At 38.7% G+C, this 72,089-nt stretch overlaps 1 protein-coding gene across 1 annotated transcript; it reads right to left on the bottom strand.

Moving 5' to 3' along the window:
• Window positions 1–43,324: 43,324 nt before the first annotated feature.
• Window positions 43,325–70,831, bottom strand: TMEM168 (transmembrane protein 168). The gene is made up of 5 exons (XM_080354387.1): window positions 70,673–70,831; window positions 65,218–66,484; window positions 54,549–54,691; window positions 52,099–52,373; window positions 43,325–48,238 (listed from the first exon to the last, which is right to left on the bottom strand). Exons 2-5 carry the CDS (start codon window positions 66,352–66,354, stop codon window positions 47,691–47,693), a joined length of 2,103 nt encoding a protein of 700 aa, XP_080210513.1. The 5' UTR covers window positions 66,355–66,484; window positions 70,673–70,831; the 3' UTR covers window positions 43,325–47,690.
• Window positions 70,832–72,089: the final 1,258 nt, after the last annotated feature.

Here is a 72,089-nt window from a genome sequence, read left to right as displayed (position 1 = left end):
TGCAAAGACAGAGATTAAACTGAGGTTTTCTGAGAAAAGCAGGAAAAAAAAAAAAAGAATAAAGGAATTAGCATAGAGAATTTGGGATCACTCCTGTTCAACACTTAAACATTTAGAAAATGGGTTTATGCACAGCAAAGGTCAATAATTATTTTTGTTAATGATGAAGATATGATGCCAGAAGTAATATAGTATTTGTTTTTCTGGTAGCTTATCTTAAATTGGAAGCCAGTGATAATAATTGGGACCATGCTAAAACAGACTGTTGATGAAAACAGTGTTTTCGATTATAAATGCTCAGGAATTATAAATTAGAATGCTGAGTAGTTATTCCTATTGCTGCTGATGACTGAATGCTTATTTTTCTTTCTGTGTGCCAGGACAAAAAAAGACAATTGTCTTCAAAGAATGTATCTTCTCCTGTGATTTATAACTCTACAGATTAAAACTTCATGGAGACCACAGTCCCCAGGTGGACAGACTGATCTTGTTGAGAAGCATATGATTGACTTTCTACCCTTTTCACAGCATTATCTCTGAAGATAAGACGTGAGCATTGATCTTTTTACTTACATAGGTCTTTTTCAAAATTTATGTATGCTATAAACAAGCGAAGGCATTCCATGCAGTATATTCAGATTGAAATGATTTTGCATCTTTATGCTTGTCAACACTGAATTGAGAAATATTACTTGGCTAACTTACATATTTGTTTTGTAGTATTTTATTTGTATTTGCTCACCTTCTGAAGGAGAGTGGAATGGAAGGAATGGAAGTCCCTCTACTTCAGAATTTCAATGGAACAGAAGGCAAGAGAGGAGAGGAGAGGAGAGGAGAGGAGAGGAGAGGAGAGGAGAGGAGAGGAGAGGAGAGGAGAGGAGAGGAGAGGAGAGGAGAGGAGAGGAGAGGAGAGGAGAGGAGAGGAGAGGAGAGGAGAGGAAAAGGGGCAATTAGAGTTCTATAAGAAAATGGCTGTGTGTCACTGCAGAATTTCCTCTCTGAGACTAAATGCTTTCTGAGAAAGTCTTTAAAATAATGACAGTCTTCCTTAGGTAGACATTAAATCTTCAAGAATGTTTCTGACTACTTAAATTTTTGAGAGGCAACTTTCAGTTTGAGCCTTGTTAATCTAGGTGGCAATACACAGATGACCAAAAGTGACCAAGTGGGGGTTCTTACAATTTCAAGGTGAAGATTGATTTGAAGATACACAATCTCATGATACAATGTCCTTGGGGAAATCACAGTAGAGAAGTGTCATGAAGGAAGAATGTCGTAAATGACTAAAGATTTGCCTACAGATGGAAACTGGAAGAAAGGAAGAATCAGCATTTGGATCTGCTGAATGAGCTCCATCTTCAAAAAAGTGCAGTCATCTGCAGGCTATTGTACGTGGCTCTCTTCTATCTGGTTCATTGAAACTCTGCTGTCAACTAGAGAAGAATTCAAAACTCCCTGAGTGATCAAGCAAGTGAAACTGTAGGAAAGGCTCTCAAGTCAAGGGACCTTCTCCAGACAGATGATATTCCAAATTCTTTGTCTCTGCACCTAGGGTTCTTGGCTTATGTCTGATTATTATGTGATGTAAAATACATAACAGTTTAGCTTCAGCAAGCACAGACATGAGCTCTGCTTCCAAAATTGTTTTCCTAATCGTCAGTTAGAGAGTTCCAGTTCTGGTTTCATGAATTTGCTGCACATTTACACTGGTTCAAGAAGAACCATGGGCAGTGAAAAGAGAGCCTCTGCCACTTCCCTTGTGGCTTGCTGAGTAAACAGACTTTAGTGCCCATATCCTCTTCCTGGATTTGCCTGAAATGTCACAAGAGAATTTTAATTAAAAATATAGATTCATCCACTGGCAGCAATTTTGAATTGGAATAATAAAATTTTTCTGCTCTTTCAAATAAGGTAACTGATTCTTTTCCCTAAACTTCTGTTATTGGGGAAAAAATATATATAAAAATATAAAAATATATTTCTATATTTCTATATAAACATAACTATATCTATATATCTATATATCTATATATCTATATATCTATATATCTATATATCTACATATCTATATATCTATATATCTATATATCTATAATGTTCCGTCCCCTAACTTGGAAATAAGAGTTTTGAATACTCATTCCATTTAAGACATGTCTTTTCTTAGGTACTGTGAGCACTGATCACAGAATATTGCAAAAAGCGTTAAAAACATTGGGACTTGCCTGCTTCCTCTTTGTTCTTTGTGGGAACAACATGAATGGAGGATAATTCAAAGAACCTAAAAATAGGGTTCTTTATAGTTCAGGTCTCAGATACTCTGTTAACCACACTATAACTTTTTTTTTTCTTTCTTTTTTTAAACTTAATCTCCTCTTCAGTCACAGGGGCCTAAACTGGACTGTCATTACTAGCTACCATTTTTGCTCCAAGGCAAATTGCACATCCATGTTTTACTAGGCAATCTGTTTATATGCTCTCAAGATCTGCATTACAATTTGAGGGAAGGTGACTCTCCTGCAAATTCTGTCTTTTGTACAGGCAAAAGATTTTAATCTTTAAAGGTAGCTGCGGTACAAAACTGCTCACTTTTTGTTAACTCTATTTGAACTACCTATTTTGTGGGTAATTCTAGCACCTATGAACAGGAAAATTACAACTAAGATGAAGGTTATTTTTCATACAATGGCATTTTTTCATGAGTTAGACTTTCATGTATTCTACAGCATGAGTTTGAAAGAATTCATATTTTTCCATTTCTGTGGTATTATTCTGAACCTAGATGGGATAATAGGTTTGAACCGGCTTGTTGTGTATTATAGTTTCTAGTCTGGCCAACCGAGGAAAATGTGATTTTTCTTGTGCTCATGATTAGGGCCTGCAAGGTTAGGCACTGTGAATCATAAGCTGTAGATGCTGGTCTGCTCTGAATAGGGCCTGATGGAGAGGGTACTATTTTAGAAAATGAAAGATGTGGTCTGAACCCCTTCATGCTCAAAAAGGATTTCCATATTGCTCTCCCACATTCTACAGGTCTGCTTTCACTAACAACTATCTCCCACTGTGATTTAAAATAAAATAGTAATACATCCTGCTCTGTTCTTGGTAATAGCATTTGTAAGTGCCAGCTCTCAGAATACTTTAGCCTCCGCTTTCTATACAGATGAAAACTAGTTCAGGAACATAAACTCTGCAGAGGTAATAGGATTCTGGATTTCCCAATCTGCATTTAGTCTTCGCTGTTAGTATTAGACAGACTATTGCTTGCAGGGTGGTATTACACTACAGCTAAACTGAACCAGATGCTGCAAAAACTGGACAGCTCTGTTTTCCCATCCCTGCGCCCTCCTTTAATCCACGTGCTCCAGTTGTCTCTCTGCTATTGGCATTGGTGCATATCTGGTCCTGCAGGGAAATGGTTCCAGTTTTCTGGCAAGCTGGCTCCATGAACTTTGTTTGTTTTGTTTGTTTTGTTTGTTTTGTTTGTTTGTTTTGTTTGTTTTGTTTGTTTTGTTTGTTTTGTTTGTTTTGTTTTTACAATATGGCAGCTCTTTGTCATAGGAGTGTGCAGCTGCACTCAGGAAACCCACTGCAGTCTGATACTCAAGCAAGCAACAGGAGGATAAAATAAGTTAGAAAGACAAAAGAAAAAATGGTATTGCTTCATATCCTTCTAACCTCTTGGCACCCTCACTGTAGAGAAATATTGAGCTTTTTGCTCCTTTCTAAAATAAAAAGAATAATCTTGAGGTATTTATGATTAAGCAAATGTAGTCCACTGTAACAATCTAAAATAAACTTTAAATATAGTCTATGTCTTTTAAATTATACAGATGTTTAAATTACCTGTTGTCTTCATGCTAAGATGTGCTCTTTATTTTTTTTTTTTAATTAAAGCCAGATGCCAGGAATCGCAAAACTGCATGGCTAATATCGAACAACTATATTTTCCAAGGAATGGGACCATGCTCCCAAATAGACCTAACTTTTAAAACTGATTTGGGAAGAAACTAAAATCCTGCTATGAAAAGACTGAGGTAAAGGTCATATCCATTTAATTCACAATATCTGCCTGGTTTTCCCTAAGGAAGGTAACAGTGACCGACTAATCAACGTGTGCATGACATTCTTTGTATGACAATTATTAGTCTTCTGGTGTTCTTTTATTTTTCTTAAGACAGGGCAGTCTGAAACAGGCACAGATCACAGCAATGCTTATGGCTGTTCAGAAGGGCAACCTTATTCAAGCCAGATTTCCAATCCAACAGGCAGCTGTGCAGGAGGAAAGAATTTCAATTTTCTCCAGTATCAGCTGATACCACCCAACACGCAGTGGATGGGCCACAGTGAAATTAACTTGCTTCCACTTTCTGCTCGATGCTTCTTCTTGTGCCACCCCCATTTATCTCTTACCTTAGGTCTGGAGGAGAACTTCAGTCTGACTGATGAGTGTCAATTCAGGGCCATAGGGCCAGCACCACTGGCAATGTTATTGTCCCCAAAGTTGATATAAATGGGGAGGACACCTTGCCTGTGTGTAAGAGAAAATTCTTACAAAAGGCCTGGCTATAAATTTTAAAAGCATGAAGACTAATTTTCAAGTTACTTCTCAGATTCTCCTCCAAGTCTTCACCTTTCTTCTTCCCACAACTTCTAAATGGTGTTTATGTCTGATTGCATTGCAATCAATAGCCAAGCTCCAGCTAATGGTCTTGCTGTTCATGAGGAATTATTTATTATTGATTATTATTTATTATTTTGTCTTTTGCTGTAAGTTTAAAGCATGGAGCATTTAGAGGTCCTGCCTCTGCTGCAGTTGCCACCAGCACATTTTGCAATTGCTATAGTGTCTGTGCTTGCAGGGATTTTTTTTGACTCCAGGATGAAATCTTCAGGTAACCTGTCCTGCAGTAAGCTACTTGGATTTTCCAGATTTCTTACTTCTGGAGTAGCTATTTGAATGAAATACTTGGTGCTGAACAACTTGATGTTTTCTAATTAAACTTTTTTTGGTAATACAATTTCCAACCAGCTGCATTCCTACTGGTTTCCCAGGTGCCAAAATTTAACCATGGCAATAGCTCTGTTTACCTAAGCAGTTCAATCTGAAGCATATGTGTGATCTGATGTTGGAATTCAAAATACTGATTTTTTTTTTTTTTCTTTTCTTTTTTTTAGAAGCCTGCAATAAATATTTTTTTGTGGCTTAGTGTCATGGTAACTTTGCAGCATTTAAAATCAATTTGCCAGATTTATGAAACATCTATTTTCTTATTAGAAGTACTGAAGATTTTTAATGTGGAACAATAATATAGTTCTTGCATCAGCAGCAAGTTTCATTATTCTAGTTAATGACTGAAGGGTTAGATCTTCAGCTGCTGTGAAGCAGCATATTTCCATTTCATCCTGTAGAGCAGACTCCTTTACAGAAGCTGAGTCTGTCCTGAGATGGATGCTACTTGAGGAGAGATGCTACCTCTGAGGAGACATCTGAAGTGGACAGGTGCTTGGATATAACGGCTGCACAGGAAAAAGTAAAAGTTATTTTCATTAGGGTGCAGCAAACTCAAGTGAGATTAAAAGTGCAAAAAATAGCTTGCGATTCTGATTGTTTAGCTGTAGCCTTGCCAAAAAAAAAAAAAAGAAAAAGAAAAAAAAAAGTGGAATCACCATAAGGAGGCTTTGGACAAACTCACTAAAGCAATAGAAGTTTAATCTTCCCATAAGATCCATCTGCAGTGGGATTGATGATATGTATGTCGCATTAACAGCCTGCTCCTCTGTATCCTGGGTTTAGTGAGCTGCTACATTTTCCTTTAGGGAATATATCAGAATAGTGGTTTTTAATATTTGTTGTCCTGTTTCAGTCTTGCAGTTTTTTATTACACTAAATTTATCTTAAAGTGATTGACAGCTGCATCTTAGAATATAGCTACAGTACAGCCAAATTAGATCAGTGAATATAATAAACAATACTGCATTTAGAGGCTCAGATCAGACTGAGCTAGAAGTAATCCATCTTCTGAACATATTAGGTTATCTTATGCTTCACATTACATTAAGCGTATTAAAAATTGACTTGTGAGATTTTTTAAAAATAAAATTAGGTATTTTAAAATAAAATGAGACAGTAGGTAATGGAAAAGAGAGGCTGAAGTTCCCTGTTTTTCTGCCCACATAACCCTTATCATTAGATTTTATCCTTAATAGTCAGTGTTTCTGAAATCACGGGTTAGTTCTTGATCCCTGCAATGTACTTGAAATCTTTAAAATTATACAATAATGAAATTATGTCTGCCACTAATGTTAGGTTGATCTTACAAGTCTGAGAGCTCTTAAAAATATTGTGTAGTTATAGCATTTGGAGTGCTCACCACTTTCTGGGATTGAATTTTTGCAGTGAAATGATGTTTTTCCTGCTTTTTTGTGATCACTCTACTAATGCCAGTTACATAATACTACACATGTGGAAATGGATTCCTGCTTATGTTTTCATTTCCAGAATTCATCTGTGATGCATTTACAGTTATTGATTAAACACACTTAAAATGTTAGGCTTGCATTGGCTTTGCAGTTCTTCTGTAATCTTATTAACTTCTTTTTTCATTTTTTTCCCCTCCAAGGGAGTAAATTGATTTATATGAGTATGCTGTTAATATTATAACTCCTTGTCTAGCCCCTTGGGTTCTAATGTTTTTTAAACACAGTACAATTATGGGAAACATTATATTGGAATGACAACATAAATCATCCCCATAGGAGTCTCAGCAGTCTGGGGAGTAATTGTACTGAGCCCTGCTGAGGTAAATAAGAACAGTAATTTGAAATAAATAAAAGACCAATGGTGCTAATGTGGATGTCTCAAGAATATCATTAAGTTTGTAATGACAGTGTTTACTTGGTGTAATGATATTGGATGCAGTGTAATGCTGCTGCTTAAATCATAACTTTATAGTTCATGATCCCGTCTCTTTTTCTTCAGAGGGTATGTCAGGTTGGCTGTGTTTCCAAGTCTATCCTCCAAACACCAGCATTTTGTCGAAGAGCATATGTACATGTGAAATGTGCTAAGATTCTCTAGAACTTTGATTAAATTTAGTCAACAAATATTGAAATTCCAGGTACAAAAATATGCTTATGGGGATGATTTTGTTCTTTGTTTTGTGTTTCTTACCATAGTCAGACTGTTAGAAAGAGCAGGAAAACTGGGTAAGAAAAATACTTTCATTTGACATTCATCCACATACAGCAGTGTTGTTTGAGTCTGAAAGGGGTCTTAGATCACTTTGTACTTGAGGATAGTGTGAATTTAGCAGCCGGGCAGCCTAGTGGGCTGCTTCTCTTTGCAGGAGGTTCTTCACCAGTACTTAATTCTCATTGATACTCCAAGCTACTGTTCCTCCCTTGACCTGCAGGGGAATTAAAGTGTCAGTTTAAGGCACAAAATGAAATTTGATGTTGCAGAGGCAAATGGTCTATCAGTATTCATGCATCTGTGTTTCCTGCAGATGGTGGTCCATTTCAGAAAGGCATTATGTAACTTTTTGACTAAATTGTAAAAATAATTACTTAAAAATGTTTGCATTTTAGGTATTTCTTCCCTATTGTTTCATAATCAAACATATATGTTATGGGTGTATTTGCTATGTATGATAGCATGTATTCATATACCAGCTCTTATATTTTATTCTCTTCTTTTTTTTTTTTCATTATTTGATGTTTGCTGACCATATTTGGCATGTCATTCTGATGTTTTTAATTAAATTAAAATTCCATATAAATCTACCTGTCTTTACAAAATGTATTTTTAAAATCTAAAACCAGTAATAACAACAATAATATCTTGTAAAACCGGGCAAAGGAGAAGATGAAAGATAAGATTTGTTGTTTAGTTTGGCTTTATAAGTCATTGCAGATGTGCAGAGAGTGCAAAGGGAAGAGAGAAAGGCATACTCACCTTTTCAGAAAGATATCAGTAGCTATATAGGTGGTCAGGGACAACCACACAGCAGTAAAAAAACTCCATTGCAACACCAGCTGTTCTTCACAAAGACTTGGAACTTGGGGCTTGTGAGTTCTGCAGTCAGCTCTGCTTCAGTTTATTTTGTGACTGTGGAGGCGTATCTGCGTCGTTCTGGGTCTCTTATTTCCAGCTCTCTGCTTTTTGTATTTGAAGTCTAAGCTTTAGTGGTAAGGATGATGCACATTTACACTGTGTATTTTCCTATATCTCTGCTGCAATAGATGAAGTATTTATTTAGCCACATTGGTGGTCAGAGGTCACAAGTCTCTCAAAAAGTGGAGGTTATAAATTTGGCTCAAACATGTCTGTTTTTTTTATTTCTGGATTTTACTTTCAGTGAGCAAAACCACCATGGGCATTGTCTAGGAATTATTTTTTGATGTGTGAATTCAGTAAAAATTTGCTGCAAGTGCATATAATGTCATCTTGTTGAAGCCACAGTATGTCTGGTATGGGCAGCAGTGAAACTTTGGCATTTTCTGTTCTAGCATGCCCAAGTTCTGCTGTGAGTTGTCCTGTCAGTGTTGTACATAAGCTGGTACCAGTATTGCAGAAGGCAGCATGACTAATTGTCACTTGTGGTTCCTTCGTTTTCTGTCTTCTTCCAACAGTACCTGTAGCTTGTTTCCAAAAGGAAAAGTGGCTCATGTAATTACACTACAAATCCTGAATCTAGAAATTTGATCTTGTTGGCCTATTTCGGCCAAGAGTCCAAGTGTCAGAAACTCAGAGATATTCTGTTCCCACAAATGTTTTGAAAATAGGCTGGTGGAATTAAAGGGACCCTGAGGTGGCAATGGAAGTGGAACCTTTGTTAGGCATGAAAGAATTGGCATAGGTGATGCTAACAAGGCTGTCCAGCTGGACCCTACAAACTCTGTAAGTAATCATGGTATGAAATGTATGTCCTAGCATTTAATTTCTACAAGTGCTTTAGTTTATTCATTTAGCTATTACTGATTTCCTAGAAATTATTAATCTTGTCTGCTGTATTTGTTATAAAATAGTACTACTTTGACAAGCTTTAAAATAGTGTCACTGTAATCAAAACAAGCCTAGTTATATTCATGTAAAAAATGTTATTATGTAAGACAATTTAAAGTGGGGAAAATTATATTTTGGTAGAGAATATTTCCAGCTTTAAATTATTTTATCTCAAATTTTCCATAGAAGAATTTCCTCTTACATATAACAACATGGATCTGTTAAAGCCACCTTCAAACTACTGAGTTTGGGTACTGGGAAAAAACCCATAAAAATCCAGGGTTTAACATAGGCTTAGAAGTTTAGTATGTTTTTGCATGACCTGCTAGATGGTGCTCTTTGAGGCTTCTGTCTGCTTCAGAAGCATCTTCGGTTTGCACACAAGAAAAGTGTTGCAAAATAATCCTTACCTTCAGGATGGAGCAAACTGAGCCTGCTGTTAGGCTTTGTTTCACAGGATACATACTGTACCAGAGCTCTTGTGCAGAGTACTTTAAAGCAGAAAAAGAGAGACATTGATTTAGACTAAAGCCTCAGGCTCAATCCTTCTCATGTCTATGCTTTAATCGTAAGGGAGGCTATCATAAATAATCTTGTGGCGAAAGGGAGCCTGCAGCCTTCAGAAACAAATGAAGAGCATGAAAATGTATAGAAAGGATAGTTTGTTCTGCTTCTTATGCTGTGCTGAAAGAAAAAAAAAAGACAATATGAGGTCAAACTGGGCTTTAGTTTAAGCACTTGCATATATTATCTATGCCATTGTTTATGCTGAAACAGACCTCAAATGCTTTTGGTTCTTGAGTTTTGGTATAATCTAATCTCACATTGTGGAGTGTCTAAGTAAAAGCTTTGTTTCCGGGTCACCTTTCAGTTACAATTCCACATCCTTCCTGCAGTAACCAGTAGTGCTTGGGTAAAAAACCACAAGCTTTACCAAAGTAGAATGCTCCTCAGCACATACAGTTCTCCCTGGGGAGAAGATGAGGGAACAAACAACTTGTGGCAGTCCAAAGAGAACTGTAAGTCTGATACTACCCTTCATGGTAACAACTAAAGCTGCAATTGTTTAGAGTTGACTGAAAGAATGCTTGCAAACGTAGAATGGAAAGAAATTGAGACTGTCAAAGAACTGGGAATCTGTTTCGTTTCTGGCAGCATGACTAAACACAATATTTTGTTTTAAGGAGAAAAAGGAATTACGGGTAGCTGGAACATTATCATTAAGGTTAAAGTTAAAATCAAAACCATTAAGAAATATGAAGAGTTACGGTTACTGAGCAATGTGCTCGCACACATAGTATTTATATAGCATCAGTGGAACAGTTCTGTACAATATTTCAGTACACATAGTAGAATGCTTGATCAGTAAAGTAAACCTGGGTTAGTTTGATTATCTGCTGACACATCTGGGAATCAGTAAAGAAAGCACATTTTGAAATAAATGAGAATCAATCGTTATTACATTTTTTCCCCCTTGTGTTTTTAGACCATAAGTCTTTGGACCCATAAGTCTTTTAAACTCAGTTTGTACTAGATGCAAATTACTTGGCATAGTACAATATTATAACATCACAAAGATTTGTGCAGGTGAGAAATTCAAGTTGCATGAATATGAAGCACACAATTAAAATTTGTAAAGTCCCTCAGGAAAACTTCAAGCTAGTTTACTGAAGATTACATTTATTTTACTACATGAATAATTGATTTTTGAAATAGTTCTTACAAGCAGGCCTTAGAAGACAAATCATGGCATTCCAAAAGCAAGATAAAACCTTTCTATCTGAATTTATTTTTTATTTTGTTATAATAATTTCTATACTAGGCAGAAAAAACATCAGATCTGTGTTACCAGCCTGGCCAGTGATGATGAAGTATCTGAAATGTAATTAATTACTCTTTAAAGCTAAAGGAATTAAGTCATCTTGCTGGCTGGGAACTGAAGATATGATTTCAAAGCAAACTGGATGGTTAGACTTAAAGCTGTGAAGGAGCAACACTAAAGAATATGTTTCATTTTAAACACAAAAGGAATTTTATAGAATTCACTGTGACTTAAAATTAGTCATATGTTCCCTGGAACCAATGTTTCAACTCTAACCTTTGGCAATTTGACTTTAACACATACATCTGGAGTTCAAGTTGATTTGCTAGATAGCTTGCAATTTTCATGTGCTGCTAATTACAGTATAGGTTTGTGTTGCAAGTACTCTGGTAATTAATGTGCAATTAGTAAGTAAACACTTTACTTCTAATGCTCTATGAAAGCACAGAAAATTTGTACACACTCCTCTCTTATTTCACAGAACAGATGTAGCATAGTGAGTGTTCTGCCTTCCCAAAAATACCTTTCCAATATGCTTTGTGCTTGGTCTGGAGGCAAGAGATGTGGAAAAATAAGGTCCACTTAGCAGTTATTTGGTGGGACTGCTGAGACTCAAAGTTCCAGTGCAGTATCAGAACCCCTTGATTAAGGCTGTAAGAGATGCTCGGAGAACTAGCTTGTTTTCATAGGTCAAGTGATTCTTCTGTTCCACTGACATGTGTATTCGAACTGGCCAGGTGGACACCTGTTTCTTGTTATTAATCACTCAAGGAATCAGGAATGATAGTTTTTGTAATCTGGTATCTGTAGCTTCTCCACATACTCAAGCTTACTCAAGAAATCATCTCTATTATTATGCATTTAATTCCACACAGCTGATAATCCAGTAAAAATGTCAGTTCTGTACCCATTAATAGGCCTTTCAACTGTCTAAGAAAAGGCAACAGTTTTTTGATGTGGAGGACTTGTCTAGTCTTAAAATGGCATATTTCGATGATAAATAAGAACTCACTTGATTGTACAGAATAGTAAAGGGCTCATCTGAAATGACTGGTCAGAACAAGATTTGATTTATTATGGTTTTGCTTTTTGGGAAAAAGAGCCCCTGATTACTCTATTTTTTTTTTTCAGGGGCCATGGGGTTGTCACAGTAGAATCATCTACAGGATTTTTTTTCCCCAAGGTATATAGATAACGCTTTCACAGACAGAACTATATCACGTTACTTCTGTCCAATGCAGACCATGCAGTGAATAATCAAGGACTAAGAATATACCCTTGAGGAGACAAAGAGATGTGACTTAAGTGCTATACACTATTCTCAAATGTTTTTGAAGAATATAATTCACCCTTTGCTTATACAGATCTTCTTTTATGATGGGAATTTCCCCTATAAAAAGTGCTAAAAGAGGTAAAATGAAAAATGCTGGTGTGTTACTGGATTCAGGAGAAGGGATCATGCTAACTGAGCAGACCTCTAACAAAGCCCAAAGAATATGCAGACTCATGTGCCATATTGCCTTTTTGATTAAACATTACCTCTTAAAAACGAATAATCTGCATGACAGCTCCCTTGTCATAGTGTCTTTTGAATTAGATAAGAGGAAGAAACTAATAAAATTCCACTGATAGAGCAATAATATTGGGCAAGTTGACACAGAGGAAGAATAACCTGAAATTTTAGTGGAACTAGTTATCTGAAATTTCTTCTTAGAGCAGGTAGATATCAATGATGAAGCAGTGAACTCAAGGATTAGAAGTGTAGCTCTATATGACTACCATCAACTCAAGTGGAAATGGACATTCTACCAATTGCTGCTGAGCCGACATGTAGTAACTTCTTAGAATTGCTTCTCTCCTTGAAAAAGAGTAATGTCACCTCTGAAATTAGTAGTATCCTTTAACTAAATTTAGATTTGTGTCAGTACATTTTTTTCCAAAGCTTTTTGAAAACTATCAGTCCCATAAAACCTGATTTGAATCCAAAGATGTGAAAATACATGCTGTAATCAGGAACTAAATTTAAAAAAACCTGTCTGATGTAATTGTGAAAACTATTGGGTTTAATTATAAAAGTCTTCATTTGAACTTACCACCTGTGAGCTGTTGTGATGAACTTTTTAAACATAAATGTGGTTAGACTGAAATGTGCATTGGCTTGATCTTTGAGTTTGTTTCTTAAGGAATTTGACCCATCACATATGTGCATTATGAATAGACATGCACACGAAAAGGTTGCTGGTCTGCTCACAGCCTGCTGCTTTTTCAATGTGGCTACACACTGCATTTCAGTAATCCCAGCCAGGCCATTAGATAAGCAAATGTAGTGAATGGTGAAATAAGGCTGTGACCATCTTCAGTTCTTGTAGCAGGTCAGAACCTGGTCTTTCAGTTTTTGAAATACTGAGCTTGATTCAGAGAGAAGCTTTTGCATAGCTGGTTAGCTGTGTAAAATGCATTATTTCTTTAGAACAAGCACACTCTTCGACTAAAAGCTGCTTAATTGGTACCTTTAAATGCAAGTTCATTAAGAGAAAGATTATTAATACTCCTTTAACTTCTTTGTCATGTTAAAACACCATAAATGAGGCTGCAAAATGGAACAATGAATAATTCTGATCTCCCATAGGAACAGTGTTATGAAAAAAAGCCAGGCCAGGCTGTTACACCAGCAAGGGTTTAAGAATCAGTCTTTTGCTTATGCTGTAGTGTGGTAAAAAGTCATTTTGTAAAGGTAGGTAAAAATAGTTTCCTTTTGTGCCTTGAGATCAGGCTTGGAAACTGTTCTGTTTAAGCTGACTGTTCTTTTCATGCTTCCCACAACTGAGAAATTCTATTTAGAAAACTGAATGTTTACAATAAAACTGCATCTACCACTATGCTGGCTTTAAATGCAGTCATGTCTCACTGAAATTGAAATTGTAGCATGTGTTTATTGAGAACAGAATTAGGTAAACCAGTTTTGTTCTATGTGTTTTTTAATATTTTTTTTAAATATGTAGCCACACTGAGGTTGAAGTAGTATGCTTTATTTTATGTATATTTGATAGTGCTTTTACCTAAGTAAAATTACTTCTTAGTAAAATGGTCACTTGGTGGAGACAGAAGCTGTTTTGTCCTGAAGGGAAGCTCTGTACCTCAGCAGTTACCTTCTATTGTTTAGAGTTGCTCTCGGGTCTGAATTTTGATCATCAGAGTAACATTTTGCACAGTTCCTTATACATAAAACATAATCTGCTGAGGTAATGTATATGAATTTAGCTTCTCAATATGACAAATTTGATGTATGAATATTCACTAGTTGTTTTCTCTTAGCTCTGTCCTAAATTTTTTGTATAGAGTGGATGGATTTGATACTGATTTCTATCTGGTACCTGATATGTAGTTGCTATGGCTACCATTTTATCTAGACACCATGGCAAGATTGTGAACAATTAAAATAAAGCTAAATTAGAAATAAGTATTCTGTGGTTTTAATGTTGATCCAAATAACTTCATTTGTTTTTCTCTTGGTATTTGAGAAGAGCTTATAAGTAATGCTCTTCTGAAAAAAACAGAAACACAAGTATCACCTTTGGGGGAAATAAAACCATCATTAAAATACAGTTCACACAGTATTTTGCAAAACATCTTACAGTAAATATCAAAAGCTGAAATACTCCTCTTTCACAATTTAGCTATACCAACATGTGAACCATGTCTACGACTTAAGTATTGATCTTGTGGTTTACCATTAGATCCTTTCAATAGTTATGGCACAAGTATGTTTTGTTCCATTAATAAGATATATTCTGGAACCAGGAAATAAAAGCTCTAGACTACAGGTCGTTGTTCTTGGCTGGTGTGGTCATTATTTCTTGTCATTGTACCTCAGACAGCTCTGTCCTCATTCTGGAATTTGAACTCACAGGTAACATGTCTTTACTTGGTGACGTCTCCAGTGAAGGCTGCGTCTTTACACACTTACAGAAGAATCTCCTAGTTCCTTTGGAGGCACATTCAGACTGCCCAAATACCTTTTCATTTGTACTTGTATCTTACTGTTGGAAGGTCAAGTCTCAGACACGTTGATTGACTGTTCTCTGGCATTGCCTAGCTGTGGAGGCAAATGAAATCAAGTATTTTCATTCATCTGCCTGGGTTTACAAAGTTTCAGTGCCTCGAGATGGCAATGGGAAGCATTTACATAGGTCCTCTGCAAGATCTATTATAATTTAATAATGAGCAGCAAAGCAACTGAATTCCATCTGAATAGCTAATTCGGTCTAAATCCCTCAGTCTATTCAGACCACTTCTTGCTTAGCGTGCATTGACATCAGTGCAAACTTCATCAGTCTCAATGGCTTTCAAAAGGAAACTTAATTCTGTGACCTTGAGCTAAGGTTACTCATACTGAGAGTGAGTACCTTTAAGGTGTTTTCCCCATGTTTTCCAAAGAGGACACTCATGAACTTTTCCGTTTAATAGCCATGGGAATTGAAGACCCAGCCCTGAGATTTTAACTTCTTTTTCAGCTATAACAAAAATTAATTTACTCATTGGCCTCAATTGCTTGATTTCTCCAAGTACTGGATTAAGATAGACACAACAGGCAGAAATATGCAGTGCCACATTTAACAAATGGCACATCAAAGGCATTTTCATTAACGTTCAACTTCAGCACCAATGCACATTGTTAGACAAGACGTATTCTTCATGATCTTTCTGGTATCACTTTGGTGGTTACGCTATAGCTACTTCAGATGCATTTTTAGTTGCAGCTGGAGAAATACACAGCAATAGGCCATTCAGAATGATTTAGCTATTGAATCAATTGTGGAAACATGTCTATAGGGTTCTTGTGGTCTGTTTTCACACTGAATTTGAACCAGTTTATGATGGTTTATGTTTATGTTTTTGACATACTGTAGATTTTATATTGAAAAGGTCTAATTGTTACCAGCCATAGGTGAAGATTTGGCAGGTTGGCTGGGAACAGTTTTTTCCTCCTGGGTAGGTGGGAGTAAGCAATTGTGGTTGTGTTGCTAAACTTTGGCACTAATCAGATAGTTGTTAAAAGTTATCAGCAGTGAAACAGTTAAATATTGGTATCGAAATTATAATCTCTGGATCACAATGCTGTCATTTGAGGCATTTTAAAATTTACAGTGATACTGTTTTGTGGATCCACAGCATGTTCTCATACATGGCTCATGAATGCTACAGATATTCCGTGATTTCTAATGAAGGAAATAAAAATCACGTGTCAACTACATGGCATATTCTGTGCCCATGGAACCGGGCTCTGTCTATACAGCAAACAGTTTTCATACAATTCAGATTAAATACTTGATATTGCCAACTAGGATGTTATGGTACTTGCAGGAAAGCCTACCTTGGTGGTACTTTCAGAGTTGGTATAAGAAAGATATGTCGTGAAGTCAGCTACAAAAGCAGTGCTAACACATTTTTAATATCCCTCTCAGGCTGTAAAAGCATTGTGTCTTCCAATTTACATTTCTACAGTCATTATCTTCTTTAGGAAAAGCTGTTAAACAAGATTGTGTTGCTGTAAAATTTGCTGTTCTGTTGCAGTACCTTTTCAATGAAGAGCCCTTAAAGAAATAATTCCTGATCCAAAATTTACAATCACTTTAAAGAAATTTAAAGAAAGTGAGATAGGCAAGCAGTGCCTGAAAGCAATGTAAAAATGTATGGTTTACTGCTATTTGCGCATGTCCATACTTTCAACTTGTTGGACGTCTAATTGGGACCTTCATTTTGAATTACTTGATTTTGTATTTTTTCATTTATTAACTTAATTAATTAAATCTAGGAATTAAGAATAATTAATGACATCTTCTGTTTATTCAACTTAACCTTTGTAGAAAAAGCACATGTAAACATTTTGTTTTTGAAGGTCTTGTAAGCAGAGAGATTAATTAAGTGAATGTTCAGGACAAAGAATTATAATATTTGACATAAACATGGAATTCATTGAAACACAGACACTTCTAAGGTCCACATTTTGTATCTTTATTGTGTTTTACATTGAATGAGTTAATTTATCCATTAAGTTTTAGGCAAATACTGTTTCATTTTAAAAGACTTGTGAACATCTGTGATGTGCGAGAACTCCTTCTAAAAAAGTCACTAAAATATTGTAACACTGACATACTCTGCAGCACTAGCTCAAAGATTGCCTACAGGGAAGTTAATCTGATATACAGTACATGCAGGTGTATTTTAGAAACTTATATCATAGAGCTATGGCTTATCAGGCAGAGAGCTCCTGAGAAAACATAAGTGTATTATCCTAGCAACCTAATAAAGAAGGCAAGAGAGGCAGAATACCGGTGTCTTTTTTTCATTTGGTACTTATTAATACCTTTTTAAAAGTAAAAAGGAAGTTCAAAGAGAATAAACCTATGCTCTCAAAGAATTATCCATGAATGAATATAAAGTTAAAATACTTGTTAATACCAAATAAGATTAAACTTCATTTTCTCGCAGCAGCACTTTTTCAAAGAAGAACAACTAAATTATTTTTAAATAATGGATTGGGCTGTAGTGAAAAGGCTCATTCTGTTTAGGAAAACTTGTATGAAGAATGGAAAGGATCTGAATCTTCATAATATCATGAAATGTTTCCTATGGCTTTTCCTTTTCTCAGGCACCCAAGGTTGCCAACTGTAGCTCACACAATTATGGAAATCAGATTGTTGGCTGGACACCCAACAGCTTTTTGACTGGACAGTCATTTATTGTTGTTTATTGTTGCATGGACAGTCAGTCCACAGTCATCACTCTTTTGGATGAATTATTAAAGTGTTTATTTTAGTGCACTATCTTCAGTATTTTGCCTTTGTCTGCCTCAAATCAATGAATTGTTTAGAATACTATGACGCCTTTTATATTTTTTGACAACTCGTATCTACTAATTTCCTCAACCCAAAGTATTTCCAGAAATATTGAGTGCAGTTTCATTCCACGTTTACAGAAGATTATAATCCTGGATTATATGTTCCACTGACATTAGAAAACGTATAGTGACAAAAAGAAAGAAAAATAAGGTGAAAACATTTGTCTTGTCCCCTGCCTTCCCAAAATAAGTATCTAAAGAGCGTCCCAAAAATGGTGAAAATATTTGGTCACTGAAAGCTGACCTGCATTCCAGTTCAGTCAGAATCTAGGTGATCTGAATATATGTCTAAGTACCTCAAATGTTATATCACTGCTTAAGATACATAATTCACTTGGTATTTAGCAGATGCTTCAACCCTACAAGGAAACCTTTATTTATTACTGCAAGTGTTTATTTTGGAAAATAAGACAATTTTGTTGAATAGGGTACTTGCTTGCTATGATAATGTCCACTAAACTTGTGATTTTATTTTTAGTTAATGTAGTTGGTAAGTGTTACAAATTGTAGTGTGAATGTAGTTATGTTACAAAAGTGTACTACCAGTATGGTTTATAGTCATTCCTTCTGGAGGAAAAAGTCCATATCAAGATAAGCATGTTATGTGAATTTTCTTTACTTATGCTGTACTGGGGATTTAGTAATTTAACAATTTAGTTATAGTGATACTTTTTTTGTTGTTGTTTAGACAAGTCCTTCAACAGGAACTATATTTTTAGTGGCAATATTTCTTACAATATAGATCATTATGATCAATAGTGCAATAAAATTATTTTGTCCTAGATAAACTATGTATTTAGGGAAAGTTTTAGCTTCTTATCACTATGAAAATCTTACCTTTCTATTGCCTTCATTGAAATTTAGGAATACTGAAGGTTATTAATTTTCGAAGCTCTACAACCTGCTCTGGCAAAGCGTGATACATTGCTTACGCAGTACCCAGCACGTTGTCTCTGTGTAACTCCTGTCCTGTGTTAGTCCACGCCATAGGGCTATGTCTGTATTACTAAATAAAATACACCTGAACCTGTTCTCTAACTCTTAAAACAAGTGTCACATTATGACTTACACTCATATGACCAACGTTTCTTTTCTTTATCTACTTTAAACATTGTGGCCACATAGTGCTGTCTATTGGGAGTAAGAGCTAAGAGCCTGGCCTGTGCTGTCCTAGCAATGTGGCATAACTTGGGCAAGCAGCAGCTGATCCAGCAAAGCCACAGTAAAGGAACATGCTAAGAGTTAAATATATTGAACAGTATGAAGAACTGCAAGACAGTGCTTGAGACTGTCCTGGGCCTGTTTAATTAGCTAATATAGACTCAGTTTTTGAGACTTCCTATTTGTCCGAAGATGCTGCCTGGGAATTAAGCTTACACCTGTGCTCAGACTTCGCCATAAGACAGTGATTCAGAACAGCACAAATATGGACTTGATTAGAGCCCTTTTCCCTAATTCTTTGGATGTTATTATCACTTAAATAATGAAAGGTTCCTCCCTGATTAATAACTTTGACTTTAATAAGTCATTTAGTCATTTCCTTTTCTTCTATTGAGGCAGCAGAGCTAGTTCCTGCGTTCCCTATCCTAGGCATCAGAATGTGTGGCTTACAAATACAAATTCAGAACTTGTCTAAATATTCCTTTCAAAAAACCCCATGATTGATAGTCCTTTCCTGATTTGCCTGCTCCTTTTTAGCTCCTTCTTGTGTAGATAATCTTCAAGCCCAAAGCAGAAATTGATATGCATGCCTTATAATTCTTAACACCTGATAGCTTAAAATTTAGAGGAGCAAGTCTGACTGATTTTGCAAAGCTTAGGTTTTTTGTTTGTTAGACTATGAAACAGAACCAGATATTAATAAAAAAATGGACTTAAGACTGGAAGGTGACCTTTTGGGTCATTCAATCAGGATCCTTGCAACTGCAAGTATCCATGTTATATAAACTTTTGGTTTGTCTAACATATTTTGCACGCCTCAAAATATAGATTTGTTTATTATTATTTTAAAGAAGAATAGCTTCCTTTCTTTGAAGGTAAAGCTCCATTTTTCATCCAGAAAACACCCCCTCACTATTTGAAATCCTGATATTTCTACTGTGCATAGCCAGATCTCTTTATTTCTATTGCATCTTGGTTGTGCACTGTACATGTAGGGCCCTTATTGTGTAAATTACCTTCCCTCTGTGATTGCAGAGGAGTCACTTTGCTCTTAGTGAATGGTAAAAGGTGCCTGAACACTCTGCATACAGAACATATCCAAGTCAAATGCAGAAATAAGTTTCCTATTGGCTAAAACACACAAAAAAATCACTAGGATTAACGAGCTACTCAGCTAAGCATTAGTATGCTCCCCACCCCAGTAAGACACCTGGGGAACATTTACTGGCCAGACAACTATCAGTCAAGTGGGGAAAGGTTGACTTCTGTTCCTCCTTGGAGCAGATCCTTGATGGTACTGAAGTGTCCTCCTCTGATTCCCTGTTTTTTCCTGAAAGTTTTTATACCTTTATAGGTTGTATTTCTTTTCTCCTTAAACCACTAAGGATTCTTATCTCAGAAATCCTCTATTTGCAACGTTTCCTTTCTTATCCTGCCTGTCTTTATGGATTTTTCTGTTGCTCTTCCTCACCTTGCAATTTGTGTAGCAGCCAGAGCTGAGGTTACACAACAGCTGTATCAGAGCTGGGCCTTGGATCTTCAGTCACAGGCAGCTCTGGTGGGGGTTCAGCCTGTCAGGGTGGTCAGAGAAAGGCAGACTTACAACTACGCCAATATAAAATACCAGCCTATTTAGAGTCATTCACATTTCCCATACATATCAATGTTTTTATATTCTCAACTCTATCATTGAAGTTTTTTTATGTGTAAACCATTATAATGAATGCATTAAAGATTTTATTACATACTTTTTCGAGAAACGCATTTCTGAGCCATAAAATTTTCTCTACTAAAATGCTGAAATTGTTACATTTTTTGAGAAATTCTGTTTTATTTCAGGTCAGCATTAAGGAAAGAGAGTGCAAACGAATCATTTCCATGTTAAAAAGTGCAACCTTTTAGGTGTGGCACTCCAACTAGATATCCAGACAACACTGCCTTCTTAAGGAGGATATCAGAGGTGGAGACAACAAAGGAATTGGATGCAACATCAGAAGGTAACAATATATCTGTTCTTATGGACTGAAAAACTATCCCAAAGGCCTATTTCTCTTCTCTAGAATGTTCTGCTTTCTTATTTTTACTGAGAAGCATTTCTGTGGAAATAGAGATGTATGTAGTACTTTCATGGAACATAAAGCAGAATTCCATTTAGTGCCTACCCAAAGTGTGGGTTGTTGGTTTGGTTTTTTTTCATCTGCAATATGGAAAAAATGGACAGATAAGGAATAAAAAGCTTAAAGTAGTGGAGTTTGAAGACAGGCAGGTAGGTTACATTTACTGATTAATCTATAAAACATAATACATGAAAATCTTTGCAAATAAACCAACTGCAGGCAAATGACCAAGTTATGACTGTTTAATCTAGGCGTAGATTTTTATTTTCTTGATAGAAACACAAAATTAATGCTTGCCAGCAATAGTGGGTCACTGATTGGAAGGGGTAGAGGTTCTTCTTATTAAGTTAAATTGCTGAGATTTTTTTTTTGCCTTGAACATGTCAAATTGGTTAAACCGAATAAAAAGTTAAAGAATAGTAACATTTTTTTTAGCTGGAGGCACAAGGAAGAAGTGTTATACTCGCAAGGAACATTCAAACCAGATTTTTATTTTAAAAAAACATATAGAGTATATTTGCACATGTAGGTCAAACAGTGAAACAACACACGGAAAAATTTTAAAACTGATTGAAGTGCAAATGTAAACTCATTTCTGGTTGTTGTTTCTCTGTAATTTGTTTTAGTTTGCTGGCTTATCTAGGCACTAATGGAGAGGTAAGAAGAGATTTTTGTTTACATGAGGCTAAAATAGCCTCAAGAAAACTTTCTGTTTCAAAGGAGGGGATAGCAGTGTTGACACACTCAGTTTTACATTATTGCAGTGCTTCTTCCAAATTTCACCATCATGAAATACAAAAGTGAAGCTTTGTGTCATTCTAATCCATGACAATCTTTTCAGACCATGAGACAGCTCTGTAGATATTAGGCACCATTGCTGGGAACCCAGACAAAACTCAGGATGGCCTCACTGTATCTGTGCTGGTATTGATGCTGTGCTGTCAGACCATACCAAGGCTTGTGGTAAAGCCAAGAGACTTTCAGAGCTGTCGATGCAATCCTAACATGCCCGGTGTCACTGTACTTAGTGATCAACAAGACTATGGATATAAAACTAAACACAAACAAGTTTTACTTAACAGAAAAGCATGTTGTGGGAAAATCTAGAATGAGAAACATGCCAATTTAGTGCAACACTGGAAAAAATGCACAGCAAAAATTAAAATTGAATTTCATTCCTAAACTGTTGTCCAGGTACACAGATGTTCAAACAGAAAATAACTTGGACATATTTTCTTCAGAATTCGAGTTTTCATGGAGGATTCTATGAATCACTGACACTGCTTCAGAGTGGCCAGGAGAGAAGGAACTCTTTAGCTCCATGAACTAAAACACAAAGATTGTAATAGTAGAAGTGCCATCACAGAGAGAAAGTATCAGTTATCCTGCATGGCAAATGTTACTTCCAGGTCTGCGAAGTAAACGAGAATTAGTTAAACTGTTGCAGTCAGTATACATACATGCACATATATACATGTGCAGGGACAAAACGGTGTTGCTTCATCACTAAGGAAAAAGCCCTAGCCCAGTAGAATCAGCATTTTAAAATCTATAAGCCAGACAAATGATGGAAAAACATTGGTTCAGTGTCGCAGTTAGCAGTGATACATTTGTTTGTCACCAACAACTGTGAGCTATGTGCTTTTTAAAAATACTTTTAACACCAGAAATTTGAAAAGGCTTCTTTTTTTGAAGCTTATTATTCATCTTCCATACCTCTTCCAGCCTTGGTATACACTTGAAGGAAAGAAAACCAAACCAGGATGGTCTTGCAACTTTTTAACACTAGTAAAAAAGCTGGCAGCTAATTAGACTATTCTTTGTATGAAATATATCCTGCAAATCTTTACTGTGTAGCATATTCCAATTTTTTTTTTTTTTTTGTATTTACAAAATATCTAAAAGTAAAACCACATTCTCCCTTATTAACCCATCTTTTTCAGGAGAGGTGCTGCAGAGTTCAGAAGCTGCACTGGCACATACTGCCTGGTTGTTGCAGTCCTTAAGTTTACCAGTTAATGTTAAGAGCACAGGTGCTCAACATACAGCAGGGAAAATGAAGCACCTTAGAAGTGACTTCAAACAAGCTGCAAAGATGAGTGAAGAAATGCAGAGGAGAGAAACAAGAGAATTCCATTTCTCAAAGGCATTTGTCTCTGGTTGGGATTCTTAGATCTCAGCTTCCTTCCTGCTGAAGTAGCTTCATTTTAGTGTAGCTGCAATAAAAAGAAAGGTAGCTCTGAAGATGGCACTTGTTTAATTATAATATGCTATGTTATGCAAACTGCAGTCCACTTTCTCCAGTTTAAACAAACTAATAAAAACTTGCTATTTCTTCAAGGATAAGCATGTTTAAGTCTACATGCTGGTTTTCAGTTCCTCACATGGAATCATAGAAATATTGGTTGGAATGGATCTCTGGAATTCATCTAGTCCAACCTCCCACTTCTAGTAAGACTGTTGCTGAATCTAAGTCATGTCAGCTGTGACTTCATCTGTCTGAGTCCTGAAAATCTCCAGGGATGGAGTTTCCATGGCCTTTCTGGGTAACCTGTTCAAAGGTTCAGTACCTTCCTGGTGAAAAACTTTTTCAAAATGTCCAGTGTGAACTTCAACTTGAGGGCATTGTCTGAAATGTTTGACACCATCATTTTTGTAATTCCCATTCAGTTAGTTCTTGTAGACTGCAATTAGTTCCTCTCAGTCTTCATCTTCTCGTTGTCAAACTAAACGAGACTTTTTCTCTCGTCTTCTCCTTGTAGGCCACGTCCTCTGCCACAAGAGCCCTCTCCTTTACTTTCTCCAGTTATCTTAATTTTCTATTCAAAATAGGTGGCACAAACCTAGATACACTATTCCAAGGCCATGTAGAAAGAGATGTAATCACTTCCTGCAGTTTGCTGGCCATGATCCTCCTAATATGTTTGTTGTTTGGTTTGTATGAAGGCACCCTATTGGCTAATATGCAACTTGAGATCCAACATGATGACTCCAGAAACTTTTCAGCTGGGTTGTTCTTCAGCCAGTTGGTCCCCAGTCTGTCACAATACATCAGAGTTTTCTGCCTCAGGTGTTGAACTCTATACTTCTCATGGAACTTCGTGAAGTTCCTGTTGGCTTGATACCAAATATCTCTTCAAACTGAAAGTGATGTTTTTCAGAACTGAGTTTTCTTTCAAAGTCTGTAACATTGTAGAATTAATCTGATGTGGTACTTGAAAAGTTTGAGGTACTTTAATGACAAATAATTTTGCAGTGTTTCCAAACAAAATCTTTGGTCGGAAGTTGCCACTTTGTTGTAATTGTTTTGTTGCTGTAGAAGTTAGTCAGGCTTCCTTCACAGAAATGGTGTAATGTAGGAATGAACAAGACTTATGCCATAACTGTAACCTTGTTTTCTCTTAGGTTGAAGCCTCTAGGTTTGAATTAGCCTGTGGTCTAATTTTATAGCAAATATGAAGGATCCTAAAAGAAGTTTTGAGGGGACCTGAATTGACTTAACATGTACTAGGGTGAGACCTGGAATTATTAACAGTGACAGATGTTTGCAGAACTCTGAAGAGATTCTATATAAATCAAGAACATCTACATTTAGATTTGCAAATTAAAACTCTATTCATTTCATGTGGATATGAGTACTTGAGGAGGAGAAGAATAATAATAACCTTCTCCCTTTTTTAGAAATGTACCAATGTTGATTGAATTATACCTTTATTGCCATGAAATGCTGTTTACCAACTGGTAGGATAGTATGTCTAAGACTTTGCCTATTGCTCTTTCACAGCATGGTTACAACTTTTTAACACAATCACAAGCTCATTAAGGCAAAAACACAGCTGTTTAAGTCTGTAAAATAAGTGGTTTACAAGAAAAGGCATAATCAGTAGTATCAAGTATTTTGTCAATTATATTAGCAACAGAAAAATAGAAAATGATGCCTGTTTGACAAGAGACTGTTTTAAGATGTTGTATTTGCATAATGCTTGTCTTTTCATGCTATAGAAAGCAACAAGACATCGTAAAAGAGATACATCCATTATTCATGAATTTAAATAATCTGACTTGCATGTGGAAAATAAGACGGAACTAGATTTTATATTGTCATAGTTTGCTGCTTTTTTTTTTTTTAACAAAATTACAGGCAATTATTGCTTGTTGTTTTTTAACTAATCCTGTTTCTTCAGAGACTGGTTCATTTTATGATCCTGAACTTAGCAAATTAAATGTTTTCTTATTAACTTCAGTATAACTGACACTTTACATGACTCAGAGTGCTGAGACTAAAAAACCCAGGCAGAATAACCCTATCACATCTGTGGGACTGATTAGACGTAAATATCAGTCACAATAATTTAGGTTTGCCGTAGTGCACGTGGCTCCTCCAGATGCCCTTGTATTGTAAGCATGGACATTGACTGAGTGCTTAGCAGATCTATGCTGGTTTCAAAAGACAAAAGTAGTTTGGAAAGAGAGCAACATTCTTCTGTCCCTCCATCTCAGTTTTTAGGCAAGAACTGTATATCTTGGCACAGAATTAGTGACCAGATGTAATCATCAATGGAAGGGGCATAAAGCAGACTAGTCCTTATCCGTTTACCCAGATAACTTATGGAACAGCCATACTACAAAAAAATGATACCTGAAATTGGGTTAGCTCAAAGTGCTTGGATCTCCATGTTTTCCCAGCTCTCCTGAATATGTTCCACGTACTCTTTTGGTGGCTTCTGTACCTATTTCTTCAACATAAACTCTTCTCTCTTTCCAGTGAAAAATTGCAATGAAGCAGCTCTTGTTGTTCAGTGCAACAGCTCTGCAGCTGTGGTGTGCAGCTCTGAAATGCACAAGAGATTTTGTTGCATCAGTTCTAAAGCTCCATCGTCTCCCTCCCACAGGCACCCCAATGAGAGGTCAGAACTTACCTCACTCTCCATATTCGGGCTTTTTCTTTCCAACTCTTAAAGCATAGTCTCAACTTGACCAAGCTTCCTTTGTGTTTCTGACTCTACAACTTTATATTATCTAAATGTAATGGTGCATTTTGCAGATAGTGAGTTATCTAGTAATAGTGTTGCTGCATCTGTGGTAGCCTGGGGATGTAAGAAAATGAAGGTTTATAAACAGAGGTAACATCTTTTAATTATTTTACTAGTTGAAACATTCTATAGAGCAATGAAGACTTCTCTAACATCGGTCTGAGGCAAAATGCAGGATGCTGATACAAGATTTCATTAATATAGAGTTTAAGCAGGTAAATGCAATTATAATTAATTTAAGTTTATGGAAAACAATTACGTTGTTGCAAAACAGATTCTTCTTCCCCAATTTAATATTTTTTTGTATCTTACCAAAGATATTCTTTTATCTTCACTGTAACCATTGATTAACTTGCTTATTTTTCTTTGACCAAGATCAATTTAACTTGGAAAACACTGAGTTACTAACCAGTGATGTGATCAGGAATTTTTAAGACAACTGGGCAGGACAGAACCTGTCAGAGCTCACTTTGCTTTTGTGACCTCTTACAAATGGATTAAAGGTCAAGATTTTCATATTTAATAGTGCTCGAATCTATATCTTAGTGTGGTACATACTATTATGAGACAACTAAATGAACTAATTACATGGACTAGAAGCCATTCCATTATAACTCCGACTGCTTCTACAGATTCACAAATATAAGCAAAATTTTTGATATATTTTTTCTGCCAATCTCTAACCTGAACAGCAGTTTTATAGCTGCTGTCTGCTGGTCTTGCAATCCAGGATGGAACTCACTTGAAAGAGAAAGTTTGCATGTTTTGTTTGAATTATGAAAAAAAAATGTTTCTTTAATGTTAAAAAGGAGTTTCTTGAACTCATTTAAATTGATCAGGTTTTGTTGGCTTTCCAAGCTACTTTTTAAAGTACTTGTTTAAAGTTTAATAGACTTAACTTTTAGGAATTATCATCCTCTAACAGTAAGTCTTTGTTATCTCACCACAGAATATGATTCCTGCAGCTCAGGGTTAGGTAACACTCCATTAATCTCATCAAGTGTACATTTTCATTTAGATCCATTTGGTTACACAGACAAAGAGGAGAATCTGCTGACACGTGTGGTACAGCGCCAGCAGTCAGCTGAAGTAAGATGATCATGCAGCTTTTTAGAGAACCAATTTCTGGATTATTGGCATGGATTATCTGGTGAAGATTTTTTAATATTGTGGAACTGTAGGATTATAAATCATTACACTTTATTGTTCAGTCTAGTCATTACTGGGAAAATAAGTTTCCTGCAGGAATGTGTATCAGGTTTAGTTCTGGACTGAGATATTTTATATTTAGTCTCACATCAGTTAAAAATGCAGCTTAATGAGCCTAATTCCTTCCAAATTTGAGGCTATAACTTCTGACACATTCAGCCTCTTGCAAAAGTAATGGTCTGAATTTTGTGGCCTGTAGTTACAAGTAGGACTGAAGTGATGTGGAGTGTAGATTAAAAGTTCCTCGGAAGTCTCTTAGTGCTGAGCAGAATTGGAATTGCAAGCGTGTGCCCCTGCATTGAGGGACCAGGCTTCCTGACTTAAGATCAAGTTACTTATCAAATAACTGAAGAAAGATTGCTGTCTTTGGTGGAACCTTGTGCCTTGTTTTTGCTGAGTTTAGCAGAGCTCTGGCTGTCTAGTGTTGCAGCTTAGGACAATTTTGCCTCTATGTAAAAGTTCAGATGCACTTTCCAGAGCAGCTGGCAGCAGATTTGCCGTGCAGCATTGCATACTGGGGATGGAAAGAGCCTAAGAACTGGCACAATGGTCATGAAGTGTTTTATATATGTGTCTCTGGTGCTCATTTTTTGGCATTCATGTGAGTTATCCTTGCTAAAGGTTACCTTAGAACTATGTTGCGGCTCTGGGTGTCAAGGCTTGTCTAATCACCAGAGCATTGGGGCCAGTATTTGTTCATTGTTGAGGAAGCCAAAACCACTTGAGTAAAAATGCATTATCACAGTGAGTTTCTCTAAATACAGTACTTTTTTTTTTTTTTTCCCCACTAAGGTATCAAAAAAGATTGCGTTTGTCTGAAGTCACTTGGAAATATCTGACAAGAGGCTCTGTGTAATGGATTTTCAAAATAATATTGTCCTATGCTGCTTGCATACTTTTATCATAAATATAAGTGGAATGGAGGGATATATTATTTTGCATTATTTTTCTTTGTTTCACATGTAAGCATTGATGTCTTAATTACATATTCCTTTGTGATCTAATACAATGTGTTTGATTAAGGAGCATATTAAAACACTTCTATTTTTAAAACGTCCTCTGATTCTGGGTTAACTACTTTGTTATTGTTGTTGTTCTCTGCATATAATCTTTGTACCAATGACATTCCCTGTGTTTATTCAGGAAACACTTTTGTTCAGGGACTTGGAATCTGTTCCTCCCCTTATTTTTGTAGGACTGGAAATCTTCTCTTACATTCTTACTTATAAAAAGGGAAAGCCTAACAATTCCATCGAGGTGCTTTTATTTTCTCTGTGGCAATGATGGCTCTGGAAACAACAGAAACACCTCACTGCTACAGAAGCCAGAAAAGTCTTTCTCTTTTAATCTCAATGGAGAGTGAATCAGATTTCATGAGAACAGATGATAACTTTTAGATCAAAGGTACCAATATGTTGCTGTGGGATGGAGTTGTATCTCAGAACTCTGTTCTGTCCATTCCTTCAGTGGAGAACACTGCTATAACGTCTTCTGCTCCAGTACTGCAGCCTCAGTCTGCAGAGTCAATGTGGCTACAAATAAGCAGCCTAATCAAAACTGAGAATTTCTGAGAATGCTGAGATTTCTATGAGTTTGTGTTCCCACTAAATATCAAATCTATATATCTAGACTTCTTTTCTATTTTAAATTTGTTTATAAACATTTTCCATTTAGAAACTGAAACTCTCTGCTTTCACATTCCTCATTGCAGACTGAACTGAATGCCCCAGATTACTTTCTGCAGCCTTAAGGTCTTGTTCCTGGTGCGGGAAGATCCCCGTTTCATCAGAAGGTCATTCACTAGCTGTGACTGAACCCAAACTATTCTATGATTCTACATTACTTGTGTGAGAGCTTCAGCTGGGGGCTTCCAGTGTAGTATTCGCAAGATACTTCACGTCTTAACTCACACCTGTATCAACATTTGTGCCCCTAAAATGAGACCGGTGGCTGGGAGCAAAGCCAGTTTAGGTGCTCCAGGGCTGACACAGCATCCTCTGGGAGGTGCTGGTGCTTTACAGTTCCCAGCTGGTACCTTCTGGGGCGCATCTGCCTATGGAGGCACTGAATGCTGCTTAGTGATCTTGGGGAAGCTGAGGAGGAGCAGTCTTGGAAAGCTGGTCTCTTAAAAGCATTATAACCATTGTATTCAAAATATTATATTTACTCATTTTAGATAAGTTCTCTGTGTGGAACTGTTATTTAGAATTACTGGTAATTTAAAACACAAACAACCAACAACAGCAACCAAAACAAATGACAATAGAAATTTTTCCTTTTCTGTAGAGAATGAAAGATTTTAACCAGAAAAACACATTATTCTGCATGATTTCTGCATTTAACAGTCCCTGTGACAGCATGTCCATCTAGGATGAGACTAAACAAAAAAAAATCTCAGTCATTTATTTTTATCCAAGCTTAGTTGCACGTACCTTATTTTAACTGACGTGATTATGACTACAATGTGGCAAATCCTGGAGGTGATCCTCTGTTCCTTCAGGGGACAAATAATGTAAAGAAAGCAGATTTACCAAGGCCATGTAAATAAAGTTTCTTCATATTTTTCTTGTCAACCTTTCGCAAGTTTAGTGGCTATTTAAGCTTGCTAAAAAGAGCCGTTATTGTATCACCAGAGCATTTGACTTTCGTTTTCTCAGTGTACATAATTCAGGTAACTACTGTGGCTGCCTCGGTACCTGCTTTGGATCCCACATGGACAGTTGCTCTTGGCAGGTCTTGAGGAGCAGTGACCTGTGTGCCCTCCCTGCTCTGGAGAGCTCTCCTGCCACCTGTGCTCCAGGTGGAACATTAACAGCTTCTGCAGCTATGCCTGAATGTCTCACAGCTCGGCACTTTTGTTTACGTGGTGACCCTATAATTAAGAAAAAATATAGAGAAAAAGAAAAAATGTAAGAATTTTCTATTGGTGTATTTCTCTTTTTCATGCTTTTGTGAATGCTTAAAAAAAACCCAGCAGACCTCTTGTATCACCTCAAACCATTTCAGGTGTTTAACTTCTTTTCAAAGCAGCAGTAAAACTTTATAAAAAAATGACTTTATCTTAGCCTTATTTTCAAGTTTCAGGCTTTAATCTAACTTGTAGCATTATTATATTGTATTTTAAAAACATTCACAAAAGGGGTTTTAATTAACATTGAAGTTCATTTTATCTTTAATGGTAGGATATATTTATGCTGAGGTTTTGGGGATTTTTTTTTAAACTATGATTATATAAGAAAAAGCTACTGAATATATGACCTGATTCTCATCATTGCTTGATAGCGGTAGTGCCCAGAAAGCCCAGGATTGCGGAGTTGTTTGGTTCACAGCCTAAATTTAACGGATCTATCAGCCTAGGAAGTTTCCAAAGCTCTTGAGGTGAAGCTAAGCTCATGTTTATGAAAATAAAGCACATGCCAACTAGTGTCTTTACACCAGCTTTCAGTCTGGGAATATGTAAATAGCAGCAGAAGTAGGAAGAAGCATTTGACCAGTTGCATAATGCTGTGCACCACATTACTGAACCTGTTTGGCAAAGCTGATACAGGAAAGCTCTGTATTTAAAAGGTTGTGGGGGAATGTTACTGATCGGAAAAAAAAGTGTACACAGAAGTAGAAGTGGACAGCAAAATCCCATTTAGTCCAACATGGCAGGGAGAAATTAAAAGACTCCTTGTGACTAATGAGTTCGGGAACAGCTTTGACTCAGTTCAATTACTAAAAACTCATTTTAATCCAAGATATTGAAGACTTAATAGCAGTGCAGTTTACCTTATCAGCTTTAATAAATCGTAGTGCATACTCAAAAAAAGAGTCAGTGACTGTTATTTACTTCACTGTAGTGATTTCTTGTAGCTTTAAACAAAAACAAAATGCAGACTATGATGAGGTCACGCAGAATTGCTTGCAATGCACCGTGACAGCTTTACAAGACCTCTTTGAAATGCATGTATCCCTTTGGTCAATGTAATCCAGTTTATCCTTGTAACACAGAGGAATTGTTATGCCCCTTGTTTTCTGGCCTGTTTTGTCCATTTTTATTGCAGTCTTAGCTGTATGTGACACAGAAACTAAATGATATGTAATTTTTGTAAATCTTGGGCATTTCAGCAGCTGTTGCATGAAGAGCAGAGGCACACCTGAAGCAGGCATAGGGTTTTCCAAGAGGTTGAGGTCAGCACAACAGGAATTCCTAGGTGATCTCTATGTATTCATGAATTACAGCATTCAGCTTCATTGAGGGATCATACTGAAGTGCTGACTTCGCTAGAGTGAAGTTGGCATGGCCTTCAAATATGAATATTGGCTCATTTGGATGTCTAAAGTACACACACATACTCAAGATTACCTTGAAATCTGGCATGTCCTGTGCTGATGTGGTATAGTATTTGAGACTCAAATTCAGGCAAAAGTCTTCAAATTCATTTTCCATTTCATAAAACAGAGCTTTTTTAGTACTAGCAAGTGAAGGTCACAACTTTCGGGAAGATGTGGCCTGTAAATCATTGATCTATTTATATCTCAAATGTTCTTAGTTTCTCGACCCTTATCCTAGCCAGAGCAAAGCACCTTGTGCACCTCTGAGGGACCCGTATGGGGAGCTTAATTCTCTCCTTAGGGAGACTGCAGGGGGTCTCCTGGGCCAATAAAATGCATCCTTGTGAAGCTGCCATTTGAGAGTGACTCTGGTAGGGACATACTGTGGCCACTGACCTGCAGCACCATCCAATCTGTGTAAAGGTCTTGCTTGTCATTGACAGAAATCAGTGTTGAACTTAGAAACAACTGTTGGAGGAAACCGTGTTCCTCTTCCTTTTACTTAACTGAAATATCTTCTGAAATTATATGTTTTACATGGGTTACAGTTCAGCTAGTTCAGAAAAGAAATGATGTATGAATGTTTGTCATGGGCAGAGACTACAGGATGAAAAGCTGAGGAGGAAAAAACTTGGGGTTGCAAATCATGGGAAGAAGTGAAGTGTTGGGGCAACTCTGGAGAGAACAGCCAGGGGGGCTGAAACTGGAAAAGCAGGAAGAATTGTGTTTATAGGGGACAGAGGTCAGTTGCGTCTTATTGTGTATCAGGATCTTGAAGGAATTCATCTGTCATGAACCTGGGGTCCTTCTGCAAGACCTGATACTAGGCTTCTTTCCTTAAAGGCTAAGAGAGCCCTGGACCCTCCAGTCATCTTGGTCTTCTTGTCCCAGGCTCCATCTTGAGCAAGCCGAGGAGGGCGTTAGGCACCACAAAGAAACCTTCAACTTTGACCAGCTGCTTTTTGTTGTGTCAGTGAAGAATAATGCTGGCAGCTCCGGCTTCCTGCTTCCTCTGCAGGTGCTCAGTGCAAAGGCGGACAGCCGGGCAGGGGACAGAGGACAGGGACCTCTGTCCAGGATGAGTGACAGGGGCTATTCTGGGCTCTCGGGAGCTTGGCCTGTGATACAGCATTACTCACTCTGCCAAAATTCCCCACCTGAGGACACCAGTTTTGTTTTGACTGAGTTGTTTCACTGGATACCATTAGCTGCCTCATAAATGTGTCCTGAAGATTACTTTACAAAACAGTTCAAGAAAGTGGTATAGAGAATTGATGTTTAAAAATAGCTATTTTCCTGAGACACTGCAGCACTTTGGATGAGATGACAAATCCAAAACTAAAGATGTGTCTTCACAAGGGTATTTATTTCATGTTAAGCTGAAAGTAGCTGCAGCCATCAACTAACAATGCAAAATAATTAGAGTGCACTGACTGCCAAGACAGTGTTTATTCCTCAGTTTGTTTGGAAGGTCCTTTAAGTTCGCTGCTTATTGATGTAGTACAGACTAAGCCACGCTTTTAAGGTATGGCAGTCCTTCTGTTGTGTTTTACACCAAGATGAAGTAGTCCTTTTGCCTTCAGGCCTTAACTGGCTATGGAGAAAATAGTGGGCACTTTTATGTGCACATCCCTGGCGCCATCAGCAGCAGAATATGGCTGCGGTACTCCAGCGCTGTGTCAGCCAGGGAGGGACAGATGTCCATGACGTTGGTGAAGAAGGAAAGGTTCAGGGTGGGCTTGAAAAGTATCCCCTAAAGGGGTACCTGAACCAGGAGGCATCTGGGCTAGTCTATTTTATTAACACAGTGAGGTAAAAGCAAACTGTAGAAGACTCAAAGAAGAAATAACAGGATTCATGAGTAGCAAAAAACAAAGGAAATTAATTACCTGTGGATTTGAATCTCCTAGCTGGACTCTGGCATTGAATGACACTAGCTGTGATTTATGCCCCAGCAATAAGGACATTAATGATCCATTCACTCTGTATGCAGTAACTAGGACCTGAAGCGGGTTCAGCCTTTCATTCAAGAGGGATAATTACGAGAGGTTCCTCTCCATCTCCTCTGTGTCCTTTCATGAAACTTGTAAGAACCTAATATTTTTAACATCTCTAGCCTGACATGAAATGAGATTTATATTGATCACCACTATTTAAAAGTTACTGTGAACATATGCATGCACACACAGGGTTATTATGTGTTGTCTCCATAGGAAACTGGGCAAAACCCGGACCTCCAGTATTTTTTTTTATCATATTCTTGTTGTGACAAGCTGGATGGCATTTCATCAGAGAGCAGCCGGCAGCGAGTCTCTCACAGCTGCTGACTAAGGCAGCCCCTCAGAGATGAGGACAGCTTCTGGCTCACAGGGCTAACGAGAGAGAAGTCCATGAGGATTCTGGTGTCAGCAACCACCCTGTCTACCCTGGTGGTGGTTTTAGTGTGCCACATGTTGGATTCAGGGCAACAAAACCTTACAATGAAGTAAGTTTCTAGAGCAGTCTAGAAGCGAGTTATCATTTAAAGCCGTTTGATTCAGTTTTATCATTGCATTGTTGAGATGGTATTTATGACAGATGACTCATAGAATTATGTCATGGTGACAGAGCATTTAATTGCCTAACAAGACAATTTTACAAGGAAATCCTACAGGGGTTATTATAACCACTGAATGAACTTTGTACGTATCTGCAGGAGACACTGAGACACTGAAGGTACAGCTGCAGCCCTGCCAGGCAACACTCCCTGCTCATCTGCTCCACTACATCAAGCTACACCCTCACACGCCAGCAGCATTTGGTGAGGGAATCAATGTGCCTGTGTCTTGCTGAGTTTCCATTTACCTTCCTAAACAAGTACGTCTGTGCTTTTTAATACTAGATGGAGTCTGTCAGTGAAAACCACTGTACAATTCTTAGCTTACTTCCTGCAGGCATTCAAAGCATGAAATTTCCTCTACAGCTTTCCCAAGCATTTATCTGCTGAAAGCTCTTCTTCCCTTTCCCACTGCAGTGACGGGAACCATTGCTGCTTGCAGTCAGCTCTTCTTGGTTAGTATTCTGCAGCAAAATATCACCCACCTACACCCACTGGCCACATGTCACGTGATTTGGATTTAGGTTAAGAATAGTGTTGATAACACAGGGATGGCTTAGTTACTGTTGAGCCGTGCTTACACAGAGCCTTTTCTGCTCCTCGCTCCACCCTACCAGTGGGTGGGCTGGGGGTGCACAAGAAGGTGTCTGGTATTGGTGTGCTGCTTCCCCGGATTTGCTGGTTGTTCATCATATCTCTAGAGACATGATCTGTCTCGTTATAATATTCTTCATTCAGGTCAGGTCATGCCACAACTGAGGAACCGATTTCTCCCTCCTTGAGCTCTGAAACGTTTTTACGTTGCATCAAGGGCATCCAGGAAAACTTATTATTGGACAATTGGTCCATGGCTCCTTGTCTATGATCTGCTGGAGCTGTTGGCAAAGCTGCTTCTTGTAGACGAGCAGAGTGGGGGCTGCAAGGAGCAAGCTGTCAAATGCATCTCTGCAAGGCTGTATGGGTGTTAGCGGGGCTGTGGAGTGGGTCATGACACCTGACACACACACTGGTAATGAGCTGGAGATGACTGACTACCTCTGGAGGAGAGAGGTCATGGAGATGTGTTAGCAAGTTTTGAAAAACACAGGTCGATGCCAGCTAGACTTTCCAATAAGTAAGCTCTCAGGTAAGAAGGTAAGTATTCTCTTCTAGATTGTTTCTCCCTTTACAGCTTTTTTTCTTCTTTCTGGGAGCAGGCTGCCCAAGGGAAGCAGTAGAATCACCATCCCCGGAGGTTTTCAGCAGACACGTAGATGAGGTTCTTAGGGGCATGGTTTAGTGACAGTATTAAGTTAATGGTTGGACTCAATGATCTTGAGGGTCTTTTCCAACAAAATTATTCTATGATGCTGTGCTCAGGTATCAGTGCCTGTGGATGGCTATACAGTACAAAACTTAATGTGTGTAACTATTCCCGAGTAACAAACGCTGTACCTGCAATGTTAAAGCATGCAGGCAGTACAATTGGCTACTGCACGGTGTGTGTGTGCCGGGCAATGGGGAGAGACATTTGGATTTCTTCTGGAGTTTATTCAGTTACTTCTTAGGGAAAGTTTCCTCTAATGGGAGTTTGTAAGAAAACAGCTTATAATTTGGCTCACAATGATTAAATTAATAGAGAGAAGCCAGTACTTTGATCTAATTTTTTGGTTCCTCTTGATAGGAATGTGCTTATTTGTCAGGAGAGTCCTTAAAATATTCTCATATTCTCAGCTGCCACTAGGCCAGAAAGCAAAACCTTCAGCTTTTCCACAGATAAAGAGCATTTGGGCTGAGCCAGGTCTTCAGGATAATTCATGTAAGTGCTTGAAGCAACTGAATCCCACATGAAGTTTTTCTCCTGTCTGTGTATGAATGAGAGGTCTCCCGTTGACATTTGTGATTCAGATTCCAACACTAACCGCTTTCTCTATCCATGACAGAACTGCTTCACTATATAAATATTTAACAGTAATGTTCAGTATTTCCAGACATGACAGAGCTGAAGTATAATATATTGAAGTGATCTGATCTTTTTTTAATGTGTGTGGTGGTTGAGAGAGGAAACTCTCATGCTTACTACTCGAAGGGTAGAACAAACTGACAACCACGTGGGAAAAAAATAAGGAGTCATCATAAGGTACCAGTAATGCCTGGAAAGCACTGCTGACACTAGGATGTTCCTGTGAAGCCATTTGATGCCAACACATTAGAGTTCTTTGGTAAGGATATTTGGCATAAAATAGATTTTATTTAGAATTAGGGACTCTGCTGCCTTGCTCTTGGCAGGGAATTAACCCGCAAATTAAGCTGACTTGTAATATAATGACATTACCTTGTATTATGAATCATTTTAGAATTAGAAACACTGATCTGAATAAGAAATGAAGACATCTAGAGAAGTGGAGAAACATGTACAGCTGACATTCAGGGCCTGTGTGCATATGCATGTGAAGAATGTGCTACACGCTCTCCCAGAGCTGCAGCCGCGCGCTGCTGCTCAGCCTGCGCCCAGTACCTGGCTCCTTTTGTGCTGAGCTTTTCAGTCACTGCTGTGGGTGCTTCAGTGGTTAATCTTCTTCTCAGATTCCATTTCTTTAAAAAATTTCTTCTTCACTGGACGTCTCAAGTGGCTTAATATTAAAATTTTACACTTGCCAGGGGCTTACTTTTCAATTAGGACAAGTTTGAAAAGTCTAGGTTAGGAGAAAGGAATTTTAAAATACAGGGAGATGGTGGCTGGGCATGCGATGCCTCTCTAAATGTTTGATGAAGCACAGGGCTCTGTTCTGGCTGCCTGTACTCTGCATGGGGCAAAAAAGCCCACCGGGTTGCTTGTGCATTTTTGGAGCAACTCGCTAAGTATAAGTTTGGCTTGTTTCCTAAAGTAAATTCAATACTTAAAAAACAAAACTCAGAAAACAAACAAACAAACAAACAAACAGGACCCTAAAAGTATTCAGTGTTGGTGTCCTTCTAATAAGAAAGCGAAAGATTCTCATCACAATCAGCTCATTTCCCTCAAACTCACAAAATTACCAGTGGAGAGAGATTTGTTGGTACTTCCTTGCAAGTATTTCTCTCTCAGATCAAAGACACCATCCAGTCCTCTGAAGAAAGCAAAGTTACGGAGCACTACAGCTGTTTTCCTCTAGCCTGAGCATACAGGAAAACAATATGCTTTCCTTCATGTGTTGTGCTTTAGCATTCATGACTATCCTTATGTAGGCAAGTTTTGAGTCACATGCTGTGTCACACTACAGGGAAGAAGAATATCAATTATATAGCATGCTTAATCAAGAGCGGAAATGGATTTGACTAACTGAATATGCAAATGCCAATTCAAAATGAAATTATGAGCTCTTCCTGATGTGCAAAATGCCACTGGTAAAAAAACATTTTAATGTATTAGAGCTTGACTTCAGGAGAGTGTGGTTTATGAACAGAAAAAAGAAAAAACATAGGTAATTGAATTTCTCCTTGTATTATTCTTGAACCTTTCTAGCTGGGGAAAAGCGTAGTACACATGAAGCTTTCATAGCATATTTTGACATTTAATATGCAGCTTCCTGTGCTTGCGTTCACGCATGGTTTCCTGAGACAAAGGATTTTAAGTAAAGACCCACTGCTGGCTTTTCCTGCGAACACTACGGGGCTGTGCAGGATGGCGTTCGTTGTGCACAAGGACGAGATGCTTCTGGAACCTTACACCTCCTTGTCCTAATAAATCAATAGCTGTTTGGCAAGGGACGGGAATTTTCTTATTTACCCAAAACTTGGTATTTACAGCTATTCTCCCATGGTGTGGGTGGTCACAGTTCACTTCCCATGGCTGCTCAGCGAGAACAGCACCTCCCACCTGCTGTTGAAGTCGTCTCTGCTGGAGCATCTCTTCCAGGCCCCACTGCAGCAGCATTTCACTGTATGTGGTGTGGTGGGCTGGCTCAGACAAAGGTGATGTGCTGTGCTCCAGCGGTACGACACTCTCCTGAGTGGGGACAGCTTTAAATACTGTTTAAAGTAGCTGGAGCGTCAGCAACACTCAAGCTGGAGTGTTGGATGTTATTGACAGTTCATCGACCACATCCTCCCTTGCTGGTGGCTTGGATGGCCTGCTTGCATCCCTGCCTTCTTCACATATCTGCAGCTTGAATTCCTCAATGTGGGGTGGCACCGCATCTTCACACTGATGGCAGCAGGTGGAGGCTGTGGGGCTGGCCCCCCTTTCTCACGAAGGAAGAGCAATGGCCAAAAAGGTTTCTCAGGAAGGTGGCTCTTCTCTAGCATTGTGCATACCCAGACACACAGGCTTGCTGTGCAACGTGTGTGAGGCTGGTAAAAATCTCAGGTGAGGGAAGAAGCCAATTTGTTTGCTGTGGAAACCCCACCAGAAGGCTAGAAGCTGGGTTGAACTTGTCTAGGTGACAGGATGATGTTTGGTGGAAAAGTGCTAGCTGGGTCCTACCATGTAGCCCCTAAAATCCCAAGGTTTTAAAGTATGTTACATCTGCCCTTCAACTTCCCAGTAAATGAACTAATGTTCAAGCCACTGCAGGATAGATGGAGTGGCAGAAGCAGCAGCGTGGGTGTCCAGAGCGGTGAAGATACAGGATGAACACGTGCTCCCCCATGAGCACTGGGATGCTTCACTTTCACTCTGCTGCCTGTGAGCTCAGTGGTTATTCCCCAGCCCTTGGGTGGTATCGTTTTCATCACAGCTTCATCTGAGTGGGGTTTGGGGTAAATCTGATGGCTTGAACAGGAGCTGTATCAGAGCTATGGCACTCAAACTGGGGATTTCTGCTGTGGGAAAGACAACCCATAAATAAATGAAAAGTGAAGGATGGATGAGTTGGAATGAGCTGTGAGCTGACAGCTTTGTGACCACTTTTGACTTATTTCCTTTTTGCAGTCTAAAGCTGAGAGCCTCATAAATTCTGAAGACATCAGAACTGTAACCCACACAACTGAAACCATCCTAGGATCACTGAAAATATAAAGAGCAGCAACTAGCTAGAGGAGATGAGACAGTGAACAGGGAATGAGTTCTCTAAGTGGTATTTTTGGGTATTTACTTCAGTTTCGATATTTCAGGTTGAATCAGCACACTGCCACAATTGTGGACTTTTGGGGTCACACCATGACTGTCCCCCAATCTATTATGGACCTAGAGATGAAAACAGCTTCAAAATTTACGGTTCTGGGGTATTTTAGTGACTGATTTTAAAGATCTTGGGATCCTCAAGCAGACACCTACAGACCCTCTCATGCTCTCTCAGCCACAAGGTGACACATGGTAGACACAACCTGGCACCCACTGAGCAGCGTGCTGGTCTGGGGGGACGCTGTGCACTTTGCTCACTGGGTAGAAAGAAGAGCTGCAGGCTTTCTGGGGGAGGAGAACATAAATTGAGAGCAGACGCATCAGGTCTGGTCAGAACCCCGTCCAGTACTGCACCATTTTTTCTTAAAGTAGCCAAAAATGGAGTGAACCATAAGAATGGGTCAAACAGTTCACAGCTGAGAGGAGTCCTGAACTTGGGTTACCAGCTTTGTGTCTCAGAACCCGCAGTGCAGCTGTCTACCATTAGCCTGTCCTAGATCTCGCTAATCCATAAAAGCATCTGCAACACCCTCTGGCAGGACTCGCAGCTTAATTCTCTGTTTAGTGAAGAGCCGCAAATGAACTATAGTAACAGTACTCCAGCTGCAACTTGATATAGAGTGTCACGCAATGACCAACAAACCCCCTCTGGGGCACACACAAGCGAGAGCTGCTAACTTGCAAGTGCTAACAGTTCGTGGTGCAATTCGGCAAAGCAACCCCCCGGTCGCCATCAGTTCCTCTTGTTTTTTCCGCAGAAGAGCCACAGAGCAGCTGATGCCAAGCAATGAATTCCAGAAAAGTATTAGCTTTTCAGATGGTTGGGTTCTGGATTTTAACTCCTTCACAGAAATTATCTCTAAATAATACAATTTCATAGTATGTGTTAGATGATTTGGAGTAGATTCCCGGGAGACCCAGACTTGCTAAGCTTAAGTCTGGCATCCCCAGCAGGACAAATTGCCTACTCAGAACTGGAGATGCCTGAAGACTTTGTACATCTATTACTCACCTCCAACAGCTAATTCTGATGTTTATGTACACATTTTTGTCATCAACAGCAGGCCGGCACAAAAGCTTATTTTCTCTTGTCTGTGGGTGGAACCAGTCTGTTCTGGCTTGTTCAGACGGGCAAACTCCTGAGTGCTGACCCGTTACGCACTTTCAGTATTAGTAGAGGAGGTAGGCTGTGGGTCAGACATCTGAATCCTTCCTGGTAGTTATCTTAGTTCTACTATTTTTATACACCTATGCCAAACAAGCAGGAATTACAAAATATTTGACTTCCTGCCCTAAATCAAACAGCCTTGTGGTGCGTCTGGGAGCAAGACAAGCAGGATGTGGTTCTTCTATAGGGCTTCCTGCTCCCTTTCCAGCCCCACTTTCCACCCTTCTGTAGTTCACATACCTCAGCTGTGTATGCCAGCACTGCATTCTGTCTGCAGTCATCAAATCTCCTCTCAGAGCATGCTCGATCTTTAAACAATTTATTTCACTGACTAATTTTAGATATTAGAAACCTATTTCAAATTAATCTGGGAAGGTATGACTTTTGATCATACAGAGAAGCAGCTGCAGACTCACCTGAGAGTGAAAATGAAACAGAGGTGGAGACCTGGCTGAAGTGTTGAGCCATCTTCCTCCCTAGTGACGGCAGAAGATGTGCAACCTATTCCAGTGCTGCAGCAAGTGTTTCGTGCACAAACACTGCTGTGGGAACGTGCCTGAGGGTGTGTAACATCCTCTGTTGCCTTCGCACTGTAAAAGCCCCGCTACTCGGCCCGCTGCAGCTGTACAGCATTATCTGGCTTCAGGCATTATATTAAAAATATAATAACCGTAACTTTTTAGAAGCCATCTTTGTAACAGTAAATTAAATGGTGCCAGGACATAGCACAGAATGGAAACTTGCCCATCTGTCCTGTGGGTTGTCAGGATGTGCCCCAGCACACTGCTGGCTGGGCTGACGGCTTTCCCCGGCGGGGCATGGGAGCTGGTGTGGGACTCCTTCAGTGGGCGGGTTGGATGGCTCTGCCCTGGTCTGGAAGGGAAGACAGGCTAACAGCACACACAGGTCACCTCTGGAAGAAACAAAACTGATGAGTTCTGAAGCCTCTCTCTAGGTTTGGGTCTTCAAATGCTGTTCTCCTGGCCACAGCATTGAATTTGACCCATCTGATAGTATTACTTTCCCTCTTGGCTTCTTTTTTCCTTCCTTCTGCCATTTCCTTCCTCTGAAAAAAAGTAACCTTTCTCTAAGGATAAAAATCTTTATATTATTTTGTAAGGCAGAAGAAATCTTTAGGGCTTTCAGCTATATAAACCTAATTTGTCAGTTTTTTTCCCCCTCCCCATCTCTCTTAATGGATCTCTAATGCATTTATAATGTACTCAGTACCATGGTATCTAGGGACCTTATACACAATTTATGAAGTAAACATTTTTTTTTTAAAAGAAGTTTCTACTTCTGGCTCTTGCCAGTCTCTGAATCAGGTTGTTCACTTTGATTTGCAAAGGAAGGCACGTTGTCTGTTTTATACTCCTGACACAGGCTGTCCTGCAGTATCCTAGCTTTGCATTTGTGGGATGGCACAGTCAGGTTCACAGTGACTTACTTCAGCAGCTATTAATTACAGAAGTGTCTGTAATCAACGGAGCTGGCTGCATGCCTCCATCAGCTTCAGCACTGCCATGAGTCAGCACCAGCAGCACCCAGCTCCGTGCAGAGTGGTACCTGACGTGAGAGCCCAGAATGTTTCACTACACCTGGAAGCAACTACATAATTATTACATAATCACTCAGTGCTGATGAGGAGTGAAATTTTAAATTTCCATGTCACTAGTTGAGAGCAGTAAGATGCTGCAGGCACTGGCTGGGAAGAGCTTCCTGCCCAGTATCCTGAAGGGTCTGACTGCTGCCTTGCAGGGTGACCAACCCTTCACAAATGCCCAGAGCATGCACCTGCTTGTGCAAGGATGTTGTGCGTGTTCTGGGCCTGAACAGCGGGCCTTTATTTGATCCAGCTTTTCTGTCTCCAGTATAACACAGTGGTAATAGCGTATCTGTATTTTACTCCATGGTGGTAGTGGGCAATGTATTCAAGAGCCAAGGGAGACCAGCCAAGCGCAGTGCTGGTGCAGCAGGTAGCATGATCAAAGCCTTTATGTGTTACTTGCTCCAAATCAACGTGCTTGAATTTTTCTGCTACACTTGATTTCCAACAGTAATATATATAATACTACCTAAGAAGAAACATTACTGACCATTCATATGGCTATTTACACTGACTTTTATTTCCTAGGTCGCCAAAAAAGTTGACCAAAAACTATTCTAAAAACTCCAAACCGTAACACACCTTGGGTTGTCTGACTCCATTCCAAGAGATTTAGCATGGCTGCAGGGCAGCACTGAGGGTGAGCTGTGCTGCTCTCCAGGGTAATTCTGAATTAGAGACTGAACACAGAGGACCTAAAAGTAATGGATTCAGTCATGGATTAGAAGGATGAGTCAAAATTAAATTCATCCTGTCTAAAAGAAAAAATGAAACAAACAAAACCAACAACCCCCCCCAAAAAAAACAAAACAAAGAAAAAATTGCCACTAAATGTTCATTGCACTTAGCCAGTCAATGTGTTAAAAGCACTGCTAATGGCGCAGTGCCCTTCTCTGCTGCTCCCGACACTGCATTACCACTGACATGCCTGTCACCTCTTGTCACAGTTAACGCTCTGCTTCTCCTCCATTCCCCACTGCAGTCTTCACTGAACAAGCCCGGGCTTGTTAAGAGTAGTTTTGGAACTGTTTCATGAGGAGGGAGTGCAGGAACCTCCACAGAAGTTGGAGAGGAGTAGATGTTCAGATCTGTCCTCCTCACCATTCTGCAGGGTCACAGTTTTCTTCTGCTGCATCTCCAGGCTTGACCTCAGATGTGAACCCTCCATTAACCTGATCTTACTGGAGGTGACAAGTTTGACTAAATACAAACAGTCATGTAAATTAAGTCTTAGATTAACCCTCTATAAAATATTGTCTCCGAGTATAAACAATGTTTTTACCAGCTTGCTGACTAAGTGGTGAAAAAAGAACAAGGTGAAAGGTATTAGTAATTTAAGCTGACAATTCTAATTTCTACAAAACTAAGAATAATCCTCAGAATATTCTCAGTAAGCTCTGTTGCAATTTCGAGCTAAAGAACCTCTCTGAAACAAGCTGTACAGAAAAAAAAATCCATGTAATTCAAGAGGAGGCACAGAAATTTGGAAAGTGATCAAGGCATAAACAAAAACATGAAATGGAAATGAGCATCCAAACCAGCAAAATATATTTAAGTAATGTCACAAACACACAGACAAAAAAAAACCCAAAATCTATTTACAGATCTAAAATCTCTATGTCCAGTAAAAACTGTCCCACAGAAAGGTATTCATAAAGAAGAAAATTCACCCAGTCACATAGTCTACTGCTGGCAACAGAGATGCCTTACAGCTGGCATAGCATTCATTAGGCCTTTGCAAAATAAAGGGAAAACTTAATGAAGGTGAGGAAATTATTTATGGGAAAATCTTGAACTGAAGGCTGGACAACAACAATCACGAGACATACAAAGCATAAGCAACTGCAAATAGGTAAGTCTGGTAGTGCAAAAATGAAGAAGAATGGCTTTTTTCCCCAATACTTGTTCAGAGAAAAACACTTGTGAATTTGCAGTTTGAACTCCTTTTAGAGACTTACATTTGTAGGACTTAGTGCACTTGCGTGTTTCAGCAAGGTTGATACTATACAGGAGGTAAATGAAACAAAGTCAACATAAAATTACTGTTGTGATATACATTTATAACAACTTTTGTAACAAAATGCCTGCATATACAGTACAGAGACAAGCCTCTCAAAAAAGGTTTGGATTTTCTCCACCAGACAATTAATTCCTAAGCATGTTATCACTAAAGAAAACCAACTTGTACATAACTGATAGCATATGTAACGTTCTTTGGAATGAGACTTAAATTTTTCTTTCAGGTATTTCCCACACAGGGAAGAGCCGAGGGGAATCCCTTGCTCCTCATTGCCCTTAGGAGCTTCTGGTGTGTTGTCGCTCAGGCAGGTACCTGGGGCTGGGCAGAGACCGCAGAGGTGCATGAGCACCAGGAGCCAGGGAAAAACTCCACCTGGGAACAGGGGTGATGGGAGGACACCTTGGTATTCGTTGGTGTAGAAGCAGAGAATTAATACTGTTGAATTCCTGTGGCTCATCATCCCACACCCTGGGTTTTACCGTGTTCTGAAACACACAAGACAGTCTCTTTGTCCAAAAAGGCCTCAGAGGTTTGAATGGCTGTAAACATTTCTTTTAGTTTAAATCAACATTTTTACCATGCCCTTGCTGTTTAAAAAATATAAGAAAATCAAAAGTGGGAATATGTTAGCTCTTGTTAAAACTATTCCAAATTTAGAAAACTAGAATTCTTTAATTGAGAAAACGTAAAAAAAAAATCTGCAAACACGTGATTAGTTTTGCGTGTAATCTTTTTGCTGTATTTTTAGTTGACTCTCTATCTAACTTTCAGCAAACTTCTGAAGATCACCCAGTCTATCCTAGAGAAAATCTAACAGTATAAGTAAGCTTGAAACCATTTAATAAACAAGAGGCCAACGATAAGCATCAACTGTTGTGTTTGTTCTGCTTGCCACCGCCACACAGAGCAGACACTCCACTTGAGGCTGCTCACAGTGCCAGGACAGGGTGGGAGTCCCACTTCTCCTGTTCCCCTTGATGTACAAAAAGAAAGATACAGGTGATGTCCATAAAAACGTAACAGTAGCAGGGACAGAGTAAGATTTACCCATTATAATTAATGGGAAGTGTTACGGTTGATAGTGAAAGTTTTTCCAAATCAGAAAGGACTGACTTCTTGACTTTCCAATGTTCACAGGGTGACTATCAGGTATTACAGTGTTGCTTTATGGGGACTTCATTAAAAATTTCTAGTGCTCATGTTGGAACAGTTTAGGATGTCATCAAAGGAACTTTTCCTGAAATAGTAGTCAAAATAATGGTGATTTTACAAACCAAATGATAAGTCTTTCTGCAATCTTTTTTCTTTCTACTCAAGGGTTGTTGGAGAGAAATGGCTGAAAATCACTTCTGCAGAGCAGGCAGAGCTGCTTTTCTGCAACTTGACAGATGCTCATTCAGCCTGACTTCAAGTATCCAATTTATGTGCCTGAACAAGGAGCTTGTGTACCCAGCCTAGGCTCCAGAGGATGACTTAGAACAGAAGTGCTCTAAGATCATTCAACAGACACAAGGGATTTGTCTGCTTTGCCTTTAGCATATGAAAGCAAAAACAAATCTAAGAGGCACAATCACAGGAAAATTCATTCTAAAACAGAGATTGAATCTTCCTTTGGAAATATTTATTCATCTTTGTTAATGAGAAGTGGAGCACTTCAGGTCACTAGCTTTCAGACATCTGAATTCAAATGAGATGACTCCTACCTCAGGCTCCCATGTTATGAACTTAAGTTGGATACCTGAAGTTAGATGGTGCAATTACCCTGTCCATACTGAAAACAGCCACCTCCTGAATCCCTGACTGAGCTACAATCACAGCACTTATTTAGAGAAGACCCAATGCAAGCGAGTTGTGGTTGGATGTCTTGTCCCATCATCTCATCTCCTATTTCTTTATGCCCTTTTCACTTTACGGAAGGGGATGAAGAAAAGCAAAGCCGGCTGGGGGTGGTGTCTGGCTAAACAAAGTTCTGTAATACACACTAATGAAGAAACTTGGTGGCTGCCATTTGTAAATCCTACAAAATCATCATTTTGAAATCGGTGGGTGCAAATCTGCTCTTGCAGATTTCATAACTTAATCACACATTTTATTTTCAGGAGTTACTAACGAGTTTAGTGTTAGCAGATTCTCTAACTTAGCTGGCTAAAAAGTTTAACTGGAATTAGAAAAAACCTTGACAAAAACTTGTAGATTCTTTTCAGCGATTTAAATACAAAAATTAATAAGTTATATTTTAGACAAATATCAGCTAATGCCTATTATTTTTATTAAAATACTGATGGAAACAGAAAAAAAGTAGAAATCTAGATGTACTGGACTGCACACACAAATGCAAAAAATCCACCACAAATTCTACTGTCTTAATCACTTAGTTGTTTCACTCCTTATTTTCTGCACTTGAGAAAATGAGATCAGAAAGCTATACAGCTGCTCTGGCTGAAGGGGAAAGACCAGGGCAGGATTTCTGGAGTCCCATCCAGCTCTGTAAGTGGAAGGATTAAGATCAGGAAAGAACAGAGTTGTGGCTGGGAGAATAGAGTTGAAGAATACTCAGGATTCACTCCTGTCCTAAGGGAACAATCTGTTCTTTCTGAGTAACTTCACTTTTGGGTTTAATAGATAATGTGCTCATTGGTCCAATCCTGTACTCAGCATTTTACAGAATCAAGGTCTTAGGTACAGCAATGACCAGAAAAACATGGAAGCAAGGCAACGCTTGTATTTCTGGTTTTTATCTGTAAATTATTTTCTTTGTTAAATTCCTTGGGTTTGGGGTTTGTTTGTTTGTTTGTTTTTACAGAGTAGGTTTTGAAAATACAAACTAGGAAGAGCCTGGAATAGACAGAAGTACTCTAACAGGTGACAGAAAAACTCTCAGTGCACTTTTTATTCCATATATGCATTAACTACTGGGAATACTAAGAGAAAAAAAAAAAAGGTCACCAGCAAGATATTGAATTTTGAAAGTAACACTGAATGATTTTAAAACTGTACTCCAGAAAATATTGTCTCAACAGCATCAGAACATTAGAGGGTTGTCTGATTTCCTTGTTTTCTGTGGCAAATTTCCACTGATGGCAGTAGAGGCACTGAGGCAGGGGCTGAAGATGTAAAAGCAAATAAAGGTTCTTAGTAGCTACTTACCCACAATGGCTATCCATTCTCTCTTTTTTTTTTTTTTTTGGCTCAGTGCTGTTTTATAATACCTTTGATCCCACCATATGATTTCTAGGACATATATATTAATTTGAATATTAGCTTGGTTCCTTTCCTGCATTTGAACCTTACAGTGGACATAAGGCAAATACACATGCGATAACAGAAGCTGTTGTCCATCAAACTGGTGACTCTGAATGAAGGCTGCTTTAAGTAATGTGTATAAGCATGTGATCTGTTTCCAAAATGCATGGTCATATTAAATAAGTCTCTTACATATGTACATACAGGCTGGTAACAAAATTTTATAGTCCTACCCTCTCCTGCTCAAGATTGCAGTTTCTCACTGTTGCATATATTGTAGCTGCTCAAAGAGCTGAATAAAGTGAGTGTAGCAGATTTTTTCAGAGAAAAATACTCATATAAAAAGTTGTAAGTACAGCAAAGTGAGAAAGTTCCCAGAGCTCTCACTTGATTTCCTCTTTGGTTCGTAATTAGGATTTGACAAGTTTGAAACCCTGTCCTGTGTCCAGCACTGTGGGAAGAAACCAACTCATTTTGAATCTTCTCAAGCACCTGAAGCACGCTTTACAGACCCAGAACAGATTGAGACCACAAAACCAGTTTGCCAAATGTACTAATGGGTAGGTGACACGTGGGAAGTACATCATCCAGTGTTTGGCAACATCGCTTCCCGTTGGCAAATGCAAAGTGTAGTCGCTCCAGCGCTTCGACACACCGTACACCGCTTTCACCGTGCGGCCCTTTTCGGACCAACTGATGTTGTTGTCGGGGTTACAGTTGTACTCAACCCATTGCCTGGTGAAGTCACCGAGCTGTGGAGGGTCTGCTTCCTCTATGTCCACAACCCTGGCCATTTCTGCCCCTTGCACAGCAACATACTGGTCATTTACTTTTCTTACTTCTTTAACCCAAGGCTGAGAGTTCTCACAGTCCAAAACGATGATGAGTCGAGAACAAACAGTGCCGTTCTTTTCTCTCCACCACTCCAGAAGTGTGTCAAGTCGTAAAGCATCACCTCCTGTCACAAGGGAAAAATATTTACCATTAGCAGAAAGAAACAGAAACCTCTGTGGAACTTTGACCGCAGGTTCCAGGAATCCCTTATTTTAAGAACCTGGACAGAGAGAAGTTTTCAACTGGTCCTCCCTGCCTGTAGATGTTGCAGATCTCCAGAGAGAAATTAACTGATTCCACCTGACTTGCTGTGGCAGATGATGCTGTCAACTCACCTTTGATTAAAAAAAAAACAAACAAAAAAGTAATTTCCTCACAGGGTGAAAGAAATTACAGTCTGTTGAAGAAACCTGGAAACAGCTAAACAAGGGAAGAAAACCCGAAATACAGTTTATTTTGTACTAAATTCTTAATAATCTTAAGGGAGAAAAGGACTCTTTTAAATATGTTTTTATTAATATTAAAAATTACTCCTCTTTTAAAGAAAGGAGAGGAATCACGGAATGGTTGGGGTTGGAAGGGGCCTCTGGAGATCCAACTGTCCCTGCTAAAGCAGGTTCACCTAGAGTAGATCTCACAGGAACGTGTCCAGGTAGGTTTTGAACATCTCCACAGAAGGAGAGTCCATAGCCTCTCTGGGCAGCCTGTTCCAGTGCTCTGGCACCCTCAAAGTAAAGAAGTTTCTTCTCATATTCAGATGGAACCTCCTGTGCTTCAGTCTGTGCCCACTGCCCCTCATCCTATCGCTGGGCACCACTGAAAGGAGTCTGGTGCCATCCTCTTGACATCCACCCTTGAGACACTTATAAGCATTGGTGAGATCCCCTCTCAGCCTTCTCTTCTCCAGGCTGAACAGACCCAGCTCTCTCAGTCTCTCTTCATAAGAAAGGTGCTCCAGACCACTAATCACCTTCGTAGTCCACTGCTACTCCAATAGGCAATACATGCAAACTGTTTCTGAGCACAATGAGGAAGTCACCTATAAGCACAAGCATTGCTTGGACTTGAAAAATTCATGTAGCCAGAAACAACACTCTAAAAGAGCAGATTGTAATTAAAGTTACATACAGTGGGGAGTCCTGCTTAAGTGTAATGGATACTGGAGGATCTAGGTAGCTTTGAAAAGCAGACCACTGCCTAAGGAAACATCTTACAAACAAGTGAATAAATCTCCATTGGCTGCATAGTGACAATGCGAAGAACTGATATATCTAGGTGTTGGCAGGTTAGAGCTGTGATACAGACTCAATAAAAACACTCTAGTTGGAAACTGTCAACTTAAAGGAAGAAAGATGATTTGTAGATGAAAAGTAGAAAAATGATTTAAAATAACTGCCTTTTAATTCCACAGTGATTTTCATTGTGGAATATAAGTACAATAAAGCAGTGTTAGTAGGAATTTTACTGCACAGATGAATCTCAAACAAAATAGCTGCGTATTTCAGCACTCACATTTCTACCTAAAAGGGATGACAAAGAAAGTGCTTCAAATTAATAGTTCAGAGTTAAAGCTTTGAGTAAGCTATCACATTTAAAGTAAATGCAAAATTACTGGGCTACAACTTTCTCAAATAAGTACAAACCTGGAAAATTTAAAAAAAAGTATCAAAGAAAATCTTAAGTATATACAAACCTACAGTAACTGTCTTGGTACATGCTCCCCAAATTGCTGCAGTTCAGTGTATTTACAGCAGAGACTTGCACAGAAGCAGTTCCTCTTTTCTAGGTAAGCCTTCTGTGTCAATACACATTAAAAATTTCTTTATTGGTTCACATTTTAAGGGCTTACAAATAAACTTTGTTTTAGTGTTAACTATGCAGGGCTACAGGTGATTTCAAAACAGGGCTGGAGAGAATTGCCCAAAAAAAAACGCCTCACCCTTCATAAGCACACATAAACACATGCTGAGTTTCTCAAACACATGGAGCCATCGGTCAGCACAAGATTTAGGCCCCAGGACATTTAAGAAATCCGTGTGTCTGGCCACATGTGCCTCTTCGGCAGGTTTTACAGGCCGTTCAGCTGACAGTTTCGGCAACAGAGACAATGCTTCACTAGCCCAGCACTTGCCTTTGTCTTCACTCAGAGAACACAACCTCCCGGCTCATCTGACTGCTCATACTTTGTGCATGACTCGTTAACAGTTTCTTTTACACAACACTGTCTTACATCTCAGCTTCCAACAACAGAGTAACATAATTAGTGAACTAATAAATCCAGTAAGCCTCCTTTAAAAGGTGTCATTAGAGAGCAAAGACTACACTGCTACTGCTGTACCGTATCACAGCATAAGCTCGCAGTGAGACACGGCTTTTCCTATTAGATCCCAATTGTAGCCATCTCTCTCCATCTCCTCCAGAGGTTGGAGGACAGTACACATTACTGATGACCAAATGTTCCATATCTCATGAAGTGCCACTATCCAATACATGTGGTAAAAGTTCACAATCAAACAGCCTTCGTCGTTTCAGTTTATACTCCAAGTTACATTCAGGAGCAGTGCTATCTGGAAGGAGTATCAGGTTACACTCCATGATTTATCCAAAATTAATCACAAAAAAGGATGCAAGACACGTGACAGCTGCCTGTTCCTCTCATTTATGTGACTAAACATGTCTCCAAATAGAAGCTGAAGATGTGCTTGGAAAGAAAACTAAAAGGAGTTTTGAGAGAAAGGTGACCACAGCTGCACTTACACAATGTACCTTTTAGCACAGAAACTTTTAAATTTATAACGGTTACCTTGGCTCTTATCCTAAAAGTGAAGACATAGTTTAATTTAGGCTACAGCTACCTGAATGGGTACACAGAGACCTGAACTCCCCTGTCATGCTTCAGGCTGGCCAGATACAAGCCAGGACTGGGCTGAAGCTGTCCAATTTTTGCAGGGACATTTGGCTCTATATACGCTGGCAGGCTAACTGTGCCTTGGGTGCTCACTGGAGCATTAAACTGGCCCCTTATCTAGGGGTTTGTAGTCTTGAGGCTACACTGCGCCCAGATAGACTCCTGAACTCTAGGATGCCAGCAAACCATAGCTGTTTCCAAGAGACAAGGTCTGCTGTAAGCTGTAAGACCTGCTTTTCTAGTGTGCACTGTACACCTGCCTCGTATTTCTTTCATTGATTCTATCTTTTACAAAAGAGTACATCTTAAGGCCAGGAATGCAGTCCTTCCTGACTGCCTAACTGACGCAGTGGCACAGAACACTGTATAATTCACTCTGCCACATCCAGGAAACGAGAAGATATTACGATTGTTCATTACAGTGAACAAATAATTCTCAAAACACAGCGGAAATCTGCCTTTAGAGAGGTCATTTCCACTTGACTTTTCTGGATTAAAAAAAGTGATCTTTAACTTGTTGAATTATAAGGGGAATATGAAATAATATTTAAACTTGTAAGCATACATTTGAGGTCAACAATATTTACAGAATCGTGAGATCAAGTGTAACATTAGTTACTTGCAAAAGGGTTTTTATCAAAGTGACTAAACACTAAAATAACACAGAAGCTCATGAAGTAACACAGCTAACTGTCATACAGAGCAAGGTAAGGAAAAAGCTGCTTCTTTACAAGTTAACTGCATACAAAAGGGGATTCTGCATTTCTCCATTCTCTCCATGAGCAGTGGCAGTCAGCCTGCAACCCTGCCTATTTTGATGATTCCTTTAGCCCCTGAGTTTCCGAAGAGCCATGCTCTGTGTATCACCCCTTCCTTTCTTCCTTCCCTGTCTGGAGCTTGTAGGAGCCCGTTGTCCAAAGACTGGTGGTTCTTCACCATTCTGGACTGGCACATAATAAATGTGACGAAAACTTCCAAGTTTTGCAATACGGTATGATTTTTAAAGAAAGAATTAATTGACTTGGAAAGTGTATTAATACCAAAACTATTAATAAAAAAAACCCCAAACAAGTTACCTGCCAGTGCCCATTCGCCAGTGCCATGTGAGTGACCACTGTAATATAATATGTAGGTGTCATGTCTGGGTCCATCTGCTGTCCGAAGTTCAAGAAAAGACTTGATCTTGGAATGGAGGGTATCAAAGGTCAGTCCGCTCGTAGAGTAGTCGCAACCGTATGTCTCAATCATGTGATATGCAAAAAATCTTTGGATGGCATTAAGCATGCCAGTAGACCTCAGATTTAACTCTTGTACATGCTCAGGTGGAAGAAGAGTTGGTTGGCCATCAGGACTAAAGAGAAGAAAACCAGCTATGATTATGATTTATAATTATTTCATGCTTAGTGGACTTTAAGTAATCAGCAATATTTTTTCCCCCTGTGAACATTTTCTCTACTATGAAGTAGCACTGTTCTAAATTCAAATTGATTTGAAATGTACAGTTTATAAACAATTTGAAATACTGTGTTTGAGTGAGGGACCACTATCTCCCTCTCCCATCCGTCACACTTCACTTCAAAGCATAGTCCTTACACAACCCCATGCTATTCTGGCTGCTGCAAGACAAAGGGAGTGTGAGAGGGGAGCTGGGATGTGAACATGCTGGGTGGGATTCAACCATTTCATTACGGCCCACTGAGAAAGCGCTGCCTTCAGACACACAACGGGAAGGAAGCGCAGAGAGAATTAGTGTTAGGCTGCACTAATTCACTAACCATGCAGACTCATTTCCAACACCAGACTAAAGAGAAATCCAAGTACACATTTTGCTTAGATATTTTGAATTAATTTATCTCTGTTCCAAACTAGCCATTATTCAACACGCTACTCAAGTAAATACAGTAATTTGTACTTGTTAGTACTGTTCAGGTGCTGATCTTTCAGCGTAAGAAATATGTTTCAGATGATGGTATTCACCATTTAGAAAATGAAAGTTCTAAGAAAATGGCAAAATAGACCTGGAACAAACCGCATATATACAGATGTGCGTGTGTGTGTACAGATACATGTCTCTGTGTGTCTATATATTTATATGAATATTCATACACAATAAAAGAGTCCCTGGGTTCCCAGGGTAACTGACAAATTTTGTGGATGAAAATATGGAGATGGTCTTACTCTACTAATATAAAATATGACTTTATAATCTATATTTCTGTATCTATGTATGTATTCTTCATGTATTTTGTTTGCAAGGCAGCGTGTAAAGCTACCTGCTTTCATTTTCAGTCTAATTAAATTTTGCACCTCCTCACTTGCCTAATGCCTTCATGAAGGCTAATGTTCTGCTACTACTGTTACACTGAATACACCAGCATTACTGTTGGTCTTAGCAAGTGAAGAGTGGGCCCATTCCTGAAACAGTCAAGCTTTGTTAATAAGGAAGTTTAGTTCTGTCAGGTCCTAAACAGTCACTCAAGAGTATCTCATTCACTCAGAAATTAGAGGGACCTGCCACAGCCAGAATGATATAATACAATGAAAGAATTAACTTGGAAACAAGAATTAACCATGGAAACAAAAATAATTACTATTGTAATGTAAATTTTGAAAATTCTTTTTTTTATCTCTAACAATAATTGACCACAGAGATTTTTTTTAAAGGAGTGTACGTCTGAAGACTTTAGATCAAAGCTCAGAAAATTTGTTTTTACAGTATTTTACACTATTTAAAATACAGTGATCTAAGATCAGCACACTACCTTCTGTTTCTTCGCCTGTTAAATTTTTTCCCTATCCACTGAATCCATTACATATATTGTAAGCTGGGCAGTTTTCACAAATTGGGCAGTCATATTTTTAAGCCTCTCATTTCAACTTACCATTCTGTTTCAATTGTAACTCAAATAGATAACTTACATAGTTCTTGTTTGTCAGTTACAAAAAAATGTGTACACAATTTTAATTATAAGGCAAAAGTAGTATTCGCAAGTTTAAGGCTCATAAGAAGATGGGCAAATACTAATAGTACAATCCCTCTACCCCCAAGCATTTCTTACATGCTAACATTCATACTGGAACACAAAACACCCAAAAATTCACAATACCGATAACTGACACGTAGTCCACTTCCAAACCTATTTGCGATGTCCTTTAAATGTAGACATGAGCTCATTTAATATAATGCAAAATTGGTTTAAACTGTTCTGTTTGGTTTATTAAATTTGCTGCAAAATATCTGCACTCAGTCAAATGCCTCAATGCTCCTTTGCACAAGGTATGGACTGTTGAATCTGCCTATGCATGATTGGTGTGTAAAGCTGGCTTTCTAAAAGCAAATTAAATGCATATAAGAAGGTGGAGTTGGAGCTACTAATTCTTTTTGGAAGGTAATGAAAAGGATAAATACAACATTATTGAAATTTGTATTTAATTATTAAAAACTACAAGCAACAGTACTGCATTGTCTCTATAAACCAACAGTAAACTTACACTACTGTGAAGCTGAAATACGTGGTAACTATACCTGCAAAAGTTTGTGGGAATCACAACAGCATACCCGACACATGTTCCTCCCAAGCAGTTTCCCAGCTCATGGAAAAGCCCATGAGCCATGGACTCCAGAGGTAAAACGATGAGAAATGCACTCATGAAAATCCCATTGGTTGACTGCAAAGAAAACAGAGAGATTCAGGTATTGCATGAAAAATCCTTCCTATCTGTTGGTTATGGTTTTATGAATAAACCCCTGTGTCTGATCAAACATTACTAGGTCCTGAAACGTGCAAGTTATTACATGTAATGGATGCTTATTTTTCCATATATTACATAGTGAAGTACTCTATAGACAAATAAAAGGCTTGGGAGAAGGTAGCTGGTGAACAGCAATCACTCTTCTGAAATGAATGCATTTGAAAACACTAACAGCATAGGACTTAGGTTTGAAAGCCCTGATCATAGCTTAGAATCACCTATTTAAGCAGGAAAATCAGTAAAGAACAACACAGAATAACAGGTACTTAGCATCAGATGACAGCATACAATACTTCGTCATTAAAAATATAGATGTAACTCTTCCTGCTTTTTAACACAGCGAGTTTTTTAAATATTCTTTGTGGAATACTATGTATCACACAAAAGATGACTTGTGGGCATATTTATGAACATTTCTGCAACTAAAGAAGGGACATGCACTACAGGACTTGGTAGCATTCACACAGCTAACACCCTACCTTGAGCTTTCCTGTTTCATGGGTGAAAAGCAGTTTTGGAAAAGATTACACTCACTGATACACAGATGATATACGTAAAAATAGAAGTTTCAAAAGTTAAGTCTCAACCCCTAGCACTACTAAAATAAAAATGGACTTCTGAAATGCCGTCTGTCAGTGAGAGGCAGAACAGATACAGATTCATTTTAATTATTTTAACATGATCTGAATGGGTTTAATGAGGCATTACATGCTTTAGGAAAGGTAGAAACAGTACTATAATTAGCCAAGAACTTTATTATCCATGGTGCAGTTATTAATGTTTGTTAGGTAGCAAAGGAAATAAATTCATAGCTACAGATTTCTGTCTTGAGAAGAGTCCTGTGGCTTCTGACTACATCTAGGTTTTATTTGACCTCTTTGCATAAGTCTAGTATTTATTTATTTATTTATTTATTTTAAATCTGGATATTGTTTTATTGTTTAACACTCAGTGATTTGATGTGAACTAGTAGTTCAGCTTAACCCACAGACAACGCTAATAATATTTAGGAAGTAAATTATATTGAAAATATTACACCTAAACCAACTCAGTTCTTTTTGGCACATGGTACTAACTCAACCGTATTCAATTTTTAAACACAAAAGCATTACATGACTTAGTCTGAAAGAACAATTTTATCCCTCAGATGTGCTTCCTGCCCTAAGGAAGAACAGTGTTTGCTACCTGTCCCTGTTTTAAAATGTCTCATTATACTTCTGATAGAAGATTTTCACCTATGTGTCCTCGAAATAGTGACAGCAATACTTTTAACCACAAATAAACACCAGAATCTGGTATTAACTGATAACTAACCTATAGCATTATTAACCAATAGTTCTATTCTCAAATAACTGGTAACTGCTAACTGATACCATTACTCTCAAATTCCAACACCTGAAGCCACTATAAAACTATACCCAGCTCCTCCTATGCTTTACGTAATTCATGACAAATGAACAGTTTGTTTATTTAGCTTCTAGCTCTCAAGGACATGACATTGAGCAGACATTAAACCATTACAGAACAACCACAAAGAGCTTCCCTTATCACAGAAGTGCAATTAATATGCTCAACGACTTGCTAACATTCAAGCTACAAAACTGGTTGGGATGTACCATGTCCATCAACAGGTGATAAAGCCTGTGTTCATACTGCAAGCTGATTTCACATGCTGCAATGTAGTTTGATGTTTTGCTGCTAATAATTTGAAGTTACAAGGAGCAATGTGTACCTGTGAAGCACACATATATCAGGGGAGGTTCACAATCACTTTTATGTACATAATTTTCTCCCCCATCTCAGGAGGTACTTTGCATCAGTGCAGACAGACACCTTTCCCGCCTCAGTTTTGCCTGTACCCAGAGGCTCAGGATCAATGAACACACAGAATGTATTTAAGACGACTACAGAGAAGCATTTGCAAAGTGATTCTTGAGTTTTGTGTCAACGAATAAAAGTTTTCAGAATAACCTTCCCCAAATCCGTACAATTACCTGAAATCACCAGAGGACAGGAAAGCTTAAAACAGTGTAACAATTATGCTGCAATCTCGACTTGTTTTCTGGTCAATAAAGAGAAAAAAAGTCCTGTAACTAAGACAATATAATTTCTGATTCAAATGCTTCAGCAGAAACTGCTTGTTTTTGTTGCTAAGTTTCTCAAATGCATTCTGAAAATGAAAAGGACTCAGAGCAGCAGCAATAAGAATTTATAAAGGTTTTGTTAGCTTTTGTTCAATAGAAACCTTGTAAAATATAAGACATTAATGAAATAGTAGAACTCTCTAGTTAAATTAGTTGCAAGATTTGGAGACATACTTTTGCAACTGTAGACACCAGAAAGATAACTTGTTTTGAAAAAAAAAAACAACAAACAAACCAAACCACGACCAACAAAACCAAACAAATCAGGAAGACTTGGATCCTGCAGAAACTGAAGGGCTTGTCTGGAAGAGCTTCCGATTCATAATCAGTTTAGTCTGAGGATTTTCTAAATCTTGGAAAGACTGAACACATGGACTGGGAAGTATTAGAATGCATTTTTATGATTAATTCAGGTTTTCAATAATATATAAATACAACACACATAAACATGACTTTTCTTAGATCTTGTTAGAGCAAACTGGTCTTACATTGCATTACTGTTTTGATCAGAGCCAACATATTACAAAACAAAAAACATACTTGCCCATATAAACTACAGCTATCACAATATCCTAAAGAACACTACATTATTACTTTAAATGAAATTTATTGTAGTAGTTTCTTACAACATACCATTTTGCTCTAAACATTCCCTGTATTTCCCCAGCCCCCTAAAAAAACCAAGTTATTAAGCCTATAGTGTTCTGCAACAACAGAACCTGACAAAGCTGGATGGTTTTCAAAAAATTTCTGATCTAGTTTGACTTTAAAAAAAAAAAACAACCCACCAAACTACATTTACTTGTAAAAAGACTTCTACTAATATCAAGATACTGACAAGAAAGTTCACAAGTACTCCTGAGATCCTATATAGGATCCTACATAGATATTCTAAGGATCACCTCGGTGATCCATCTTGCTTTGCGTCCTACCAAATACCGAAGAGGAATGGGAAATATGCTCTATAATGTAATCCATTAACTGAGCTCCATCTGAAGTTTCAACTTCATCTTCATGTAATGGTCAATGTAACTTCATGTAACTCTGTAGGAAAGTATTGTTAGTATGGATAGTTTACGTGTATTCACATCTATCTTACATAAAGACTTGCTGTTAGCACTTTTTCAACAGTTTTAGATGATATATATCAGTAAAAAATACAAGAATGTTTAGTGATGCTTAGAGCAGCCCTATAGTAAGGTAACTTAAAGGTATTTTTAATTCAGCTCTGCAAAAAAAAAAAAAAAATAAAAGGCTGGTGGCATTTTATAATACCTAAACTATAGGAACTGGAAATAACAAAAAATAACATGTAAATTAGTTGGCAATTTCTGTAAATCCGAAGATAGGTCCTTCTTTTAAGCTAACAGCCAGGTGGAGAGTGTCAGCGCTTTACTAAACCCTAAAGATTTGATGACTGGTCCTTAATGGAGCAGATGGCAACGGATGCACAGGCACAGCCAGAAAGGGATTTTGTTCTTTCATCTGTTCAACCCATTTTCATTCTGGTTTTGAGTGCACTGGCCACCTCAGCCTGCAGCACATCCCTGCACTCTAAGTGTCCATTGATTCTAGACAGACTGATCAAAAAGCAAATGGAAGCCAGGGACCATCTCGGCAACCCCACTGAAAACATGATAAGCCATTTTTTCTCTTAATCTCTGGGTTTTTTTCACCTTTGTCTGTCTTCTTTATAAATGAATATTTAGGAAATACACAATGTGTCCTCATCTCAAATAAAAGAAATGACAGACAATAAAGGCGGGTGAGATTTGCTAGTAGTATTAGCTTTCCACTTTTTTTAGTTTTTCAAGCAATGTTTATTGTTAGATGTAACTGTTAAAACACCAGAAGGATTTAGAGGTGTTTTATAGCCAAGATATATCATTTTATCTCCATGGATAGGAAAGCTCCAGTTCCAAGGAGTAAACCACTGTTGGAAGTGGAATGATTCTGGAACTGTATTTAACAATGGAGCATTACTGATGTGACTGATGAAAATAATGAGAAAGAAAAGAAGTAAGAAACATTAGTTTAAATTGGAAGCCAGTTACAAAGACCTATATAAAAGCCATTCTGATTAAAACAGAAATAAATTCCTAAACAGATGTCAACTAAGATGGTCACAGAATCACCAAACAGGGGAGGCAGGTCCTGGTCCAACCCACTATTCAAGCAGGGCCACCTACACCAGGATGCTCAGATTATATGTAACAAACCAACAACTCAGGAGGCTTACAAAGATGTCGTCGCATATTTCTAAACAAAAATTCTGCCCTGCTTTCCATTACCCAAGCTGAATAATATTTACCTATTTTTACGTACCCATGTACACACAAGTGAGTAAATATAAAATAAACAATTCTTCTTAGCTCCTCTGCAGTGATTCTGCAGAAACAAAGTATACACTTAATGACTGAGAAGGCTCAAGAGAAAAAGGAGAATGTGACAACTAATCTACAAATATTTGATGGACACCTTATTCCAAATGAAAACAAGACATGGGCATTACAGGTAAAAAGAAGCCCAAGGACAAAATTTGTAAGGTTACAATGTAGATCAACTACAGAGGAAACAATCTTACAACAAATTATTGAATAATAGTCTCTGGAGAACAATAAATAATCCATTACTTCTAAATATTAAAACAGCACTGGGAAATGCAGAAAACAGTTTGCAGAAAACAGTCATCACATTCACTGGCAGATGGATTTAATTGGGGATTCCCATCCCCGAGTCCTGATTTAACCGTGGGAAAGCCTGTACTTTAGTCTGTGTGCACTTGTCCCAGCAAAACCAAAAGCGGTTGTCAATTTAAAAGTATACTAAACGGATTTAAACTAAAAGAGGGGAGATTCAGGCTAGACACGAGAAAGAAATTTTTTTACAATGAGGGTGGTAAAACACTGGCCCAGGTTGCCCCAGAGAGGTGGTAGATGCCCCATCCCTGGAGACATTCAAAGGCAGGCTGGACCGGGCTCTGAGCAACCTGATCTAGTTGTAGATGTCCCTGCTTATTGCAGGGGGGTTGGACTGGATGACCTTTGAAGGTCTCCTCCAACCCAAACTATTCCATGATTCTATTCCATGATTTTTGATTTTTTTTTTTTTTTAATATAAAAATCTGAATTCCGAAATTAATGAGACTTTGACAGCAAGCTTAACACACAAATCAGATGCTTTAGACTAGCGATGAATACTTCCTTTCTCTTGTCACCAGAGATGCCCGTCAGGACCTGAGGCCTCTGGAAGCGGTGGTGACAGCAGGAAGGTGCTGCTACAGGTGATGTGAGTGACAGCCCAGCACAGCTCTCAGGACTCCGCCAGACAGGCAGGAGCCAAGGAGGGCTGAGCAGAGAGGAAGATGGGCAGCAAAAATAAACGGGATAGTGGGCGAGTCTGAGAAGAAATGATGAGTGGTGAGCAAGGGGGATTTAGGATCCAGCTTAAGAGATGACAAAACAGCAGGGAAAGAGGGAATAAAGGTATTGCAAAAGAAACTGAACAGAGAAGTCTATGAACAGTGAGACAAAGATATACCAGTAAAGTTGTCAAGGAAGGGAAAAACTGACAGGGAGGAAAAGAAAGGGGTGAACTAAAGATGATCTGAAAGGTAAGAGAGAAAAATAAAAACAAACCAGGAGTGGCATGGCTATTTGAGAAAATATGGAGAGGCCAGAGGGTGCAGCATGGTCTCTGAGGAAAACAAAACACCACCACAAAAAAAAAACCCAACAAACTAAACTGAACAATCAAAGCCTGAAGACCGAATTAAAAATAAAAGTCAGGAAGAAAAGCAGGGGAAAATTAAGGAGGAAGACTGGATACGATTTGCACTCAAAAAAGTCGTTTAAGCTGTGATGTTAACAAAAGCACATGCATGTAAATATAGATGTTACTTACAAAACCTCTTGCTTTTAAAAAATAATCATGGTTTTAGAGAAATTCAAAACAGCCACCATATTCAATTTTATTAAGGCATTGTAAATTGAGCTTTCAAAAAACATTAGGCAATCGCACCACAATAAAGTCTGCAAAATCACTAACTCTCCCCAAAACAAGGAAATACTCATACATACAATAAACTAACATTTCTTCCATGAGCAATTCTAGTTCAATAATACTGTCCATTTAAGTACAAGAACTCAAGCCTATCATCATACTATTATTTTACTAACCCATAAAATTCTCTAAAACCAAGAATAATATACTGAAAGTACTTCATTAAGTTACTTTACCTGTCTCTGACATAGTTCATTTTTCTCTTGGTAATATTAAATATAGGTCTTCCAGGGATAATAATTCTCTTTGGCTCATACTTCAGAAAACCTGTAGTTACCTTGGCACGGAGCACTTCACAGAAATCCGATTTCAAGTTACTGAGAAAAAGAGTCCTCCAAGCATTTCTAAGATCTTTGCTTGCAAATTTCAAGACCTTCATCAGAATTTTTTCATCATTTTACCGGCTTCTGAAAGAAATAATGCCTGAGTCATTTGCATCACTTCTGCTGGATCTTGTCCCATTCAAGGGCCTAATTATGGACAGGCACGTGAGTCATTGCTGAAATGAGTAAGCTGGAGTTAAAGAGTCTATTGATCTGACTGAAATTACTCACACAACATAAAGGCAGGTGCAGAACACTTCCTTCAGATTTTGCAAGGAAAATGTTAATGCATTTCTACTGACAAGGCAAGGTGTCTTTCCAGCTAAAGCAGGGATTATTCTCAGCAGTAGACCACGGCCAAACTGAAGCATGCCCTACTGAAAAGCTGTTACTCCATTTTTGAATGCAACCAGCTTTAACAAATTACTTTTACATCTCTCATGCTTCCTGAGCTCACCCTCCAGGTTCAGACAGACCTGACGATTCTGCTTATCACATTTAAAGCTTGATCTGTTGGAGAGAGATTCTGCTTTCCGGAGCCATAGTTCTTCCCAAGCACATACCGAAGTACCAGGAACGGAGACATTCAACCCTTGGCTTATTACAAAGGCTAAGATCCCTGCAAAAAAAAGTCCTTGGCTAAAAGGACCTTCAGCCTCAACAGTTCTGCAGGAGTCAGAAAACCACTGTGCATGCAACAGAAAGTTGACTGACCTCGCTTTAAAAGCCTTTCCACAAAAGGAGATTTGATATTTTTCTGGCAATTGTAATCAAGCAGGATACTTCTAGCTACCAATTAGCAGACAACTGTCTCTTTAGGTCTTGACCTTTCATACACTTGAGATTTATATGATGCACAGATACTACAGTTATTAAAAACGTTAAAAGGGCATATATAATGTGCCTGTAACAAAGTTTTCCATGACACAGCACCATTCCCCCTCCATTACCCCATTTCTGTCTCTAACCTAACACACTCAGCTGAGCTAGACCTTTCATATGCCAGGGATAATTATTTATAGCTGACTGTTAGGAAGCATCTTTCCAAGGCTCAGCTTTTGAGTCAATTCTATTCATTATATAGGAGGTCAAATCACAGACCATGAAGTGATTTCAAGCCACCTCTCTTATCAAACGCAGTATCATTAAATAAGCTTTCAGCACATATTCAGGGTGAGGAAAAGTATGAAAAAAATATGCTTCACCATCTAGGTGACACTTCACAGATTTCAAATATAATTAGCACTTACTAAAATGACTACACAAATCCCAAACTGAAGCTGCAAAGACTCAAAATTGTTGATCTTACACATGCAAAAAATGTTTTACATAATTTTTAAAAGAACAAACACAGTTTCAGGAACTGCTGACTGAACAACACTTGGCATTCCTAAGAGAATGTAAGGAAAAAATACATTGAAAATTTCAGTTAAAAAAATGCAATAATAAAAGATGTAAGAGTGGCTGTATTAGGCTGCACCAAAGTCCATCTAGAAGAATGCCCAGTCTCCAAAGAGGCCAAACGGATGCCTAGGAAAGACTGTAAGGACAGACCAAGCACGTGGTTCCTGAGCACTGCAACCACTGTTGGCTCAAGGACCTCCTGAGCCAGATGTGGTTTCCATACAGTACGTAAACCTCAGTGAACTTGTCCATCTTTCTCCTGAGCCTCTGCCACCGCTGGGCACTGCTCGATACCCACCCCAGAGCTGACCCGGCTATTCCCACTTGTCTGGCTCTAACCTGCTTCTGGCCAACTTGATTCCCCTCAATTTTTGCACTGGAACTGATAATTTCTTGCCTCTTTATGTTCTCTACATCACACATAATATTTTATATGTTTATCATATTTGCACTTAAGTTTTCTCTTTTCCAGACTGAAGCATCCTTGTTTATTCATTCCCTTCATGTAAACTGTTTCATGTCTATAATGAATTTCACCTTCCCTGAACCTTCGCTTTTCTCATCTGTAGGATGGCAAGTAAGAATTGCATAGTTACTCAAAATACAGAAGTTATGAATTTATACAATGCCATAATGATAGCTCCAGTCCTTTACTAATAATTCCCAATATTTAATTTGCCTTTTTCGACTACCACTAAACAGTAAGCTGATGTTTTGATGGAAAGGCATCTAACACAGCCCTAAGATCCCTTTCTACCACATACTGATGTCACCAGATTTTTTCTGTAGCAAAGTTTTCTTAAAACAAACCCAAACAAAACCCTGAAACCCCAATCCAGTAAGTATTTAGTGATAACTAATACTTTTTAAAGAGGAAAGGCAGACAGCATTCTCTGATTTGTCTCTTTATCTCTTACAAAACTTATAAATCACCATAAGGAAAACACATATTCACTGGTGAAGGTTATTTTCTGCATTACTGTCGAGCTTGTTAGGCTTCCTGAAACAGCAGGCTCAAAAATCCAGCAAAAGATTCTGAAGTAGAGTCTTGATACCTTGAATTCCCTCTACAAATTAAAAAACATTAGGTTCCTTAAATCTCTCTAAAAAAAGACAAATGCCCTGTAAGAGGGTAACTTGTGTGCTCATGCATCATCACTTTCTTCTAATTATTTTGAAACTTGGCACTATCCAGAAAAATACAGAAGAGGCCACAGTTTTCTGCAATCACCATAATAAATTATACGCCCATTTACTAAATTATGTTCTGGCCAGATCTGATAAAGTATTTCATTTTCTGACAACAAATGAAATAGGCAGAGTGATCTGCAAGGCAAACATCACATCATCTTCTGAAGTAGAACTTATTTTAGCTGGAGACAACTGCCTTCATCATGTCACTGATTACTATAAATAAATTATGAAAGAAACAAATATAGTAAGAGAAATGTAAATGTAATTATCTAGTTAAACTAAACTATTATAATGAAAACCTGAATTTCCTGACAAGTAAAAGTATTTGGTCTGATGCCTTTCACTTTTGCCACTACAATTACTACTTTTCCCACAGAACAGGCAAATATGCAACCCATCAGACAGAAGTTATGAGCAACAGCTTATCTTATCTACACACAGGATCCTAGAAACTGAAATTAATCAATAGCAAATATTAAGATTTCAGACACATTTCCAATCTGCTTCTTGTGAACAGTCCTGCCACAAGTCATTCCACAGCACAACCACACTTCTTCAGATTTACAGATGACTGAAAATGAACAGGTATGCAAGAGCTGGAGTTCTTTTGGGGCAGAGGACAGAAACAGAAAAAAATTACACTGAATTATCAATGTGATGAGAAAAAAGAAGATGGGTGAGAATTCAATCCTCCCTGCTCACACAGCCGGCCTGCAGTAAGGAAGCAGTGCGATTTTAAGAACTGGTCTTTCAGAGGACATACCATGTGGTACATAACCAGATTTAAAAATAAGATACTTAGGGAACATGCTATACCAATAATTTACCAGTTAATCAGTTGATCTCTAACTCTACATTAATGGTTAAATGCAAAACAAAGTTACTGGAAAAGTACGTTCTTAAAACATGAATTTGATTAGATTCAATTAAAACAGTCCATAAGAAAAGCCCTCAATATAGCATGCATTACTAGGGTTTAACATTATGATTTACTTTCAAAACAAATTTTATGGCACAATCAATTCAAAAGCAAAATAATTTCATAAGGAGGTAAACTTAAAATACTTGGCACACTCTCGCCCTGGAAGTATTAGCTCTTCCCATTCATAAGGAAGCTGGTGACTTCCAGCTGCCTCAATAGGCCACAGCCAAGGCAGCACAAGTGTTAAATTTGAAGAGAATGCTGGTGAAACCAAGGGTTCCAACACTGAATTGCTGAGCCACAGCACACCATCAAGTGTCGCAGGAATTTTAAAGTGTAAACAATTTCTAGGAGCATTCTCAAGAGAGAGGTGAAGATAAAAGAGTTATTTACCTGCCAAGAAACGGCTCCCAAAACAGCAGTCGCGACAAGGCTGAAAAATACTAGCCGTTCCGAAATTAAGCAGAAGTGACGCATTCCTTTAGATGCCATAACTCTGTCAAGGCTGTTGTTTTCTGCACGGTGGGTATAGTATACCTTGTGACAGTCATTCAGTTTTGTGTGAAACCCCCAAAGAGTTATAAAAAAAATCACGTGACAGATCATCCAGAAAATTCCAAAAATAGAAAACCCAGGTATCACAAAATACCAGAGATCCAAATCACGGAGTTTAAAGGCTGCAAGAATGAAAAAGATTAGTTCAATGACTCCGACCGAGATGACAGAAAGCCTTCTGCAAATTTTACCACGGTACAAGTAGGGCTTCCATCGCTCAGTTACTGAAAGTCCACTGAAGTAAACATCAAGAAGCGGATCTGCAATCAGGAAGCTGAAGAAACATGCCAAGGCAAAGGGGTTTGTGGGTATTTGCAATGATGGAAAAAAGAGTAAGGATGCAATGGCTCCAAAAATTGCCAAATTCGGAATTGCCAAAAAAGACTTCATACGTAAGTCAATAATCAACATGGCCAAAGCGATGACCAACAGAATAATACTCATAGTTCTTTCTACCAGCATAGTGGTGCTGGCAATTGCAAATCCAACTAGCTCCAAAACTTCAACTGTTGTCAGCAGAGTGGGTCGATGATGAACGCAACCACAAATCCGCTCAACAAGTGCACATAATATCCTTAAAACAATGGAAGAGAGGAGCAAATATTTAGTAGCTTCTTCTTTCACATCTGTTTTGAAGGCAGAATTGTTTAGAAAACAGAGAAGGCCAAGCAGAAAACCAAACCAAAGATTGGAGAGACTCAAACTTGCTGTTTCCATTGAAAAATAGTAGTACAGTATGCTGGCAATTCCAAGAACAAAAAGCCCCAAAATAAATATTATCAAAATCAGTGCATCTGCCCTTTTTTCCCATCTGACATAAAGGCCCATGCAAATGGCAACCAGTACATTGATTCTGGCAAGATAACCAAGGTATCTGACTGATGAGTGCATGTTCACTTCTCTGTTTGCTTCTTCCAGCTTTGTCATTGCTGCATAGAGACAATGACTAACACAGTAACGCAGTGACCTACACATGTAAACTGCAGTTAGGGGGTTTTACCCACTTGACTGAAAGTAAATATTCGGGTTTCATCCAATAAATGCAATGCAATCACTGCCTCCTGTAATATCATTTCAGTAACAATGGTCCAGAATCGCTGAAGTCCTGGAAGAAGAATTAAAAAAGTTTTAGTGGCAAATAATTCCTTTTAATCATACATAGCATAAAACATGACACATCCTTTCGCATCAAAGAGTTTAGCATCTAAATTAAAAACCACATTACAAAGACCCAGTAAGAGTGTTGTTAAAGGTCATTCAAACGGGGGTCATTATTAAGCCAATATAAAATGAGTTCTGCATAAAGATTATTTAATAATTCGGATACAAGGGAAAGTTAAACCAAACCTGGCCTGTGCAGTTTTTCCACAAAATCCATCCATTATGTATCTATATTAGACATCTATGGTATCCAAAATATTGCTATGATATCCATTATCTTCTGAAATAGCTCAATATTGGTTTATAACACTGTTTTACTTCACCATTACATTAGGTAAGTTCTCACTTTATACTGAACCTTTTCAATATGCTTTGAAAGACTTCTTTTTAGTAGTCAAATAGCTACAGGATGTACAAAAAGAACTTCTTAACCAGTTAACCGGCTTAAGCCGCAGTAGTTAATGAAAAAGGGTATTATCATTATCACAGTTTCACAGGAGTAGACACAAAGACGTATCAACTGATCTAGCAACATTTTCAGAGACTTTTCTTAATGTAACATAAAGGCCTTAATTTTCAGCCCTCCAAACCACTTCCCCGTACCACTCCCCCCCCCCCAAAAAAAAAAATAAAAGAAACAAAATTATCAGGACAAATATTATATTTAGAACATAAGTGGCTCCTACTCTGATCCTTTTAACCACCCTATTTTTCTTAGTAAGACAGTACAGCAACAGATAGTAATATTTTTAGAAGAATTTTGTAAGTAAAGGTGACCAGGTGGATTTCACTGGAGAACATCAGTGTTTTATGGGAAAAGCTTCTTCCTGGTCTTGAAACACAAGGGCCACTGTAATCTTATTGGTGTTTCATCTTACAGAGTTTACACATAAACAATACTACTAATTGCTATAATTAGGAAAAAAAAATTAAGGAAATTCTATTTCCATGAAAATCTCAATTTCACTGTATTTATGTACTTTTCTACTTATCACAAAGTTGTCGGGGCAGAATTCAGAGCTCTCTAGTTAAAGGCAAAAGAGACTGATCCTTTGAAGTCACAACCCTGCTCTGTATGCAAAATGTGTCACAAGCGACAAATTGATAAGAATTACTCAGAGAATAAGCTTTCTGTGAAATTACATATAAAGAGAGCCACATGTACTTCTGATTTTTGATCTTTCTGTGCCTAGAAACTCTAAACCCAGAGTCACTGAATTAATAAAACAGAGCCTATACCTCTAGAGAAAATAAAGCAGAAAGCAATATGTAGACCAAAAGAAAGTACAGAAACAAGAAAATCAGCATCAATATTTTTTCATCTCTGATTTTCTCTAAGAAGTGTCACAAATTATGAAGAGACCCAGAACAACCAGTTGTCCAAATTCCCTTAGTTAAAACTTACTGAAATTCTGTGTAGTATTTATATTTATGTATAACTTTTGCTTTAAAGTTATTAATGAAAAGTTTGCCCATGACCTGTGTAATCATAGTCTTAGATAGAGTCCCCAACATACGTACCCTCTGTAATTTTTTAAGTAATTACCTAACTGCCCATCCTACAGAGACTTTTGTAGAGTTACTGGTACGAGAGTGCAGCCAATGTATCAAGAAAACTCTGAGCTAGATTACTGTTTCCTGCTTTTATTCGTAATGCTTAGGGAAGTATGAAAGGACGTCTTGACTGAAAATCAAAGCTCAGACTTTATACTCTCTTGATTTTTAAATTATCGTTTTTTAAAGCAATGAACAACAAAAGAAAAAGTGAACTGACTGATTTGCCTATAAGCTTTGGCTGATTTGAGGACCGACATCCAGTGTAAAACCAGCTTGAGTAACCGGTGTCAAGAGAAATTAGGCCTAAGAAATCCTGGTTTTAAAATTACATAAGTTTTGTAACATGTATCTTCAAATTATGTTAAATACCTAACAATGCTGCAGATAATACTTGGAAGAACTCACATTAAAAATCTGTTTAATTGAAATACAATACATACCATATACTTAAAGCAAATGGTTATTATATTACGCCATTGCAAGGTAAAGTTATTTGGATTTCAACTGTGCATTTTCATAGTACTCATTATTATTGTTTTATACATATAAACTTAATTCTAAGTTGCCGGGTGCTTAAGGTCTTTTAATATTTCTCCCCTCACTTGCTAACAGACTTCCTGAGCTTACTGAATTATTTGGTATACTGCTTCTTATGGAACTTGCTTAGCAACTGCCTATACCAAATTTGCTTAGCGTAAGTAAGTTTGTTTAGCATAACTTCTGCAAGCTGTGAACCTTGGAACTTTCTGCTTCAATAAGTAAAAAAGCCCTCAGAATCTCCACGCTAGAAGATAAGGGGAGCTGCGTCCCTGGAGATAAGTGAAGGAACAGAATGGCTTCTAAATGAAACCAAAACAGAAAAATGTTTCAGTTTGGCAGGAAGTTATTTTTCTCCAGCTGCAGGTGCAAAATAGAAACTGAGGGTCAGAACTCTGACTGACAACCTGCCTGATGAAAATGAAGAGAACCAGTAAGAACGGGAAGACCCCAGATTCTAATTTTGCAATTGGCGAAGAGTAGGGCCCACACTTGGCAGCTGGGAGCTTGGATTGTGGTGGTATCATTGTCCAAGTTTTGGCTGGGGGTTCCTCTTCAGGAGGTGCGCAGCTCAAGCTGCAAATAAATTATTTACTTTAAGAAGAATTTCTGGAATCCTTGCCTGAGTCTCTGTGGTAAGAAACCTGGGGAAGAGAAGCTTCCTTAACAGCGGACAAGCAGCCACTCTCATAGAAAACTACTCTGACTGGTTCAACTCACGCCAAGTGGCGTTCTGGTGTTACCGCAGCATGAGAACCACAAAAGAGAAGGTCCTGCGACTGCTGCCCCATGTGCTTTGCGGGGTGCCGGGGCGGGGAACATGCCTGTTCCAGTGGAAAGACACAAAGTCTGCTCCAGTACCAGGTATTCGCAAAATGGCAGCTCCGACTGTGAATGGAACTTTCTCTTCCTGGTCTTCTAGGCAATTAGCAAAAAGGTGCACTACTAAACTGTGCTGTTAAACGTTAGTATTTTTCTAACCAAAACACAGGGTCAACTTTTGGGTGACTAGAGGAAAAGGTGGCATTTTCATGATTAACATATCCCATTATGCAGCTATTAACAAATAACACAGCAATTAAGGCAATTTTAACAGGAAATGTCAGTATCTGATTTATTCCTTAAAACATACCTATTTGTTACTCAATTCTGTAAAGACTTTGCCTGTTCAGACAAAGACTTCAAAGTCGGGGGGTGGGGAGGTGTTGTATTTGTTTTTTAAACTAATAGCCTTAGTGTTTCAGTTAGTGACATCTGAGTTATGGATTTGAGCAAATCACATTTAGATCCAAACCAAACAGGACGTGTATACCCAGAAACATCTGTCATGTTTTGCAAACAAAATTTTAAGCAAAACCTGGTGTCTAACTACAGATTAAGAGACTAAACTACCTAAGAGTTTTTCTGTATGTAAAGGAACAGCATTGCCCAAGTAGTTTTTATGGTAATTTGTCTAAGAAAGTAGAAAAAGAATCAAAACCTGAACATGGTTCGGTAGTTTAACTGCAGCTGAATAAACATCTCCGTGAGGCCTATCTAAAGCACTAGACTCTCCTTCCTTCTGTTGCAATAAACTGGAAGGATGAATTTTTTTTTAAGAAAAGATACAACTCCATGAGACTTTGAAAACAAAAAGTCTAATTTAGCTAAGGGGTCAATACAGTGGGTTTAAAGCTCCGATGAAGCACTCTGTCAGTTTTCGGATGTTTCCAGCGGTGATGCCGGTGACCGGTGCCAGACAACGGGCGGGCAGCCGCCCGAGGCACCGGCCCGGCCGGGGAAGTTTAATGCCGGCGCTGGGCTCCGCGGCTCTGCGGGATAAGGCCGCTCACCGCGGGCTGCCAGCCGGGGCAGCTGCTCCGCGCAGAGGCCCCCGCCCCGCCCGGGCCTGCCCGGGGAGGCCGCGGCCCGCCAGGCCCCCGGCTCCATTCGTCCCCGCCTCGCCGCGGGGACGGGGCAAGTCCGGCCCAAGCGCTGAGGGGCCGCGGGTCCCCACGGTGCCCTCCGCCCGCGAGAGGTGGCCCCGGCCCGCACTCACCTCAACAGGCGTCCGCAAAACTTCCCGCCCCCCGCGCAGCGCCGCCGCCATGTTGAGGCCGAGCGAGGCGGCGCGGCTACGGGCCGCGCCGAGGCTCAAACGCCGCCCGGCCGGCCCGGCCCGGGGCGCGGCCGGAGCCGAGCTCGGCGCGGCGGCCAGGCCGGGCCCGACCCGTGACGGGGCGTTCGGCGGGACGCTGCCTGCGCCCCGGGGCCGCCCGTCGGAATGGGGACAGCTGCTCACGGCGGGCTCGGGTAACCTCTGCCCAAAAACTCCTTTGTAACAGAAACAGTGTTTGCATTTCAAAATACAAACCGGCAGCGGCTGGATACTCCGACATCTCAACTCTGACAGGCTTTCCTGCCTATTTCTTTTTCAGACAACTGACTCACATGAACCACGGTCACTTCAAATTTTAAATAAAACCGGCCAACAGGGGTAAAAGTTACGGGGAGGGGGGAGAAAGAGAAAAAGGTACTAAGGGATTCTTTAACAAGCAGAACAGCAGAAATCTGGGTTGCTCAGTAAATGTCACCTGCTCCAGGTGCTTTACCAGCATCATGGACAACACTTGGTGCTGTATCTGTCCAGCTGTGATTTAGGAATGCGCTTCAAGCAACTATTTGTTGAATTTCTTGGAGAATATTTTACTTAAAAGAGTAAACAAAACAAAAAAATCCTCACCCAATTAAGTTTCTGTGCAAGTTTGTGAAATGCTACCCTTCTAAAACAACAAAACAAAACAACCACACCACCCCAAACCAACCAAAACACTTCCTGCTATTCTACAAGTAAAAACTAATTAATTGAGTAAATCAGAAAAAAAAAAAAGGCAGAAAACCTCAATATGTACATATCCCAAAGGCAAGGAATCAAAAGATATGCTGCTGATTCCTGGAGATACAATGAAAGAAACTTAGAATGATATTTACAGCAAGTCAAAGAGCCTCCCTGATGTAGGAAAGGACAGAAAGACTCTGCAGGAACCAGCACTGAGAACAGGTGTGAAATCAGGTTTGCTGATGTTCACTGTCCAGTAAGAGGCCAGAAGACACCAGCTGGGCTCTGCGGTGCCAGGGACACACCTCAGTTCTGCTCACATCTGCCTTGGTCCTTGGGCTTCCTCTTCCCATTGCCACCCTTTGCCAAGCGCTCCAGTACCCAGAATCACCATGTGCAAAAACACTGCGATGACCTCAAATAGCAAATATTCAACAGTGCTGCAATGGTTTTCAGGGAGATAGAGGAGAAGTTATTAACATCTAGAGATAAAAGAGAGAACTGTGTTAGAAAGTGGGTTTGTCCTAAACGGGCAAAGAAACATGATACAGGATCAACTGGAGGAACTCCAAAAACCCTGCTGTAAAGCAAAGACTCCAACTGAGATGTGTAAGTTGAAACCCAAGTTCCAAATGTT

Source organism: Nesoenas mayeri (genome assembly GCF_963082525.1).
Source record: "Nesoenas mayeri genome assembly, chromosome: 1".
Taxonomy (NCBI): domain Eukaryota; kingdom Metazoa; phylum Chordata; class Aves; order Columbiformes; family Columbidae; genus Nesoenas; species Nesoenas mayeri.
The sequence above is the reverse complement of the archived record's forward strand: the minus strand, read 5'-3'. Positions and strand labels throughout refer to the sequence as shown.

Bases quoted from the DNA above. Each gene is read 5' to 3' on its own strand.
- TMEM168 (XM_080354387.1), bottom strand. From the start codon at position 66,354: ATGTGTAGGTCACTGCGTTACTGTGTTAGTCATTGTCTCTATGCAGCA. The intron at 54,692-65,217 runs GTAAATAACTCT...TTTTCTTTGCAG, and splicing joins TGGGAGCCGTTTCTTGGCAG to TCAACCAATGGGATTTTCAT. The intron at 48,239-52,098 runs GTAACTTGTTTG...CCCTTGTGACAG, and splicing joins TGGCGAATGGGCACTGGCAG to GAGGTGATGCTTTACGACTT.